General features: G+C 26.7%; 8 protein-coding genes across 13 annotated transcripts in view; 4 read left to right on the top strand and 4 right to left on the bottom strand.

The window, feature by feature from the left end:
- The window catches only part of LOC112603607 (GTPase-activating Rap/Ran-GAP domain-like protein 3), a 357,206-nt gene extending 352,748 nt beyond the window's left edge, over positions 1 to 4,458 (top strand). Inside the window, exons 21-23 of one of the 2 annotated variants that reach the window (XM_025352269.1) lie at positions 1 to 52; positions 170 to 287; positions 3,808 to 4,458. The exon at positions 1 to 52 is cut by the window's left edge and continues 67 nt beyond it. In XM_025352269.1, coding sequence (XP_025208054.1) covers positions 1 to 52; positions 170 to 287; positions 3,808 to 4,043 — 406 coding nt within the window. In that variant the 3' untranslated portion in view covers positions 4,044 to 4,458. The remainder of the gene's footprint in view (positions 53 to 169; positions 288 to 3,807) is intronic. The other variant, XM_025352271.1, reaches the window with a different exon arrangement.
- A 12,202-nt stretch (positions 4,459 to 16,660) lies between these two features.
- LOC112603614 (zinc finger protein 354B-like) lies at positions 16,661 to 24,583 on the bottom strand. Of its 3 annotated transcripts, none has more exons than XM_025352281.1 (6): positions 24,274 to 24,583; positions 23,203 to 23,344; positions 22,966 to 23,121; positions 22,658 to 22,798; positions 22,067 to 22,555; positions 16,862 to 17,416 (listed from the first exon to the last, which is right to left on the bottom strand). In XM_025352281.1, exons 2-6 carry the CDS (start codon positions 23,326 to 23,328, stop codon positions 16,862 to 16,864), a joined length of 1,467 nt encoding a protein of 488 aa, XP_025208066.1. In that variant the 5' UTR covers positions 23,329 to 23,344; positions 24,274 to 24,583. The 3 variants fall into 3 exon arrangements, with proteins under 3 accessions (XP_025208069.1, XP_025208066.1, XP_025208067.1); XM_025352282.1 differs by lacking the exon at positions 24,274 to 24,583 and adding an exon at positions 24,001 to 24,220; XM_025352284.1 differs by lacking the exon at positions 24,274 to 24,583 and having other exon boundaries at positions 16,661 to 17,416; positions 23,203 to 23,328.
- A 364-nt stretch (positions 24,584 to 24,947) lies between these two features.
- On the top strand, positions 24,948 to 31,250 carry LOC112603517 (protein SMG7-like). The gene is made up of 18 exons (XM_025352121.1): positions 24,948 to 25,082; positions 25,170 to 25,357; positions 25,432 to 25,516; positions 25,579 to 25,707; positions 25,827 to 25,948; positions 26,026 to 26,190; positions 27,775 to 27,957; positions 28,052 to 28,241; positions 28,306 to 28,480; positions 28,590 to 28,724; positions 29,335 to 29,410; positions 29,480 to 29,590; positions 29,655 to 29,779; positions 29,844 to 29,965; positions 30,044 to 30,375; positions 30,432 to 30,564; positions 30,623 to 30,781; positions 30,844 to 31,250. The coding sequence occupies exons 2-18, from the start codon at positions 25,326 to 25,328 to the stop codon at positions 30,931 to 30,933; spliced, it is 2,364 nt and encodes a 787-aa protein (XP_025207906.1). The 5' UTR covers positions 24,948 to 25,082; positions 25,170 to 25,325; the 3' UTR covers positions 30,934 to 31,250.
- Positions 31,251 to 34,952: 3,702 nt separating this feature from the next.
- Positions 34,953 to 50,169, top strand: LOC112603612 (paired mesoderm homeobox protein 2-like). Of its 3 annotated transcripts, none has more exons than XM_025352280.1 (6): positions 34,953 to 35,259; positions 37,929 to 38,122; positions 45,189 to 45,367; positions 48,447 to 48,618; positions 49,084 to 49,206; positions 49,942 to 50,169. In XM_025352280.1, exons 2-6 carry the CDS (start codon positions 37,945 to 37,947, stop codon positions 50,109 to 50,111), a joined length of 822 nt encoding a protein of 273 aa, XP_025208065.1. In that variant the 5' UTR covers positions 34,953 to 35,259; positions 37,929 to 37,944; the 3' UTR covers positions 50,112 to 50,169. The 3 variants fall into 3 exon arrangements, with proteins under 3 accessions (XP_025208065.1, XP_025208064.1, XP_025208063.1); XM_025352279.1 differs by lacking the exon at positions 34,953 to 35,259 and adding an exon at positions 35,604 to 35,637; XM_025352278.1 differs by lacking the exon at positions 34,953 to 35,259 and having other exon boundaries at positions 37,272 to 38,122.
- A 1,033-nt stretch (positions 50,170 to 51,202) lies between these two features.
- Positions 51,203 to 53,940, bottom strand: LOC112603556 (membrane-bound transcription factor site-2 protease). The gene is made up of 6 exons (XM_025352180.1): positions 53,561 to 53,940; positions 53,051 to 53,344; positions 52,879 to 52,982; positions 52,552 to 52,792; positions 51,872 to 52,052; positions 51,203 to 51,798 (listed from the first exon to the last, which is right to left on the bottom strand). The coding sequence occupies exons 1-6, from the start codon at positions 53,633 to 53,635 to the stop codon at positions 51,203 to 51,205; spliced, it is 1,491 nt and encodes a 496-aa protein (XP_025207965.1). The 5' UTR covers positions 53,636 to 53,940.
- Positions 53,941 to 54,075: 135 nt separating this feature from the next.
- Positions 54,076 to 62,247, top strand: LOC112603526 (sorting nexin-12). The gene is made up of 4 exons (XM_025352132.1): positions 54,076 to 54,752; positions 54,849 to 54,944; positions 61,678 to 61,802; positions 61,986 to 62,247. The coding sequence occupies exons 1-4, from the start codon at positions 54,591 to 54,593 to the stop codon at positions 62,089 to 62,091; spliced, it is 489 nt and encodes a 162-aa protein (XP_025207917.1). The 5' UTR covers positions 54,076 to 54,590; the 3' UTR covers positions 62,092 to 62,247.
- Positions 57,144 to 59,722, bottom strand: LOC112603524 (anaphase-promoting complex subunit 5). The gene is made up of 2 exons (XM_025352131.1): positions 59,104 to 59,722; positions 57,144 to 59,042 (listed from the first exon to the last, which is right to left on the bottom strand). The coding sequence occupies exons 1-2, from the start codon at positions 59,653 to 59,655 to the stop codon at positions 57,306 to 57,308; spliced, it is 2,289 nt and encodes a 762-aa protein (XP_025207916.1). The 5' UTR covers positions 59,656 to 59,722; the 3' UTR covers positions 57,144 to 57,305.
- Positions 62,248 to 64,735: 2,488 nt separating the features above from the next.
- On the bottom strand, positions 64,736 to 66,559 carry LOC112603639 (THAP domain-containing protein 4-like). The gene is made up of 5 exons (XM_025352322.1): positions 66,324 to 66,559; positions 66,093 to 66,236; positions 65,846 to 65,920; positions 65,707 to 65,793; positions 64,736 to 65,191 (listed from the first exon to the last, which is right to left on the bottom strand). The coding sequence occupies exons 1-5, from the start codon at positions 66,474 to 66,476 to the stop codon at positions 65,168 to 65,170; spliced, it is 483 nt and encodes a 160-aa protein (XP_025208107.1). The 5' UTR covers positions 66,477 to 66,559; the 3' UTR covers positions 64,736 to 65,167.
- Between the last annotated feature and the right edge of the window lie 5,530 nt (positions 66,560 to 72,089).

Genomic DNA, 72,089 nt, shown 5'->3' with positions numbered 1-72,089 from the left:
CAATTTAGTCCAGACTATGGCCATGCCGAAATTAAAATTAATTTGTTCCAAGGTATCAAGTAATAGACTACATTAATTTTTTTAAATCAAATTTAAGCATTGATTTCCGATAACATTTTATTATTGGTAACTATTATTTAATTATTGTGTTTATTATTTTTTATCATAGAATGACATATATTTTGCAACTACTGCTCCAGAATTTTTCCACGGGAAAATGGAGAGACTGCAAATGGACCAACAAAAAGCCGAACGAGAGAGCATGTCACCGCCTGCTTCGCCACACTGTAATTATAAGTTATACAGTTAATGATATAGATACTAAAGTTTTGATATATGATAAATTATATCAAAAATCAAAAAAATTCTATAATATCATAATTATAGCCTGTAGGCATTTAAGATATTAAGTATATTGCTATAATGACAATACTTCAGTCGTTTGAATGAATGTTTTCTTTGGCGATAGCTTAACCATATAACATAAGACTCACACTCGAACAAAACAATAAAATTATCATATAATATACTATCTATTCTTACTTAAACTCTCGCGTTTTTCAACAAAAAATAATAAATAATTTCATAAGTTCGTCTAAATGTACATTTACAGTTAATAGAAACAATAAATGAACAAACAAGCTTAACATTTTTATTATAACTATGGGTGATAAAGTTTATGGAAGTGTTCACTGAATAAATACATGATACGAATCTTAAATAAAATAAACCAAAAGTCGTCTAAGAAAACTTAAATTTTAACATCAAAGGTTAGGTAGTATAGTAGCTAAGTATACAGAACATAATTCATATCTCCTATACCTTATTTAAATCAAAAGAATCAAACTAGTATTTCTTTGTCCTTAAAGTTGATTTAATATCACTGAATATACTTATACAATGTTGTATTAACATTATTTGATCAATAACTATACACCCGCGGCGACCGTAGGTCTTCGTTTCTAGGGTCTAGTAAAAACACATTTCAATTTGTATTATACGCCGTAAAAACTCAATTCAAAATTTATTTCAATTAATTTGCAATATGTTATACATTCTGCGAAATTTATTTAATGGTTTTGCTTTTTGATAAAATAATAATATTATTATTATACAATAACGAATAATGTATAAATTGAATTTAAAATTGCTCCATTGAAATATTTTATGAATACTTAGGTACTGTGTATAGCGGACAAAACGTCATTAAACCGTTTTGACAATAATATAATAAATACACAATAAATATGAGTATATTTTACTTTAGTTATGTTATGAAAATATTTATTACCATACCATCGTATAGCAGGCGAAAATATATGTATTCAGTGCTCTATCGCCTCTTGATAAAACCCGACAATAGGTATTTAAAAACTTTTATTTTGGGTATATGATTGAGATCGAAAAATAAACATATTTTACGTAGGTCTTTTGTTTTTTGTATATTATACAACGACAAAATGTTCATCGGTAATAAAACTAATGCTTAAACCAAGCCATAGTATTTTTTACTGCAGTGCATGTATGTATGTATACATACAAGAAAAAGTCTGTATTAATTTGATTTCCCCTTGTTCTGGTGATAGCTTATTTTCGAGATAAATCGTATTGTACTGGCACGGTTGCACGTATTTACATATTACTTAAATAATTGTTCTATAGTATATTACATTAACATAATAGAATACAATGTAATCAAAGTTTTAATTATATTAATTATTCGATTAGCATAAAAAATATAATGCTATTTAAATAACGCGATATTCACATTTTACTTATAATAATATACATTATTATGTAAAATACGTTTTAGGAACAACGGCAATAACAACTCAAAAAATCATTTCGCATTAGTTAAACTACTAAAAATATATTTAATCAATATGATCTAAAAATAATTATTACCATAAATGCAAAACCATATTAAATATTGAATATTTTAATAATATTTTTGTAATAAAAAAAAAATATATACTAAACAACTTAAAAAAATAACTTCACTTACTCCAATAAAATTCATACATAAATTATAAAAATACGTAAATATTATGGGCCATATAGATTTTAATCGAGTTTAGCTACTTATTAAATTTCGATCGGGAATTAAAACTTTATATTTTGAATGCAAATTAATAATAGGTACTCATTTGAAACAAATAATCAATTGCTATGTTCAGTCATCTAAACGTACAATGAAAACCTATGACTAACTTAACCTATTCGCTTTTTATTTTATTCGTATTCTGTTACTATCTATGAAAATAATATATCAGGTATATAATAATAGTAATACTAACCATAGGCGCATTTATATTATAATGTACACAGACGTATTTATTTACTGTGAGAGAGTTTAGAGGAACACGTTCTTTTTCTCGTAAACAACGATTTATCCCACCATCTTGGGATTACGCATACATAGACTTATTTGTACTATAGGAAAATAAACTATAATATCTAGATATTTATTTAAATTTTGGATTTAATTATAGATTTGGAGATATGGATATTCAGGTTGTCTTAATTTTTGAAAAATATCAAATCGTATAATGATTATTTAATTATTAAATAATAATATAATTAATAAATTATTTCCTAAGACTAGGCAGGGGCGTCATTTGGAGAAGAGATAGCAGAATATGCATTTACGCAATTTTTTTTTTAAATACCTTATTTGGCTTGCCAAAAATAAAATATAAACACCGATGTACTAAAATGTTTCAAATCAGATATTGAGTCATGATATTATTTTATGATAATATTTTTTTATTTATCTATTTGTGGTTTATTGTTAAATTAAAACTCCAAAAGGAAAAATATAAATTAAGTAAACATTTTATGATGCCATTAGAATTTATAAGCAATGGTGTTCATAGAATAAATTCAAAGTTTTATTTAGCTACCTATATTATATATTTTGAGTGCGGAACGAAAAATGTTACAGATTAAGTTAAATTAGGTATTTTATTATTAAAGCGCTTAAACCAATACATTAATTTACCAATTGTAACATAGTAACCACAAAATAAATATAAATATAAGTGCAATAAAAGTACACATAATTCAACAAAAATATTAAAGTAACAATAAATAAAAAAATAAAAAATAAATTACACAAATATTCTACAGTTTAGATATATTTAATTAAAAGGAGGGCAATGAGGCTATTTGAATAAATTTTGAAGGAAAAATACGGAGAGGAAGATCAAAGAAAAAGCTGTTAGACAGAATAGAGAATGACATGAAAATAGCTAGTGTGAATAATAGAAAGACGGGGGACAGATTACTACAGAGATGTAGGGTAATGGTAACAGACTTTGATAGTTAGAAGATATAGCAACTAAGAAAAGGACATAAGAAGTAGTCTCGCCTTGACCCCTCCCCCCTCTCGAAAAAATATGCTCATAATTTTAGCCTGGTAATGATTTTAAATAGCCTACAAAAATGTTGACACTAACAATAAAAATAAATTAAATGACGCCCCTATGACTGGTATAATCCTAAAAGTGAATGAACTTACTTTATTCATTATTCGGGTGCCTACTATTTGGTTAAAAATATGTAATAAAATGTGAACTACAAACAATTAATTAAATAAAACGCATTGCAATAAATAGTTCAATATAATATAATGGGATAATCAAAAACTAAGAAATATCTAAGAAATTCGAGTATACGTACCTCTAGAATTCAACTGAATACTATTGCGCAAATGTGACAATATTATATTACTTGACTATTAGTGTCCTTAGAACGTGAATAATTTGTGACGTTTTAATCATAATTCTGGACGCTTTATGTTTTCAGTATCTCCGGAAACGAAACCACTTCGTCTTTACCGAATACCTTTGAACGCGCTCACCGGCGTGGTCGGCCCGTGTGACCGGAAATGCATCAACGAGGCCGACGATTCGAACGAGAACAAGACCGTCGAAAACCTCAAACTGACGGAAAGCAAGTCCCGGACGTCGGCGAGCAGAAGTTGCACAGCATCGCCGACGACTGGTCTGAACGCCACTAATCTGCTGCTGCACAAGACATAAACATTCCAACGGTCATTACACGCAATATAATTAAAAAAATATTTTAATGCGTATACTCTCCATAATATTTTTAAATTGTTGTTACCGCGCATTAATCGGGGGCATATTCAAGCGGCCGTCCGCCACCGCCACTGATCATCTACTGTGGTTGTCCACAAACCCGGTGGAAAATTTTTTTTTTTTTTTTTTGGATTAAACTAAAAAAAAAAAAATCTAATCCCGCCATCCACACGAATACCGTATACCTATATTATAATCAAACTACCATCGTGGAGGAGAAGCGCGTCATTTATATCATAATGCGGTGTCAATTCAGACCAAGTGCATTCGTGCCAAAATCGCTTAGATATGCCACCTACTAAAATTATTATTATTAAGATTATTATTATTATTATTATTATTTTTTTTTTTAATTATAAATATTATTATCTAAAAATTCTTCTATGTTATATATATATATATATATATATATATATATATATAATATGCATTTACCGTTTGAATTTAATAAACACAAAACAACGCATAAAATAAATAAGCATTTAGGTACTACATTCCATTACATTGAATCGTTGCTAATCACTGATTTACGGAAAAAATTTTTCACGACTTATAGCCACTACATACTTTTCAATAAAGTGTATTAAAAACATATAAAAACATACGCGTACATTGATTATTATTTTACAATTTAACAGTACCTATATTTAAGAAATGATGAAAGTTTTAACACGTAATACTTCACTCAAATAAATACCCCCCTTCACCTCTTTATTGGTTGAAAACTTAAAATATTGACTTAATTTCAAACTTCCGCTTATGGTATTTTTAAATACATAAAATTCATGAATATTCTTGAAATCTCTTAATTATAGAGCCTTTATTTATACCCTAAATTAAATTTATCGACCTAGTTTCTAAATGTCAGCCATTATTTTTAATTATTAAAACGTGATCAGATATATTTTTTTTTATTATTTAATTTGTGATTAAGAATACTGTACAAATTTTAAATTTTAAGGGGTGTACTATAATATGTACTAACGTGTAAAAAGTAAAATTCAACAAATTTGAACGCATCTCTTATAATCTTATTTAAAAATTAAACTTAAACAATATTTTCTGGATTAAAAAGTAGTCCCGTGTATCAAAATAAAAAATAAAAATATATGAAAATGCTTAGTACAAATATATTAGATAAATTATATAGAACAAATATATTTAAGACTCCTTTAACATGGTAAAGTAGTTTTGTGTAGGATGTTAAGCATGACGAGTTTTGCACGTTAAAAATTACTATCCCATGCGTATATTGTTAAACATACCGCACAAAATTGAATATACTATGAAAACATTCCGTTCTTTATATTGTACTATACAAGATAATGTTGGAAAAAAAGAATTTTCTATTTTTTTTAATTAAATAATAATTGAATATATTATCTTAATTGGTTTATCTAATAATATTAAATTAAATTTTATTATTTTTAATTACCGTTATTACATTGTTTTGTCATCAAATTACTTAACAGAGGGAGGGTCACGAATAAATATTTACAATTACACATGAAAATAATATTGAATAAAAAATTACAATAATATTTATAAAAATTAATTTTGGATTTGCATCATATTGTCTACACATATAGTGGCGAATATTGGCCTTACACATCGTTTAACACAGACTCGCGAGTTAGTTTTTGGTTAAAGTGCATAAGTGATTGAAAATATTTAATACCCGTACTTACTCAATATTTTTTAATTCCCTGATATTAAAAAAATACTATTTAACGTGTTTTGAAATTTTTAATTTAAATACAACAAACGTATATTTTTAAAATAATTTTCTAAAACAAATAAATTCCACGCAACGGAATTGCCCACTATTATACTTTTGGTCTTATACGAAAAACTTTTCGATGCTCTAACTTCCGGTGCCCAATTTCTTAACAACACGCGAACATATTAATATTAATTCCAGTAGAAATAAAAAATATTTATGAAGTTAGATAAGTTTAAACAGTTGATATATTTATCGCACTCGGCATCAACGGAATTTAATTGATTGCATACTTAACACTGTGCACGTACATTTTGAATACTGTTATCTTTTTCTCATAATCGTACTTTGGTGTTTACAAGTTACAACTTTGAACTTACCCTAACTTATATTATTCTGCAGTCTTCCGCTAACAAAATTCATCTTTGATCGATTTTACGACGAAATTTGCGTTTGAAAAACAATATAATCGCTCATGTACATCTACCGGATATATTAATATGTATTCAAAATCTCATCCGAATAAAAAATGAAAACGTTGTACACAATATGTTTCCGTCTAAAATTAATATACATACGAAATCGACAAACTCATATCGATATTAAACATGACACTGTTGAAAAGCGCGGCATTATGTTCTCGGGATCCCGCGGATATTATAATTATTTTCAACACTCCGCGCTCAGTCCAAGGGAGATCGATCAATCCTACACCCCTCCTAACCACCTGTACAACACCACCGTGGTTTTCAAAACACGCGTCGCACCTGAACATTATTTTCCCAAGGCAGTCCTTGTTACCGAATACTATTATTCAAATATCAAATATTCGCAAACTTTGGGCCGAATCGCTATCGCGTCTCTATGGTCTCTTATACAACCATATAATATTATCGTCAGAAGTTTGTTATTATGATTAAAAATACGAAAGCCCCCGCCAAAGCTATACACATCATACTATGTTTAAAACATTTGATTTTCGTTTTTTGATATCTCGAGCACGTATTTTTCGTCCGACTGAATTATTATTAATACAATGCATATATTATATTATTATAATATTAACACAACTCTATACAGGTAATTCTATAATAAAATATTATAAATTAATACATTATATTGTGATGACCACGTTAAAATCGTATATTGTTTACACGGTTATCGTACATAAAATACCACGTTTCGTACCTATATAGGGTTATAACTCATCCATAAACTGCAATAATCATACACGCAAGTTGTGATGGATTGAGCCCCTAACCAAAAATTGCAGGCGTCGTTTTCTTTTTTTCTCGTCGAAAACGAAAATGCATCGATTTATGCTTTTAGTAAACATTCTTTTTTTTTTTAACAGAAATCAAATAACCGTAAAAATAAAATGTTGAATAAATACGTAAATACGGCCCGTGAAATTCGGCGTCCCCCTTCTACCACAATGGATCTGCAAAATTTCACCAATGTCGATATCAAAGAAACCTCTATCAGGTATATCTAAGTCTCATGTATTATTATAGGGTCAATATAATTATTGACCCACATAATCCAACCACTTTTAAAGGCGTTTTATAATTATTATGGTTTCGCATAAAATCGTGGCTTTTCCGTTTGATGGATTAAATGGATAAAATATGGTTTTATCCGACGATATCAGACAACATAAATCATGTGTCACATGTTGGACACATAGTCTTCACAGGCATACATTTCTAAAATTTCGAATTTCTCTGCCTAGATACTTATTCCATTTCTTAAAATCAATTTTTGACAGATAATCATTGTATACACGCCCGACACAGAAATCCGTATCCTTTGTACCTCTACACAGGGTTTCTACCTATGTAAATTTATACCTTAAGGATTTCTATGATTTTATTTTTAAATGTTTAAAGTTACCTATAAATATATTATATTAATTACTAATATTATGTAAATATTTACACGATTTATGCGTTGTTATTATGTCGGTGACGTCCGCTGAGTGCAACGCAGTGGTCAAAACTTTATATATTTTATATTATTATAACAATAATTATTAAATAATATTAGTTTATAAAAAAATTCTATCTTTCCAGTTATAGTGTTGGGAACGGGTCCTGTTATAATAAAATATATAAAATATAGTTATTATATATATATATAATATATGTGTGACAAAATTATCATATCGTTTTTCTAGTAAGTATAATTATGGCCGCATAAAAATACTTATAACCTAACCAATTAAGTAGAACTTAGCGGTATAATAATCGTGCGGTATCGATAAAAATTCAAATAGATACAATACTGAAAACTAAAACAATAATTAAAACCATAAAGTTTTAATAAACGCACATATCATATCTTCGAGTGGCAAATGTATAAATTCTACTTGGAATTTATCGTATTCATATTTTATAGTAGAATATTCTGATTCCGATATATAGACATTTACAAATTATGTAAATTTATTTCCACAACAGTATCTATTTCAAATGATATTTGACAATATATACAGGGTGATAGCCATTGACAACTGACTTCTCCCCCTATTTTACCCTTTAATAATGTAATCATTCAAATTCTGATTTTTATCATTTTTAAATAAAGGTACCTATAAACACCATATTTTAAGATATTTAGATTTGTTACATTATTTAAGGAGTGTCCTGTGGTGAAACAAACAATTTTTTTCACAAAAGAGTCAAATTTTTTTATTTATAAATGTATTTTTTCTTTACTTTAATACATCTTAATCAAAATTGTAACGAATAGTTTCTTTGATGTACGATAGTGTACTTTGTACACTAAGAATAGGCCCTTGGTAGTTATGGCTAAATATCAAATATAAAATAAATGTAAAATTTAATCTAATAGTTACTTATTATACTCGGACCACTTTAACAAATTATAAACTCATAACTCATTATTATTGTTTTCAAATAGTCATTATTTCCATATCTTTTATCAATTACCATAGACTATGAAACTTTTTATAAATTATAGATAACTACGTCATACAGTTTAATAATTCAAAAACTACTCGTTTGAATTTTAATTTATATACATCAAAATTTGAAAAAAAAATCATTTGCACAACATGTACAATAAAAATAGTGGTTCTCGTATGAAAAAAAAAAGAAGTTTGTATCACTGCGGAACAATTTCTAAATGGCAAATAAATCTCTATGTTTAAAAATATAGTATAAAAATAGGAAAAGTACTGAAAAATTCAGAATTTTAGTGAATTTATTATTAAAGAAAAAAATAGGCATATTATATGTGCTTTACCAGACTCTATACACATATGACGTGTAAATTCACGTGTCCTAAAAATTTTACCGGCAAAATAGGTACTTACCTATAGATAATTGATCTGTTCAATCCTTGCAGCAGCCACTCGACGTTATGAAATTTTAGATAATATTGTAACCTATATATTTTTTACTTATTGTGTGTTTACATGTCTAGGGGTAATATAAGATATATATTATGTTATGTTTTAATCAAAATCAATGTCAATTTTTTCCATATTAGACTATTATATAGTGTTATTACTGTTATTGTAATAAATAGTTTTACATTTACTTATATTATATTTCGATAAACGATTATTTTTTTTTTTTCGTTTGACGATAACATTTATTCGAACCGATGTTTGTTACCACAATATATTATACGTTTTATATAATTTGTAAATCGACGTTAACCAATATTACTTGCGTCGTGTTAGAGAGAATATAGCATATTTGTTATTAAAATTTAAAACAATAATAATTTATATCAGTTGTTATTTTAAGTCTATACTTATAAAAATTATGAATCTTGTTATGTCATGTACATGTACTTACCCTTACTGAATAATATGATTTGTCTACATTTTATTTACCATGTTATAAAATTATAACAATAACGATTCCAATTATTAAGAAAAAATTAGGTAACTTACATGTAATACCTATACAATATTATAATTATAACACAATTATAAATTTATTATACATAATATGATATATATATATATGTATATTTATTTAAATATATAAATAAATATTGTACTAATATTAATATTAAAAATAAATTTCAAAAACGGATATATTTATTACTAAAATGTTGACCAACTTTTATACGTGTTTTGGATATTATTAATACTCATTAACGTGTTCGATGATTGCGATTGCTCTTCTTTTTTTTTTTTCTAAACGTTACATATAATCGTGCAGACGTATACTCGTAACTCAAATGTGTACAACAGACATTTGGCTCATAAAAAGTTTGAGTTCGTTTCAAAATAAACGTGCAACATTATACAGGAGGTATCTGAATCGATCGAATATATCCGGTCGGTTGTGCAGGGTGTACCTACGTCAAATGTCAAGTGATTAAAAGCCCTTACACGCCAGGCGAATAATTCGCCGTGAACGTTCGCTTGAAGTTAAACAGCTCGTATTAAATTAGACCATTCACACTGCGTGAAGCGAGCGGATAAAATCCGTCATCGCGCCCGAGACTGATTGCGCATGCTTAATTTTGGGCGAACATTCGCCCAAGACGACTAAAATTAAACACGTTGTTTTCACCGGGTCTATTCACACTGGGCGAATATTCAAGCGCGAACGCCACGAGGTATAATGATGATTTGACGCGACATTTAACCGCGTAAAATGTTATAATATAGTGTGTATAGCAGGGGTGGCCACAACGAGGCTCGCGAGCCGCATGCGGCTCTTAAATTAGTTTCGTGCGGCTCTTGAATTAAATTTAGACTAAAATTAATAAATTTAAAATTTGTTTGAATCGTTAAAACGTTAGATAGCATTTTTATTGCCATCGATTTCGTTATCATTACAGTCGTTATTAGGTATAGATTGGCACGGCGGCGGTGCTTTTAGTATGTGTAGCCAAAAATATGTCTTAATTTCATAAACATCGCTTTACAATGCGGCTCGCCTCGAATTAGCTTTATAAATTTTCGGCTCCCAAAGTTAAGAGTGGCCACCTCTGGTATTTAGGCTTTGAGTTCTAGCGAATACAATTCGCGGTGATTTAAAATCGCGAACTATTCGTCGATTCACCGCTAAACTCTAGTGAATAAGGGTCATAATAATGCACAAGCGACTTGGTGAACGTAATCGTACGGATTACGAACCGCATCAACAAGCAAGTAGCAACAACACTGCAACTATAAGTATCCGCGGAAGACCCCGCAAATTTTAAAATTGAAAGCGGCGGCCAGTACCTTAAAATTTAATATCGCGATAGAATGGACAATTATAACGATGCTAGTTCGACGTGTCAAACGAATACGCATTACTCAACGTCACTGCCCGTATCTCAGCACACTGATAAAGTACCGAAAAATAATAAATAAGGTGATACCTAACTTTGCGCAGTGGCGATATCTGAGGTGCGATTATTGCTAGTTGAAAGGTAATACCTATATACCTTTGCCTAGGTTCAAGGAAAAGTTAAAAATAATAAAATGTGCCTAGTCAAATTACGGTAAGAATTTCATAATATTACGGTCATACACGGAGTCTTCAACGTATTCGTCGTAGATACTGATTAGTAGTGATTCTTATAATGAAACGACGACGAAAATTTACAATACTAAGTATGGAAATAAAAAAAAAACTTCAACAATAAGAATAATAAATATGTTAATTTGTGACAATATTAAATCATATGTAGATTTCCTAACATCGTTTGTATAGATGTACAGTGTACACCTATACAACTCATTTTATCTCTTGTCGTTACTTCAGCTGCAGCGGTAAAACAGTCGTTTTAAATCAAAAATTTTAAAATCATATCACTTAATCTCTATTCCACAATATCAAACACCAAATGGTTTATCGTATTGAACATCATAAAGCATTAACAATGGATTTTTATGTCCTTAAAGATTGATTTGCCGAAAAAAAATATTAGATACATATTATTTTTTAATTTAGGAACAAAACAATTTTTGCGAGTACGTAAATTTTATGGCAACCTGTCAAAATATCTTCGAAATAATATCTTTGAAAAAAATATCATTTATAGTGATTTTTATTAACTTATTAGTTATTAGATATATTATTATATCATTGTATTTACGATCGAAACTATAAATTTTATAATAAATATTTGAAAATAGTTGCAAGTCTACTAGTTAATAAGTATTTACTACATGTACCTACACAATATTATTCCATTGAAATAAAAATGGTAGAGGCCTTAAATCTGTTTATTAGATGAGATTTTCGTAACCGGTGAAATCCAAAAGCGCAAATCGTCTATTTTTTTCAATAAACCAAGAGCGCAAATTCATTTTATGCTTTTGTACCTTAATAGTGGAATAAAAGCGCAAAAATAAATATTGTACCCGTTAGCCGTTACACTATAAGTTTCATTTTAAAAATACATCAATAGTGATCTAGTTTAGTTGAAGTTTAGTATTATTGTATCGTATTATATCGTAACAAATCACGATGAAGGTTAATAATCATTTAAGTTAACTATACAATATATACAGTATAAACTTTAAAATTAAAACAAATGGTATTTGACTTAATAGTTAATATAAGTTATAACTATATAGATTATTTCATGACTTAAAATTTATTTTTGATTGAAACGTATATTTTTGGAAATTCGAGTGAAATATTTTAAATCGTATATTATCAAATAACTATTAATAACTATATTATGGTTATAATAGAGTACACTTTATTCTTGTATAATTTATTTGCACTTATAATTTTTTTAAAGGATTTGTTTTTGCGCTTATGCAATATTTATTTTGCGCTTTTAGATTACGTTTGGCCGTTTGGGTCATATTTTGCGTTTATATAGACTAGAGCCTTCGTAACTTAACTGTAGCTGGGCATTTTAGAAGATTTATATATTATTTAATCATAAGAGTTTTACTTGTCAGTTGATTTTTGATTTTTGATTTTCCCCCTTAAATTTTACTTAAAATTGATTCTTATTTTCATTCAAATTCAAAAAGGTAATAACCTATTATTACACAATGGATACCTCCATGTTATTTATAACAATAGTAAATACAAATCTATTTGGCACTATGCCGTGATATCGGGTTCGATTGGAAAAACGTTTATTGAAAGAATCAAGTCCACCACGCCGTAAAAAATACAAGGACCATGATAAAAAAATAAAAAGAATTGTGAAAAATTTCTCTGAAATACCAACAGTTCAATATTTAAGAGGCTTATCTTACAATATTCAGTATTAATCACCAATTTTGGACTTGGCCACTGTGCAGATGCTCAGTGGATCGGGTTCGTATTATATCTCCTATGCCAGCCCAAAAAAAATCCAACGTGTATTGTATTGTTGAAATCAAATTTTATTATAGACCTATAAATACTATTATTATTATACATTAGATCCAATCATATGCATAATAATAATAACGCGTTGAAATGTTTATCTGTTAATAAGTAATTTGTTATACTTGGATGAAATTATACGATCTGGTTAGTTTATATATAATCATCGATAATTAAGATATGTTATACATGCAGACTAAAAATCTATATTGGGGCTATAGCCCCTGCTTTTCCTAAAAAGAAAAAAAACTATTTTTCACCGTACGCCTATGAACAACGCTATTTTTATAAGGTTGCTATATTAACAACAAACATTTTTTGTGTCAAGCGCTAATAACTTAAGTGTGCATACCTATTATTAAAAATGAAATGTAAATTATAGAGTAATATTATTAAGTGATTTAAATAATTATAGACAACTTTATTCTTTAACTATGCACATAATAAACTACCTGCCTTTAATTTATTTTAACCTTAACTTTTTATGATTTTGTAATTTATTATCAATAAAATCAATGGTTTATGAATTATATAATATGTTGCAAACTATTATTTACCGTAACTACTAAATACATAACATTATGTAGAATTAAATATAGTCTTTTTCTTCGACAATAAATATTTTTGAAACCTTGATTTCATTATCAATATGTTAATTTATTAATTTAATAGGTACACGATAGAAAAAAAACAAAAACTGAATTTTTTATTAAAAAACTGGTATAAATCTGTAAACTGATGCCAACGATCTAAAAAAGAAAAAAGAAAATAAAGTTATCATAAGTTTGTTACAAGTAACTCATTTTTTTTTTTTAAGTTATACTTTTATCTTTAAATTTTTTAATTAAAAATATTAGATCGTTGTAAGTTATTTAAAAAAAACATTTGTAAGAAGAAAATTTGTCATCTTACAATAAATATGTAATGCAATTTAAAAGAGTCAAACTTAAATCACGAAATAAAAAAATAAAAACATATTTTACTTAAATAACAAATTTAATTATTTTGTACGTTATGGACCGATTTTTTTTTTTATTTTTATAAAACAGTAAGCTCATTGAGTCTAGTTCGCCTATAATTGTAACATGCGATGTTATGATATGATTTAAAGATTAAACTGTTTAATTCGTACATCATTAATCAAATCACGATTTCGTCATGCAAAATATAAATCATGCGGAACGTCAAGAAACTCGATACCTGCAGCTAACTAGAGTATCATGATATACATCTAGGTATTTACGAAATAAATTCTTTCAACGATGCATTTCAATTGTAAAATACCAATTACGTATTGTTTTAAATGACAATGGTAAACATGTATATCATATACCTATGATACAAGACATACAACCCTAAACACATCACTACCTGTTGCAATATATCAAACCACGGCAAAGGTTAACATAATTACTACAATAATTGCGAGTAGGGGTGTAGCCACTACGGCATTAAAAGTTTTGTTTGTGTTACTACATAATTTTAACACCTACGAAATGGACGAACTATTGCCTAGCTACTGTCAAATGATATAAACATCTAGACAAGATACAAACCACATCATATAGTTCTCATCGTACAACTTAACATATATATTACACTCCTTTAAATGACTGAAGAACAGTCTCCAAAACTATTCGTTTGAGAAATCCCACCATTCTCCACAATGGGCACAATCAAATATAAAATAGGACTAATCTGTCATGAAATACATACCTACGTTACAAACTATTCGTCAATTTATAGCAGCAATAAACTATTATTCTACATTATCAAAATTGAACCGTATCACCAACAAATTGCTTAACACGTATACAGATATTACCATCTATATCTGAACGCTTCAAACACATATCAAGATATTATGTAAAATGCAGTGTGATCACGATAGCACAACCACCAATCAAAAAAAACCTTGATTCTACATTTACGTAGATTGCAAAAAAAATTGTTTTCTCCAAAAACGTTGGAGGACTTCTCTAGAGAAACAGAGCAACACTACACATTTTAAACAATTAAATACCATCAGAACGTTGATGGTTTCGAAGAGAATCGATGTAGATACTTAATAACTTCAATGACTCAAAACAGACACTGTAATAAACCAAAAGGTGTCACTTTATTTTTTACTTCATTAGATAGTTGGCACTTCTTTGAGACTAACAATTATTCGTGGAAACAGCGCTAATCAATTCTTATATTCGCCACATTCGCATACGCAATAAGTAACAATAACAAACACTAATTAACAAAGACTTTGAAAGTTATTGTGCAACAAAACTTGGTCGGTTTTCTTTTATAACCTTATAATAACTTCTCCTCTTAATGTGTAATTAAAAGAGACTTCTAGAGCATATTGCCCCAATACACTAATCAATTTAGATTTTATCTGGCATATCAAACTATAGGACTTGAATAAATCGTTACTCGACGCAGTAATATAGACGCCTGTTATAAGTTCATTCTTCATTCTCCTTGCTTTAAAAGAATAATATTACGAAAAGTTAATTTATACAATCATTAGTTTCTGTTACCTTTTGAATAAATTTTAAAACTTATATAAGACGTTATACCACGCTATAACATCGCCACTTGTATTTTCCAGTTTGAAATCTAAGTAATACCTCAAACGGTCTTTTCACTGTCCACAAATTTAATATGTCTTAATTAGATAAAATATTTCATCTCTTCAAACGCACCACCATACGAATTCAGCGTGCAAATCGTCTTAAGGTTTATAAGTTTTTAATGGTAATTGTGAAAAATAATAACAAATGTCTGCATTGTTAAGTCCATATAATAAATCCGACATAATCACAACATTAGAATTTGATGACATTGTAAACAATTTTTCTAACATAGTCAAGAATTAAATGTTTTTAAAAATTTTAAGTTTTTAGAACTTTCTTTAAAAAAATATTTTAATAAAAAATTAATTTTTACTATCATTATTAGTTTCCGTTATAGTATATTTTTTTTCGAAAATATTTACTAAAGAAATGTTGGCAATATTTTAAATTTATATCTTTGTTGTACATAAATTAAACATTTATTAATTTTTTATGATTTTATGTTTTTAGAATTTAGGATGATCACAATCCTAAATTATATTATAACTTGAGAATTACTTGTAAATATTAAAAAATATCAAACGATTAAATAATATTCTAATAGGTTCTAATAAGAATAAACTTGTTATATATAGATTCATAGTGGAGCAGATTTTTTTTTTTTGTGATAAAAGTTCAATGACATTTTTAATAAAACTAATAGTTTGGTGATATACATAAAACAAAAAAAACCAAATAAAATAAAGGCTAAATTACAAATTTAATTTATTGATATAATTACACATAAAAATAGAGCAGTAGAACACATAGTCTTTATATATATTCTAACTACCAATTTCAACTCAATGAAAATAGAACATTAATAACATCATAATATTAAAGTGTATAACACATTATGCATAGTTTGCATTATGCATAATCAAAATAAAACAATAATAATTAATAGTTTATCATATTAATATTAATTTGTATCATATTCGATCATTAGTATCATGTACATTATACATAAATCGTAAAAAAAAAAAAATTATATAAATTTATTTAATTACAAGTATGATGATTTCAACATAATAGTCTAAGACTAAATAAAATAAGCAAAACATTTTTACCGGAGTAATTTATAAATGACATTCGATTAAATCGATCGATCTTTCATCAAAGCATTGAACTGCTTTCTGTTTCGTTTCCGTTTTCTGAACTTTCATAACTGTTGGAGACATCATAACACATTTCTTGTAATTCTTTTATACTTACATTTTTATACTGTGGTGATTTATTATCAATAGAAATTACTATTTCAGAATTTTTCATTTGTGAATTGGTCCGTCGAGGCGGTTTATTGTGAACATTAGTGTGCTTAAGCATATCATTCTTTTGAGTAAAACCACGTCCACAAATAGGACATTTATATGGTCTTTCACCAGTATGTGTACGCATGTGAACACGCACTTTTTCAGGTCGCCCAAAACGCTTTAAACAGACCTCACATTGGAATGGCTTCACTGGTGCATGTACCATTTCATGCTGGCGTAAGTTCGCTAGGCAACGAAATGTAGCATTACACTTCTTACATCCAAATGGACGTTCGCCTGTGTGAATACGCCTGTGTGTGTCACGTGTCAATTTTGAATTGAATCCCTTGCCACAAAATTCACAGTGATGAGTTGTCTCTCCAGTATGAGTTCGTTCATGGTATTGCTTTGATGAAATCTACAAAAATATTGTTTATAATAATTAAAGCTAGGATTTTGATGATTTTTGCATTTTTTTCTTTAAATGCGTTTTATTACATTTTTAAGGACATTTTTACAAATATTACGTTAATTTTGTGTATTTAAACTTTTATTTTGTTTATTTAAGCTTTTTTTAATGTGTTATATAAGCAATCCCAATTACCTACTCCAGTCCATTGATATTGAAAAAGTAATAAAGTTAATTGTCAACTCAAATTTGAATATATTTTTTTAATTTACTTTTTAAAACAATTTTTTACCTATTTTATATAACATAAAAAATTAATAAATAATAATTATTTTAAAATTAAACTTTTTCGCTCATCTAAGTACATTTTTTGGTCATTTTTGTATATTTTTTAGGTCATTAAAATCCTAGTTCTAATAATAACATTAAATTCTCTTAAATATTACATTTTAAATAATAATGTATAATAAATATTGATTTGAGGTACCTACAATAAACTAATAAAAACGTATGATATATAGCGTGACACATACACAGTAAATATATTTTTAAATCATATACTCCTCCTAATACCCCAAGTAAAAACATTGAAACAAGAAATTATGCATGTTTCCACTGAAAATAAAAAGTATTTATCTATGTTATTATTTCAAAGACCTATTGGTAATATTATTACCAATATATATATATATATATACTCTACTTATACGGCTTGGTAATAATAATAGACCTTTGTAAATAAACAACATTCTAAGACTAATGCAACAAAAGTATAAATAAACTTCAAAAAACAACGAAGTGGTGGTAATTTTAGATGGATTCCTTGTTGTTCGTAACAAACTAACATTAAAAAATTGACTACTGCGTATTGCAAATACAGATATTAACCGTAAAAAACAAAAATGAATCACGTATCAAGCGATTTTCTATGTAGTTGATATTCATTGATCCCTCGTTAAACAAATTGAGTGTAAAAATATTGACAAGCCACCGAGTACAAAATTGTATCTAGGTTATTTATAAAGAAGCCATTTAATAACATTGGTTAAATTATTCTAAATCTAATTTTTTTTTTTTGGTTAATTTAATTTTTAATTTGATACTTCAGAAATGAACATTGCTCAACTAATAAAAATACAATTATAAATGTTTGCAATGATTTTGAAATGTTTAAAAGAAACAAATTATTCCTAAGACAGTAGCTTATCTAAAAATTGACTAAAATAGGTTAATAATGATAATATTGATAATGATGCAGAGGTTTCAGATCTTTTTATTAAACTTAATAATTCGGTAAACACTAAGTCAAAAGTTAACAACACTCAAACTGTATTACGTAACTTACTTCTTAATCATTTTTGTATAGATGCTAACGGTGTAGAATAAAAGCTATCGAAATTGTACAGTGATATATCTAGTGTAAGTTAATCTGAATTATTGAAGTTAAGAATTGTCATATCTATGATAACCTAATCTAATAACTAAAAACCAATTAGAATATTAAATCATATAGTAAAACTTATTAGAAATTACAATACCTAGAGATCAATTTGGCTTTAGAAAAAGTAGAAACCAATTTTAACATTTTTTTTTTTTTTAATTCTTATTTTTCTTCGCCTTTTACACCCAACTATATTTTTATTTTTACCCTACAACTCCATAAGACTACACCCCTAACCAACCAATCCTTTACTGACACCAATTATTTTTCTATCCTGTCTATCCATCATTGATCTTCCTCCATTGCTATTTTTTCTACAACAAAAACTTCTATAGTCACTCTCATTAACAATCTCAAACCTATTCTCTCTCATTTTATCTACAATTGGAACCACTTCTATATTACCCGTAATGAACTCATTTCTTATTCTACCTTTGCATCTGTTCTAATTTAATCTCCGTTATCTACAATTTCGGTCAATACAACCTTGGTTTTGACTGGCCTCAAAACTGCTTTGTAAAATCTATCATTTAATATGAAAAACATTCTTTTTTCACACAAAATATCTAATGCTTCTCTTCACTTCGTTCATCCATACAAAAAAAATTCTGACTTCATCCTAAAACCAGTCATATTTTTGTACCACCAATTCTAATTACACTATGTTCTCTTTCACCAGGGTATAGATACTGTCTGATATTAACCAAACATTGGCCTTGAACACGGTCTCGGGGGGGGCATACGTTATCACTTAAATAAATAATATCAATATTATCACTAAACAATATATTGTTGAAAATTAGTTAAAACTATTGAAAGAACACTGAATAATAATAAAAATATGCAACTATTGAAATTCCAAATTTGCTCGTTTCTAGCAATGTTTGTTTACATAAGACCCGCGAAAATCACGCGGGCAAATTGTTTAAGTTTTTATAATATCGTAAAAAATAGGAATACACATTACCAACATCTAGTCAGATTACGGATACGGTTTTAACTTTTAGAATCCAATACTTCATACCGTAGGAATACAGTAGACCATCCAACTGATTGAGTGTCGTTTCTATATTATTCTGTGCTTTCACTAATGTCTCATAATAAAAAACTTGTTAACAACTTCATTCCTAGAATACCTATAACATCATCCAAATCTTTACTACCCTGAAGCCTTCTTCTTGTTATCTTCCTAACCATACTTCCTCTTCAACCACATACTAAAATTTTATACTACTTCCTCTGATTCACTTCGTAAAACTACAATGAATAGAATAAATTTTAAATAAAAGAAATTTCAAAGTTAATTAAAATGGTATAGTAAGCCGGAAAATTTAATTACGGGAATAGTCTCAAAACCAAAACAATGGTGAAACTAAGAAAACTCTCATTTTAAACGAAGAATCTTCGATATATAAGAGTCAAACTCAACAGAGACTAGCCTAATTTTCAAGCAAAACTTAAAAGCAACAAAAAACAAATTAAAAATTATGTATAAACTTTGCAGCATAAGCTGAAGATATAATTCAAACACATTGAGAACTTCAGAAGCAAAAATCCATTGATTCCTATTCTATCTTATATTACTCCATTTTAAATTCGTAAACAAACAGCTAAACAAAACTAGATTAGCAAAATAAAAATAAACAAAATTTACCAACCAATAAAATTCTTTATTAAACAGGAGGTTGAAATCTATCTATTGTATACTAGAAGAAACGACGATTAATTATTATAACTTGCGGGGTAAATGAAAAAAAAATGATGACTAGTCTGGCATAATATGCAATATATCAATGTATTCAAGATCCAACGATAAAACCTACAAATTTTCCTCTCCAATAACCTTATAAACTACATTCAACTAAATCACTAAGATTAGATCATAACCAGATAATTTCTCGAGGTTATAATTTTGAATTGCATTTTTAGCATCGTTAGGAGTAAAACGTTTCGAAGGAAGAGTAGATGGAAGTGAGCTATCAAGAAATCTGTTAACTAAAGCTATATGTTGTGGAATTTGAACATCAAAATATAGGGTAAATTTTGCTAGGTGATTTTTAACAATTCTGCTTTATCAGCGTCTAAGGATGCTAATCCACCAGATGGGTGGTTTATTAGCGGAGTATTCGAAGCTTAGTGTTGCAGGGACTTTTTTGTAGCTAACCAAAGGCTACCGCCTTTCGATGACAAATTTGTAAGATAGTTGGCTAGTATTTGATTTCTATGACTAGGTAACAAAAATTTTTTTAAAGAATTTTCCAGATTGTTGAAGTTTATTTGAGAGATGGGAGACGATAAGGTTGATAAAGGGCCCTTGCTCTTCGCTTGTTAGGCATTAATAAACAAATATGTTCAGGAATTTAAAGGGAGTAATTTGTGTGCTGATTATGTGTAGTACTAGCATTCCATGCTGCAGTGTGAATAACATGCGTAAAATTATCAAAAGCGTCATCTATCTCTTGGGTGGTTTTAAAACTAATTTTAAGATTAATTTTTTGGTTAACCAAGTCGTGGAATTTTTGCTTATCAGTGGTCGAGTGAACAAACTTAAATAATGATATTAAAAAACATAATTGTTAACTCTCGTTTTCTTTTAAAAGCTAATGATTTTAAGTACCTAATTTTTAAGAATTCATTCAACTCAGGACTGTTATTTGTTACAAGAATTAATTACAAATTATCAATTTAGTTAACTGGGATAATTATCGTAGATTAGAACCTCAAATTTCTAAATTTTAATCAGTACCTTTCCATTTTTCAAACATTTTAACTATTTATCCTCAATTAGTTATAAGAAGTGATTTTTTTTTTTACTTGCAGACAAGAATATAATAGACTAAAACTAAACCACTAGACTATCACATCTAATAAAATTATGAGTTGAATTTTTAGTCATACTATGATAAACTTTTATAAAATATTAAAAAAAATTTTTTTTTATTATTAAAAGAATATTTACAATCTGTATACATTATTATACAATAAGCAAATTATGAAGGGCTTAAAAAGAAAACAAAAGACATGTAGACTTGAGAGATGGAGGCGTCCGGTGACACCACTTCAAATTTTATTACTCATCAATTGATTAGTAAAAAAATTCTTTATAAATAAATAAGTAAATAATTAATTTTAATAAATAAAAAGTATATGGTGAAATTAAATTAATGACTTCTGAGCACATATGTTTAGTATTAATTAATATTATATAATAAACTAACCTGAGAAAATGTTCTGTCACAATATTTGCATGCATGAGGTTTTTCACCAGTATGAGTACGTTGGTGAATAGTGAAAGAAAGTCTGTTTGCCAATACTTTTCCACATTCTTGACAAGTAAATCTTTGGCGATCGATTTTATGTTTGGCTAAATGATCAAGTAGTCCAGACACCCGATTGAACATAGTAGGACAAAAGTCACAAAGATATTCATTTCGAGTGAAGTGTGTAGCAACATGACGCTCAAAATGCAACATAGATTCATATTTAGCAAAACAATGAAAACATTCCATTTCCCTAGGATTATGCTGAATAAATATGTGACGACGCATTTTGGTCTCCGAATCAAAAACACGCTGGCACTTGGAACATTGAAATTTACCATTCTCCTCGCCATCATCTTCTTCTGTAATTTTATCCATGTCTAACTCATCAGATGCATCATCAAATAGTTCATCAGCCCCAATACTAACAACATCCACTGGTCCATACTAAAATAAAAGTAACATTATTATAATTAAATAATGAGTTTAATAATATAACAATAAAAAAAATCATCAAACAAAAAATGATAATGATAATAATAATAGTACTTCTAAATATTCTTCTTTAACTGTAACAATTCCTTCACAATCTTCTTCGTCAGCAGAATTTATATCCATAATTCCCATGGGCTGTACACATTTTTGATCAATATCTTCAAAGTTTTCATCTTCATTATTTTCCATATTTACCTGTTATGATAACAGTAAAAAAAATATAAAAATACTGAATTATTTCTAAGTATATCTTATAGTGATATGATATAATTTATTATACTTCTAAAGTAGAGTATAGTAAAAATATATTTTCTAGCTATGAATACGTGAATTATTTAAGTATATATATAGTAGGTACTTACAAAATTATAAGAATTATTTTTTATTTGCTCTTTTTTAATAACTTCTTCTAATGTTTTATTCATTTCAATGGTCGATACAATTAAACAATGACAATTTTCTAAACGATTGATACACACATTACATAATTTGAGTGGTAGATTATCATTCTTAGAAACCTAAAATTAAAACATAGCAAGAAAGGTTTGAAACATCTATAAAATTATTCATATTATAAACTAATTGTTTATTTTGTTTACTGTAATAGGAAGATAAGAATTAATTTTTTCTTCTAGTTGTAAAGTCACTCCATCGCGACCAAATATTTCAACATCCGCTGTGTTACCACAGGTGCGGCAAATATCCCATCTATCTTTTTTGTTCATTATTTATCTGTTTAATCTAAAAAATATTTATATCAATTATCGCATTAGTATACACTAGCAATTGAAAATACATTTGTATATTGTTGTTAAAAAAACTTGGATAGTTTATGTACCTAAAAACCTTTATTTTATTAAAAATAAATGTATTATAATAACTAAAGATAACATTTTCATGTTTAATTAGTTAGGTAACATACCAACATTCAATATATAATAAATTAGTTATAAATTAAAATACCACACAAGAACAAATTTTCTCCGTTAGAGAAAATCCTACATGGTAAGTATATATTTAAATACAACTCAACTTTCACAACTTAGAGCCAAAAGGACCAATATTAGATGTTACAATGCGTAAACAAAGTAAAATTACAATCTACCCAAATTTTTTGTAGGAAAAATTTTTTGGAGATGTATTCAAAATTAAAATGTACGATATGGTTATTGATCTAAAAATTCTGAGGTATCTAGTACAAATCTAAGGGTATCATCTATGTCGAGTGTACAATAAGTACATGTAATATGTGGACTGAACAAAAACATACAATTTTAGGAAATCAGATAGAAAAAAGGTTTTCTTAAAAGGTCAATTGATAATAAATCAATATAAATCGCAATTTAATTTTTGTTTTCCGATTAACCACATAATAAATTAACATAAATAAAACGTACGTCACCATATGACGTTAACGTCCGGTAGTCATAAGTTTAAAGAAGCGAGTTAGGTCGTTAAAAAAATAAAATCAACAACGGATATTATGATGATAATTTCATTTTGAGTAAATCCAATGAAGTTTCAAACGTCACACAAATCGCTCAAACTTCAAAGACATCATTGCGACAAACGACAATACAACAGCGGAAAACGCAAGGAGCATCACAACGTACACGTATAGTACGTTTTGATTTTGCCGTCATATTTTTTTTCTTTTGTCTTTTACTTACCCAAGGAGAATTGATATACCAAACCAGTGAGAGGTAGTGTAAAACAGTACCTCAGTCAAAGTTCAGCAAACCGTTTTCGAGGTTTCGGACTCTCTGCTTTTCGGTGATCGACTTTGGGCGGCACGTTCTAAAAAAAAATTCACCGTTGTCGGATGAAAACACGGATATTTCTTAGGAAAAACGTATTTTTGTCAGGATATTGGGAAGATAAAATCACATAATCAGAAAATATATGTACCAACTTATCATTTTTATTTCGTAATCATTTAGTATATATACTATATACCATTTACGTACAATCACTATATTAGAAGACTAGGTCGCCATGTTCAAAAACGCGTTTTTATTATTATTATTATTATTATTATTGTAGTTGTTGTGATGGTCGCTACGAACCAGTGTGCCCAACAATTATTCGTTGTTCAGAAAACAACAAAAATAATCCAAAACGATATTCGAATTCAAAAAAAATTCAGCCGAATTTCAGTGAGCAAAGTTAGTAATCATACAAGGTTAACACACTTTTTATTTCGACAAAATTTTTTTAAAAATGTATTCAAATTCAAACAATTCTTATCAGCCGGTGTTCTAAAAGGTATTATTTCGATAATAGTCCCGCCGAAAATGAGCGTTCCTTTATTATTATCTATGGTTGTGTAATAATTGATAAATGATAACGCGCGTGCAAACTGCAGAGAACCGATAGAGAATTAGTAGTCGTAATATTCTTAACAATCTTAACATAGTGTATTATATTATTATGAGACATGAGTATGTGACAAACTGACAAGTGACAATCAGTGTATAAGGTATTAATACTAATCCTAAAGTCCTAATGATATATTAACTGATGTATTACTATACAATCTTCTATACGTAAATTATAACAATATTAGTTGTCTTCAAATGTACAAATGCCGAAGATCATTGGACGATAATGATTGGTCATTGATGATGTCCTGCGGTGTTACTGTCATTCGGCACCGTTAGATCGTCACCTGAACGAAAAATAAATTTATACTGTCCCATGTGTGGGGAGACACTAATGTACCATGGTGTCCATCGCGGCCATCCAAACATTGAAGTATGAATACCCATTTGGGTGCTGCACAGTAAAGCTTTTTATTATTAATTATACCTATGCATTGTCTCTTCTAGGAAAGCTGATCAACTGAAAGAACAAATATGTACATCCAAAGACATAAACAGCCCCGAAACATTAGCATGTCAACAGCAGTTGAGGGTATACACAATTTACTATTGCTTATCAATTGATTTTAGTTACAATTTATTTCTATATTTTAGATCATCTATCAGCAAGTGTTGACTTTGGACTTGGAATATGCGCTAGACCAGAAAGTTGAACAAGACCTCTGGAATCATGGGTTTAAAAACAATATCAACAAGCTACAACAACTCGCCAAAGACAAAAAGGTACTATCTAAATATTTAACTGAATGAGATACTTAAATTTATATAATAATTTACGGTTAATTTATTTATTTTCCTGTATTATATTTTTTTTTTATAAATGGTATTTAATTTTTTATTAGAATGCCAAACGCAATGAATGGAATGCATTATTCCTATCATGCCTTGAGTCTGCATATGGCTTCTATCTTATGCTCTTGCACAGCATATGCTTGACATTTGATTTGGATCTACCATTTCATAAGTATGTAATAGCTAATGAGTAATGATTATGATTTATGGTATTCAATTTAGTTAATTATATATTATTAATTCTCATAGAAAATTGTATGGATTTTGTGACACGGATAACAAGTCTTTAGGATCAACATATTTACGAAAACCGCAAAAAAGTTCATGCAATTACATTTGTCAATATTGTTTGGTGCACTTGGGTGATATTGCTCGTTATCGTAATCAAAATAGACAAGCTGAATCATTTTACAGGTACATGGTTTTAATATAAATTATATTAATTGTTCTCTACTTGAATTAAAATACATTTGTTCTTAGTTATTACTATTTAATTATCATGTTTATATTGTTAATTAGTATAGTATCTTTAACAAAACTATATATTTATATATATGTACATCACAACTCCTTATTAAATTATTTTCAGATTATATCAATAATTAAAATCAAAATACATACACTTATTCCAATAATCCTTGTTTAATATCTATCATAGTATACTTAGATTAAAAGACACACCAATTGAATTTAAACCCTTAGTGGTTGAATCTTTTTCATCATTTGGTTTTTCATGGTGGAGACTTGAAGGATCTGTCATCTCTACCAGTTTATATCTACGCCTATTATCTTTTAATTCTGAATATAGTATAGGTTCTTAGTATTATTAAAAATAAAATAACTTATTAGGTATTTTATTTTATTTAAAAATTAATAAAAAAATAACCTTATAACTATTGTTTTTTTCTAAAAACACTTTATTTAGTAGCATGGTTTGAGGTAATCAATATACATATGTATGTATTTTATGTCATACACGGAATTTTTTAATTATTATAGATCTAATAACATGTAATTTAAATAAAAGGAAAAAGATATGTTCCTTTATTTTAAACAGCCAATTTTTGTATGGCAATTTTAAAATTTTTAAGGAAGCTGCTATACCAACATCAAAGTCAACTCTATCTTTTAATACATTTTTCTAATGTTTTTTTTTTTTTTGAAAATTTTGATGTTCACTGGTTTATTTACTCTAAACTTTAATAAATTGATTAATAGATTTAGTTTAAGTTTGTTTTATTTCTAAAATAATTTATATATTTTTAACTATCTTTTAATACTATTCCGTACCTTTTTATAAACTATAAATTAATCAATTTATTATAATTATACAGTAATAGTAAGTATGTACCTACTAATTTTATAATTATATGTTAAAATATGTTCAATAGTTTTCAAGGCAATTATCCCAAAAAATAATTTTTTTTTGGCGTTTCTAATAAAATTTTAAATTTTTAAAAGGGTATTGAATTACATTAAAAGATAGTTAAAAAAATACATTTAGCTTTAGAAATAAAATTCATTTAAACTAAATATATTAATCAATTTACTAAAATTAAGAGTCCTGAAGTAAATATACCAGTGGGCAATGAACCAAAATGTTTGATTTTAACATCAAAATTTTCAAAAAAAAAAATGTTAATTTTGATGTTAGAACAATTGCTCACTTCAAAAATCTTAAGTTTTCTCATACAAATTAGCTGTTAAAAATAAAGAAACAAGTCTTATCTTTTTTTTTTAAAAAAATTCCATGTTACTGATTCATAATCATACAAAAAACGTTCATATAATGACATAAGATTTACTCTATATTTATATTAAATAATGCATAGTATGCCACTAAAATAATTGTTTTTATAATTAGATTCATTTTAATCAATTCCATAACAATTTTAAATTAAGATGGTAATGTTGAACTTAAACATTGTAGATTAATATGTATTTATCGTAGTAAATTTATATATATCCTTTTAACACAAATATTATACTTTTAAACAGACATGCCATTCAATTGAGCCCCAATAGTGGACAACCTTATAACCAATTAGCTCTATTGGAAGCATCACGAGGAGATAGTTTAAGCACGGTATTTTATTACATGAGAAGCATAAATGTTAGACACCCATTTCTAGCAGCCGTCAATAATTTAAATTTCACCTTAAATAAATATATTAGCTCTAGGTAAATATGCTATAGCAAAAAAAAAGAAAAATTTTAAATACTACCAATCAAAAAATAATTTATTTTGATACATCATATTTTATATTATTTTTAGTCAAGATATGCTGTATAAAACAAAAATTACTAGTACAGAATTTGTTCAACTATTTCTCGCATTTCACGGAGTGTTGATGTCAAAAGATATAATAAAACGCCAAACTTGTGATGGATACATCAAAAGTCTTTCACTGTCATTTACACCACTTATTGCTACTGAATCATTTACATCATTTAAATTACAGCAGGTTATTATTAATATTTTTATTGTTATTTGTTATTTATGTATCATAAATATTTAACTATTCTTAGATGGTGGCTATAAATATGTTAGCATATAACTATATTGGAAATGAATCTACATCAATTAAAGTGCAGTGTTTTCCTGTTGTTGATTTATTAGCCACTTTCCTCAATGCTTTTTTACTTCCACTGTACACAATGAAAGAAAGTCAAAATATTTCAGAATACTATACATTGCCAGCAGGTATTAAAATATACCCAATTAATTCAACAAAATATATTTTTAAATAATTATTTTGAGCCAAAAATATCACATGTTGTAATTTTAAATATTGTTATACTTTATTTTACAGTCAAACTAATTTTGGATTGGATAAGAAGTGATATTAGTGTTCTTAATTCACCTGGTTTCAAAAGTCGTTTACAAATTTGGCCAGGCCTTTGTAAATTGTTGAATGGACTATCAAATAATTTAAGCAATAATGATTGTGAGTTAAGACTATTGTTCATTTTTTTTTTTTTTAATATATCCAAATTATTTTTACACATATTTTATAATATTGCAGCTATTCTAGTGTTTTCTAGATAAACCTAATTTAGAGTTTATTTAAATTAAAAAATCATAATAGACTACACTTTCCGGTTAATATATAACATAGTTTTACTTGGCATTTTTTTTTTCTTAAAATATTTTTATTTGTGAACTTTTACCTACATTTAAATTTGATTTTTTTATAAAGTATAAATATAAATAAATTCATAAATTATGTTTGCATCATTTATAGCAGGATTGACTAATCTGTGGTTCTTGTCTTGTTTATAAAATCAGATTTGTATACATTTATAAAATGTATTTATAAACATTTTGATTCTTAGTATTATTGTATTTATCTTTGTAGCTCGTGAAATCATGTTGACAACCTTTCATTCGTAGTATTGATTAAATTTTTCTGCTTCTTAAAATGCATTTGTCTAACAGCATCCATGTTTTCCTTCCAATTTAATTTATGAATAATCAATCATTAAAAAAGATTAAAATTTCTATCTACTAATTCACTTTTTTAATTAATATTATAATCCAAAATGTTTTATTATTAGATTCTCATATTCCTTTACCGGAAGATAGATTACTTCAAGGCTTTGTTATGTTAGAATCAGTACATTCTAAACTCATGTAAGACAAACAATAATGATTTTTAACACTTGAATTTTATTATTAATATAAATTGTTATATTACCTTAGATTAAATCCAGATGACACTACAAAAATAAATATAAATGCTCTAAGAGCTAATCGTTTAATTGATTTTGGTATATGGTTTTCATCTACTTCATATTCATTAATAAAAGCAATGTAAGAATATTTTATTATTTTTAATTTTATCAATATTTTAGTTAATTATTTATGTTTTTCTTAGAAAAAAAGATGAAGGATGGAGCTTTGAAATTATACCAAATAGTTCAGCCAACTCTCATTCAATTGATCTCGCGGCGGACCTTGAAACATTATCATCATATCAACAGCGCCAGTTACTTAATTCAAGTATGTAATTAATAAGTATAATAAATAAATATAATTGTTATTATAAATTATATTTTATTGTTAGGTGAAAGAAAAAGTGGTATTTTGAAATTTCAGTCTTCTAGTAATTCAGATATAAAACCAGTCTCACGTAATGTTGACATTGATTCAATGTTAAAAAAGAATCAAGATACTGAAACCAAACAAGTAAATATCTTACTTCATAGAATAGAACGATATATTACAAATTATTAATAATTATTTTATCAATTAAATAATTTATAGGTTAAATTTCGCTCTCCATCTCCGAGTTCATCATCAAGCAGTGAAGCTAAATGGTCATTGGAAGACCTTGATCATACTTCTTCAGAATTTGAAAAAGATCAAAATGCTGTGAAACCTACTCCTATTGGCTATCAATTGCCACATCCTGTCAACTCTTTAAACTCTTCCCAGCCTAATATTAATCCTGTCATGAATACTTTTGGTCAGCTTCATATGAGTGGATTTCCATCATCTTCTGAAAGTTCATACAGGTTTAATCAGCCATTACCAAATTTTTCTACTTGGCCACAACCACCAGCCAGCTGGATTGATAGTATTAAACAACCTCAAAAGTAAGAAAATGTACTATTTTTCACAAAACAATTTATTTAATTCTTAACATTTTTAGCAACCAACAGAATCATGCAATGTTTCCATTTATGCAAAACCAAGCTCCAATTGGGCAATACCCAAATGGTACTTGGTCAAATGTTAATCCTCCACAAGCAGCACATAATTCAACATTGCAAAATAACTTAAATGTAAGTGTTAAAATTTAAAATGTTTATAATATATTAATTGTCTTACATAATTTTCAAGCATTTTAATATAAGAGATGATCAACAGCGTAATTATTATAATGGTGTAAATAACAGCCCATATTATTCACTATTTAATCAACCTAATGTTATGATGCCTCGTAATATGGATACAAGTCAAGAACCCAGTAACAGATCATTTGCTACATTCCATCAACAGGTATTATTGGTTGAAGATTTAAAAAAATAACATTTTATCACAATATATAACTTTTTTTATAGTCATTGTGGTCAGGTCCAGGGCCATCACCACTTGAACGTTTGTTGGAACAACAACGTGGTCGTGATGCTTCAGAAGGAGGAGGGACATAATAGAATGAAATTGAATAAAATAGAATTATGATTCATTAGTTCTCAATGATTACAAAGTAATATTGGCTGAAAAATTGATATTTTGAACTATTAAAATAATATCTTAAAAATTAATCATGCTTAAGCTACAGATTTGGCTTCATGAAAAATATTGGATTTATAATTTATTGATCTACATCCTACAATAGGTATAATGTTACTATCTTTAATGTAGTAAAACATAAAAAACCTGTTTAATTGATTCATAAATTATACTTTACTACATTAATTGACGTTAACATACTTTGTTTTTTTTTTTTAAGTTATTTTCTTGGTGCAAAATGATTTCTTATTAAAATTTATTGATGTTTATTATTTTTATTTGTATAATATTTTTTTCATCTTGTAGACTATTGAACTAATTAAATTTAAATGAAAATTTGGATAAATGTATTAACATTAATTATCCTTTACTACAATGTATTTATTTTTTTCAATTTATTAAATATTAATAGTATTGTTTCAGAAATTATATTTATGAATTAAAATACTTTAACATAATATTGAAATAAAATAAAAATTTTGAACAGTTCAAATTTTCTTGTTCGTTAATCTAATTATGATTTTTGTTCAACATTCTAGACTGATATGATGTTTGCATAGTTTTATAATGAAAGAATACAAATGTGATGTTTAATAATTCACATCGAACTGAACTAAAATTATATATTTATTGTTATTCAGTTGTTTTTAAGGAAAACTTATGCTAATTTTCTTTAAATGATAATTGTTTTATATTTGCTTAATTAGTCATGATTTTTATAAAACAAATATTTGTTTGTTGTTTTTTTTTTACTCATTATTAGATTTGTATTTCCAAAACAAATTAATTAATTAATATCATTAAATTGTTAAATAATTTTTACATGGAGCAATAATAAATATTTTTTTTTTCATTATATAATATAAATTATATAAACAATTTGTTTTCTACTACTAGTTAGTCCTAGAAAACATTTTTTTTTAAAGTTCCTGTTCAAAGTCCCTCCCGACCTTTGCTATTATTAAGTTAATTTAATTATGTTACTATTCTTACTATATTTTTGTTTAAAATATTGTTTTTGTGTTATATAGACATGTAGTTTATTTATTTTTGCAATGGTGTAATTAGAATAATTATATAAACAAATTTATATGAACATTATTCAAAAATCTGATAAACATAAATAATAACATTTAAAATAAAATCTTATGATTTCGTGGCAAATTTATTCTACTTTAAATTCTAATTATACTTCAATAAAAATAGTTAATAAAATTTTCTAAATACCGCTATTATTAAAGTCTTATCATTTTCAACAAATAAATTCAATTAATGGATATATTATATTTGGTATTTTTTGACAAAGAAGATTATGTTGTTTAACATTATTAATAATTATTGTAAATTGACAAAAATAAGTTATAAAATTTTGAATCAAATTCAATATAATATATACAATGACAAATCGTGTTTTAATGCATAAAAATAAATGTTCTATGAACCCGGAGAATGGTACCTCAGCAATTTATTTCCATTACATCCCAATTTCAAAATAAATTACATTTTCTTTTGCCTAGAGTGAAGAGTCATAATTTTATTTGTCTTATTGGTGTGTTATTGGTTGGTTTTAGCCTTAAAACCTCGCCCATCTCTATTTGTGATTGGTCCTCGTGCGTGTATTCGTTCGTTAGGTTCAGGCCGTCTCCGTTCAGAATTGTTTTTCATAGGTATGTAATGATTTATCATTAAATTCAAATTTCATATTATATCATTAACAGTGGTTTACTTAGTTGCAGTTGGACACATTCGACATCTACTTATGTTCAGCAATTTACTTATACAGTGACGTCGATAACCCTCTCCTCCCTCTCTTTGGCTCAATTACCGACTGCCCTACAATAATTATTTATAAATAATTTATTTTTATTAAAATCTTATTATTAGGGTGACCGGAGGCAAACATAACATTGGCCGTCCATGGGTTAATAATAATAACATTCTGAATATTTTCTTCTATGATAATATACATACAATAATTATCGATTGTACATGCATCATTTGTCTCTCAATTTTTGTCATTTTATCCAGTTATCAGTTTAGCTTTATCGTGTTTTGTTAATCAAACAATCGGTAAAAACCTATTTTTAAATTCCAAAGTGAATTTTTTTTTACGCTGTCGTATGTACGCTGTTTAATTTATTATCAAGTAAGTTCATCATTTGTTTTCGCATTGATTAAAAAAAACTGTATGGGGCCAATGATAACAGACTGGGATCAATTGTACTTAATGTTACTCCATGAAAATATATTATATTATTATTCTCAGTATAGGTACTTAAACTTTTTTATTAATATTTCGTATTAATTATTAAAGCTTGATTTAGTTCACAAAAACGATAAAAAACTTTTAATTAGTTAAATATTAATAATAAATTAACAACTATACATTACTTTTCATATTTTATTTTAACTAAGATTTTTTTAATAGTGAATAGATAGATAATAATTATTTGGTATATATCATGATGATTTGAGTCTATAGTCTAATTTGGTTACATCTACCTACGTATATGTCATGGTTATCAGATTTGGTTTTTAATTTAATAAAACATATATAATCATATTAATATCGTTGAAAAACAGAATTAAGATATGTGTAACATTTAACTCCAAGATATGTGTCATTTTTAACCCCAGAGTCTGGGATGATTGTAGCACTTTTTTTTTTTTTAATTAAAAATATTTATTGTTAAGATTGATATTTAAACAGCTATTGTAATAAAATTTAATAGCTATTATGTTCCTTTATCAAATGATAACGTTAAAAATTAAAAATCTGTACAACAATTTCTTAAAAATAGAAAAAAGTGTAAAATGTTACGTTTCCCCTGGTCTCCCCTATACATGGCACTATTAAAATTATTTTATAAACGGAAATCATAACGTTAAATTATTTTAATGATAACTTTTTGTATATTATATTAAATAAGTTAAATTACCATATTGTAATGTGCTATGATGGGAGAGGATGAGGTGGTAAAAAATTATTTTTCGTGGTGGCATTGGCCATTTATTCGACTTGAGCTTAGGTTTACATAAAATAAGGGGAGAATAGACATGAATTCATAGAAATATATTTTAATATTTACTCCTTATATGAATTATAATATAGGGATATGTGTGTATATTACAAATAACATTCTTCTACCTATTTAAAAAGTGTGTACCAATTTCCTGTAGGTACATAATGTATAGAGTGTAGCATGTGCCATTATTATAGGTGTGTTAAATCTGAATTCAATTATGTATCATTGTGTTCGAAAAATAGTATGCTAGCCTAAAATATCACCAAAACGCATATTTTTTTTAAGATACGTTTTTTTTTTTTTTTTTTTGATACAATTATTTAAACTATTTTCCTTTTAATGTTACTGCAGATTGATACAACTTTTTATTTAATTATTATAATAATATACATTTATTTATATCCTATTATGAAAATTTATTCAACCCAAAAATTAATTTAATCTTTCGGTATAAATATCATAAAAGAGCAAAAATAGTTTCATAAATAGATGTTCTGTGATGGCGCTAGGGGGGGACATTTCGTGCAAATTCCCGGAACCCCTTGCTTAACTATTTGTTTTTTATAATTTTATGGCACGTATCTTGAGAACAAATTTTTTTAAACAAGTAATGTTGCCAATGTGCATAGTTTGTAACCATACAGAAAAAATAAAATTAATATTTGTACTTGAAATACCAATTATAGGCTATAAATTATAATACATTATAAAATATACATCACACTTCGATCAACAATATAACAACCGATAATGGCAATATTGCAATAACACGCATTAGGTATTAATTATCACGTTTAAAAATAACTCGAAAACGAAAAATCCCTAAGCCGTGTCGTTTACTCATGTTATCGTTGTTCATTACGTGTTGTGTTGTGTTGTGTTGTAATTTGTCTATAATTGTCTGTCTAGCCGTGTAATATTATGTACATTGTACATGGTACAAGTTGACTTATGTAGTTGTGTGTATATCCGGCAAGTTGTTTTCGTTTCATTTATGTAGCTATTGACTAGCTAATATGAACTTTTCCGTCTTTACCCATAGTTTAGTGAATATTAATTATAAAACTATCGCGGCTATTTGTTTATTTACTATTACATAACAATTTATCAATACCTTTAACGTTATTTTAAACTCATATAGGTACCAATATTTTCCGGGAGGAAGCAATGCGAAAGCAGTCCCCTCCTGGTCGTCGGTTCAAACAAGAAAAAAAAAAGGTACCAATATTTTAATCATGTCCAAACGTATATATTTAAAAGGATCTTTAAAAAGAAAATTAAAAAAAACAACGCAATGAAGAAATAAAAATGCTCCCGCAAATAATTTTTAAATATTAATGTTACACTTCGGATACTTCTAACCGCTCCAGCCACTTCAACGTTTAGTAAGCACAGAGAAAAGTTTTTCTAAGCTAAAAATTATAAAAAATTATCTTCATAATACAACTAATCAAGAAAAACTTTGTGGATTGTCTATGATATTAGTTGAAAAGTCAATATCAGATACAATAAATTATGATACAATTATAAATAACTATTTGCTGCAGTAAAATCAAGGAAAAATCATTTTAATTATCTTGTTGACATGTTATACAGGTACATGTACAATTTTTATATATTTTATTAAAATTTAATTTACACACTACACACATTAGTGTCAGCTATTATATAAAACAAAAGATCAAATGTAAGTATTTAACGTCTACTTCCATAATCATCTAGGCCCACCAAAAATATTGCCTAGGGCCCCAAAATTTATGGTGCGGTCACTGTACATGTTTATATTTTTAAGATAATTGTATTAAAATAAATCAAAAATATCATTGCGTATAGTAAAATTCATAATAATATAATATACGTAAAAGTTTAAAGTTTCCAAAAATAATATTTTTAAATTGTACCAAAATAATTAACATCAATAGGTATTTATCGTTTAAATAATAATAAATGTTATCCAAATTTAAACTCTAAAATAAATACTTTCATATAATGTTTATATTTTATGTTATCAATACTATGAACTACTTATGAGGAATTTTTTCTACATTTTCAAAACTTAATAGGTAAACAAATATAAGTACAAAAAGTTTTTCTTGGAATCTTGTATTAAATTTTCAAAAATTTTACCAAGCGAATAATTTTTTATCAAAATTTATAAAAAAATTAAAATTTGATATTCTTATAAATAGTTCAAAAAGAGATAAATTATTTTAAAAAAATTATTACATAATAAAAATAATAAGATAAATATTTGGTGACAATTTCAAGTATTTACTGTTAATATCAAAAATTGATTCAGGAGGAATTATTTAATTATTTTGCCGGTAAATCGAGTGTCCTAAAAAATTTAAACTTAGAATGCTTACTAAAAATTAATTTGCAGGCTGTCCGGTAAATTTTTTTTTTATAAGAGATTGAAAAACTTTTAAAAAAAAGCTTGTATTCAAATTTCAAATCAGGTATAAACAGAACTTTTTTTAGATATTTTTAACTACAAAATAATTTGTACTTTTAGAGTTTTTCACACATTTTGTCAAAATTCTAAATTTAAATGCTTTTAAAAAATATTTTGACTATAAATTATTTAAATATTTTTTTAATTGAGAAATAAACCATTTAGGTACTAGGAACTTTGTATTAAATTTTCAAACATTTCTACTCTTTCGTACATTTTTTATTAACACTTATAAAAATAAAACTAAAAAAATCAATAATTTTAATTGTCTATAAATAATTTTAAAAAAGTCAAAATATTTTGAAAATTATATCATATAATATATATAATAATAATAAATTATAAATAGGTAGGTACTTCAAATTTATGTGATTATTCGCTTTTAACTTTTAACTATACCAAAATAAATAAATCAATTTAGTTGAAATCTGGTTTAGTGTAAAAATTCTTGTTTTTCCTTAATTTTTAATTTTTTTCCCGTTTGTATAAAAATATAAAACTTTAATTTTGACGTATCCAAAGTACAATTTTTACTCAATTTATTATCTAAACTAACCTTTCAAATTGAAAAACTAAGCGTTTTATTGACAACTTATCCTTGTGATGTATATACTCTCTTAAGAAAATACACGATTGAAAATCAATACAATATTCATTGCTTATTGCTCTTAAACCTAAAATGTCACTCATAAAATCTTTATTTAGAATACTTTCTTGCAATTTTCACTCATTATACTACCGAGAATGACAAAATAAGGGTTCTCTTAATGTCTATGATTATTTAAAAATCACACTTACACGTTGTGTATACGATCTTCTCAAATCTTCCGAAAAAAAAACTCGAAATAATGAGCTACAACAGTGCTGTATTTTATACGTATACGACATACCACATACATACGTATATATATAATATATAAGTATCTACCCGCGCACGGTGGCGACGGTCGCTTGTCAGTTTTTCGAACAGACACCATAATTCGCGCGGACATCCGCGATTGGACTCCTACCAAAAGGCCGCCACCGCCGCCCCCCTAAATAATATCGTCTGCTCGTCACGCGCACGCACGCGCGTCCGTTGTAGAGGCGGTCTCGTTTTTATATATTTTTACGTGTGGATACCACCGAATATCCTACGTCTCAGAATCGTCACAGTATGTCTTCGCGTACCGCCGCCTCCGCCGCGATTACTGTACTTAAGTGCAGATGATATTTAACTCAACGCTACCATATAATTATATTATATAATACGTACATTTCTATTAATCACTATCCGTGTTATCGTTATTATAACAGAAATAAGTAAAAACCGATCCGTTTGGGTAGTATTATTGTATATACCTATATAATAATTATAGAATAATACCTATAATAATAACGAACCGCATGCTGCACTCAATAACCGTCACAATTTTTGTATGCGTTTCGAAAGTGTTTACGTCCTGCACATGCTCAGCGAACAGGCCGCCGCTGTCGGCGGGTACGGCAGGCCCGAGGACGATTACGCGTCCGAAAACACCAAAAGGTTCACGGTGGACTCACTCTTACAGGTCCGGAGGCCGGCTATTGCGGCCGACGACCATAAGCGGCCGGCGACCACGTGCATGACACCCTGCTACGAAGTTGGTAAGTATAATACATATTATAGAATATAGATAACTGCGGGGTAAATGACATTCATAAATATATGTAAGTCCGGCAGTGGTGGAGTGGGTATCGAGGGGTCCGGAGGGTTAATCAACTGGACCTATTATTATCACATTTTAATTAATAAATATTTTTAGCTAATAGTGCACAATTAATTTTCATTTATTTGAAAGGAAATGGTGTTTTACTATTATATTTTATATTTAAATGTGTATAATTTTTATTAACTGAAACTATCAAGGGCCCGGGAGGTGATTGCCCCTTTGCCTCCTTGGCCATTCCGCCCCTGAAGTCCGGAATTCGGTTTTCGGAAGGTCATTATAATATGTATATTGTATAGTTGCTTACAGTTTTTGTATGATTGATAAAAAATGCATTTTAGTATTATAAGTTATAACTTTTAATTATCACATCATAACTTTCGAATTGGCTAAGTATATATGTTCTACAAGTATATCTTGTAAAATCAATAGGGAAATTTGATGAATATAATAGTCAATAGAAGAAGGTTACCCATGCATAAGTCCTGAAGCTTAATTAAAAATATATTGTTTGACTAAAATCTGATCGAAAAAGTTAATGCACATATTTTAGGGTACAGAGTAAATAATAGTCCCTGTACCTGCTTCTGAATCAACCTACTTATCTATGTGTATTTATTATTATATGTATCACACGCACGTCAAATTTTATAAACTGGCCTAACCTGTTATACCGAGTAACAAAGCTTATATTTTTCAACTAATTAAATAGCCTATATTTTGAATTGTTAATTTTCTTCATTTTTCAATTGATCAAACTTATAAATAATGAACACTATGATAAAGCAGTAAAATTATAAATACTTTATGAGAAATGATAACAACGCATTTATATAGCTACATTCCTTTTTAAACTTGGATAACACATTTACATTATCGTATGTAAGTGTAGGTATATTATACATTATTATGTAAATACATTAAAATTGTATTTAATTATTATTAAATAATAAATATTCATATTTTATTAAGCTGATATAAATATACATAAAAAATGAATTTAATTTTTTTAATTTATTTTAATATGAGTATATATGACCAAACGTTTAAGTGTTTAAAAAAAAAAAAAAGAATATTAAAGCAAGGCATTTCAGTATTTATTAAACATTATTTGATAGTGGCTTTTTCGAAGGACAAAAACTAGTTATAACTTATAACTCTTCCAAGAGTCTAACCACTTCCTTCCTAAATTGTGCATAATATATATATGATGTACTCATAGTTTTCCCGTAAACCATGAGAAAACCATGCAGAACCATTCTTCTTGATATCAATACTTGAGTAAATAAATTGATTAGATAAATATTAGAATTTGAATTTACCTATTACCAAACTTTAAAGTAAGAAATTGCGTATTATCTGTGTTTTCACGTTGGTTTTTTGATATACTTTGATTTTTAAGTGAGAAATAACTGTTACGAATGTATTTAATATATATACTAAAAATTGAAAAATTATAAAAAAAGCCACGTACAAACAAAAATGATATTATTACTTTTAAATTTTTCTATAAGTCAATTAACTTTAATACTATATAGCTAATAACGAAAAATTGGACCTACCTAACGCACATTTGCTATATTAAACATTTGTATAATACGGTGACAAATGCTAGCGAGACCGTGAAAATATGAGAGGTCCTTTTAATTTTTTGACGTTCTCTTCCTCAATATCTTTATTACATCAACAAATAGTTATTCAATTAGAAATTATTATTTTATAACCACTGCATCGTTGGAATTTCTGTATGTCAAACAAAAAAATAATGCGGGCCGTGTAGTATAGGTATAATATACTACGGAAACAAAGAATATTATAACTTTATACTACAGTTATTTTAAATGCATTTTATCAGTCAGAAATAAAACACTAAATCTTACTTATATAATACGTCGAATATTTTATTACGATTGATTATAGTTTCAAAAGCCTGTCTGCCGTTAAGCATTATAAACATACTTGTATAATACAAAAAATATTACAAACTATTATTACTAATTAATTACATCTATCATTAGAATTTTTAAGACGATTTCTTAAAGTCTAAACTTAGTGGGTGTATGTCGTATGATAAATGTTAAAAATACAAAACATTTATAGTAATAAAAACAATGTAGTTATTTTTTTAATGTAAAAAAATGATTTATAGGACATAAAAATCTATATTTTGGGTAAGTGGTGATCCTTATAAACTTTTGTTTTTCTCCCATTGAGTTTAAAAAATTTTCAGCACGCTACTGTTATATATATTTTGACGGATAATTGGTAATATATTTTAGACAAAATCGTTTTAAAAAATATTCTTGCAGTATAATGTAATTTTAATGTCGTTGTAATAAAAATAAACAAATTAATAATATTTTTTAATTAAACGTACGAATTGAAAATAAAATAAAATCAAATTTAAACGATTAAACAATAATATGCTTACATTAACTTTATTATATTTAATGAGTAATGATTTTCACACTAAAGCCGACAAAATTAATAATGTTACATTAACACTTAACCTTCCATTAAATAATAAATGGTCTATAAAGTAAAAAAGTTTAAGTGTATAACATATATAATGTGTTGTAAGATGTCAAAAATGTTATAGGGCTTTATTATAACTCAATTCGTATAAATATATAATACACAGTGACAGTGGTATACACAGAAACGCAATTATAATATATTATATTTTATACCTTTATATACATAAATATCAATATACAGTAACGTTTACTAAAATAATAAAATTGACGTCTGACAGTGTAACCTAAATCCTAATACATTTTATTTTTATTAATTTAAAAAAAAAATTGCATTCAATTATTTTTAACTATATCTATATTACATGAAAAAATTTAATATTGATTTTAACAAAATTTAATAAATTAGTAGTTGTTTAATTACATTTGTCAGCAGCTTTTTCTGTATAACTGTTATGCACATACAATTAATTTGTATGTTTAAACTGTTGAATAAAGTGCAGAATACAATAATATAATTTATCAATGTGTCAACAAAATATGCCGTTACAAATCACAGTTGTAAATGATTTGGTAAGCTTTTAATTGTAAGATAAATTTTATTTTTATATTTATAGTAAAAATAACTCGACAAATTAGAAGGAAAAAAATGTCACCTTTCACCGCATATTCTACAAAACACTATTATTTATATAAAATATGAAATTGATTCTGATAACTATATAAACTCTTATTAACGTATATATTTTTGGAGGGAACGTTTACAAAACAGTTTGTTTTATGAAATAAAACTCCATCAGTGTTCGATTTCCAACACCATATTAATTAGATAATCCACACAGATTGGCATTATTATTTTTCTATACACGCATTAAATATTATATTCAAAATTTTCAATGATAGTTATTTTCTATCACAGTTTAATTAAATTACAAAACAGCAGTAATTTAAAATATTCGTAATAAATAGGACATTATATAGGTATATTATATTATATAATATTATCCAGGTACTGATTTTAATTTCGAAAGCGGTATAATAAATATATATAGAAATTCAAATTCTTTATTATTGTTTTGACGAGAAATTTTTAACAAGATCTGGAGATAAATCGTGCACAATATGGTCAGCAATTATTTAGCATTCACAGACGTCTATGGATTTAAATTTAGCCGCTGCTGCAAAGACTAGCGTCTGACTGCTCAGCCGTAAGTCCTGCAGCCGCCGTACTACTGTATGTATTATAATATATACTACGCGTTACACGATATATTAATGTGTCACATCTAATGCATAATAATAAAATATATATAAATTTTATTTTAATATGAGTCTTGTTATTTCGTCATACAGTAGCCAGTAATTTAGGACGGCGCGGTGTCGATGGAGGAACTGTTATTCTTAATTTTTTCTCGAGCAAAGCAAATTTTATGACGATTTGTACATTTTTATTATTTCGTTGATCTTTTTAACAATTGTTCTCCGAAATCTAACACAGACTATTGATATAAGGATACATCTCTGCTATCATCTTTGTACGATGACTTCATGGACTATGGACAATAAGTATAGGTAAATTTTAATTTTTCACAGTTTCATTATACACGGAAAAGTATAGAAGTTCTTACATAATTGATAATAACTCATATTATTATCATTATGAATATCCGGGCTATATTGAGTAGAAAAATGCACTATCTACAACGATGATATAGATAGGTAAAATATATAGCGGTTTTAAAGAATTAATTAACAAGCCTGCAGTAAAGCGCATTCGTCGTCGCCCGTCACTATATATATATGTGGATATTGTATAATATAGGTAGGTACCCTCAGTGGCAAAAATGCATTTTATCATATGTCCAGATCGTAATTTTTTTTCTTGCTCGTCCACATTTTCGACGTCTCCGTGCCTGTTACTTAAAGGTCAGGAATTCGTGTATACTTGTCTCGACGATTGATCGAACGATTTTTAATTGTTCAATGCTTGCCAAATGTCGCGAGCTATCTCTTCAATAATAATCCGCCAAGTCCATCGTCTTTTTTTTTTGGAATCCGAAATACTTTAACTGCGTATATAATACTGATTACTAAATACTAATAAACTGTATGGTGAATAACTATTATAATGCAAACTTTCAGTCATTTACCTACGTATATATCCGATTAATTGATGTAGATACTATAATCTATATTATACTAATTATTATTATACAATAAGCAATGTCTAAGTACTATAATTTAATTATTATAAGTACCTATTTTGTTTATTATTGTTATTATCGTTGCAATTTTTTCAGTATTTATTAGTTATTATTGTTAATACAATACTCAATATTGTAGACAAAAAATAATGTTTTTTGAAATTTTTTATTATGGAGGTACCTATACAGGTATATGATAATTATCAATGATATTGATAAACACATATTATTTAAATTATTTGATCGTGTTTAAGATTCTTTTGAAAATTATATTGTTATTGCATATTATAAAAAATTAAAAACACATTTTTATTCGTGTTGTACTGATGATGTTATTGGAATTTACAATTCTTTATTTTCAGAAAAACAAAAAATTATAATAAAATAGATATACCTAGTTGATTACAAAGACAGCACTAAGAAAAACAAACAACCAAATAAGGAATTTACGTTAATAATTTTCAAAAAAGTATTTAAACGAGCGGTTCATCACGGTAGCACGTGAAAATGCATAATAATTTAAAAACCCCATGCACACGCCGTGCTCGGGATGTTGTTAAAATGCGTCTGATTTATGTTTTCGTTAATGTTATTTATTAGGCCGGTTAACTAATATATGGTTAATAGACCAAAACACTAACGTCGTCATTTGTGTCATTGGACATGTTCCATTGCATTAGTCTTCTGTAAATTTAAACCTCTCAGCTATGTGTTCATCTCGGGTTTATAAAATATATACATGCATGCATTATTAAATTAATTTTTACCCTATTAATTAAAAAACGTAATTGATATTAAAAAGAATATTGTGGTCTAGAACTGAACGTGGGTGGGTGAGAAATAATATAATCATTCTTTTATGTATTTAAATTATTAATTTAAACAATCAAATAATATTTGATTAATTTGTATTATAGCTTGTTAAATAAAAAACGTGTAAATTAAAGTATGTATGCTAATCCAAACAGATGTTTTAAATTTCATTTAAAAAAACATTACTAATGAATTGCTGAAATACATTTGGTCTCGGAAAAATCATCAAATATTTTATACATCTTAATTAAGATTCTTCATTTTTAATCTTGGATATTTGACAAAATTAATTTAGTTGTATTTTATTACTTTATTTTAATAAAGAATTTATAAAACAAATAGTTTCTTTAAAATTAATTTTAGTGTAATTTTAGTGCAATTTTTATCTATTTATCTTATAACAAATAACAATAGTTTTTATAACATTTAAAATATTGAAACTTAAACTTTTATAGGTATGTCATATTAATTTATTCCATATTATATAATTTATAAAGTACCTATTTAATGGATTCTTGTAAGATATTTACATTTTAGGTAACTATAAATATATTATATTATTTAGTACAATTATTTCTATTAGTTTAGATACCTATATGATATATAATATAAATTATTTATAATTATCATATAAATTAAAACAATTTTGTAAGTAGGAGTATAAATAACAATTACTTTTTATTTTTAAATATAATTGTTATTGTGTTGTTGGGCTTATAATAGGTTTTATAATGTTATATAAGTATGAAGCGTATTAATGAAATATTATTGTATAACTCCTTTTATAACCATAATAATAATATTTATGTCTATAACGGTAGACCGCTTTAATTTCACGGTAAGCTTAATTTATATGCACTGATGAAAATATTTAAAGCAATTAAGGCCTATTTTACTTCATTGTATTTGTGATATTAATTATTAACATCAAAAAGTTTGAAATGATGTTTTTTTAGCACAACGACGACCGAGAGAAGTGCCTGAATTTAATATATACATTTAATAATAATATAATATATACTTATAAGTTATATATTAAATTATAAAAAAATACAGGAAAATAATTTTAGGTCATAAGACAAAATCATAAACTATTATTTATCTTAAAATATTTAAATATAACAGCAATATCATTAATATTTAAGTATATAGGTAATAAATAAATAAATATATATATATATATATATATATATATATATATATATATATATATAAGATAATATATTTATACATTTAAATATATAGGAATCACTATTAAAATTAACTTATGTATGCCTTTAATAATAAAACACATATATGTTTGTCTTTAAGTTTTTATCAATTTATTAAAAATTACACATTATTTATAGATGTGGTTATCTATTATTATAATATAGTATTCGTTGGTATTAAATTTTTCATAAACTCATAACATTCATAAACGAAATTATTAGTATTGATACTATTGATAGAGTTAGTGTCGTTAGTGATACCTAAGTGAATATAATATTATAATTTGTAACTTTCTTCTTAGAAACGAATTCTGCAGAAACAGATGGTCAACGGAAAAACAAGCCGAGAAGAAATCGTACTACATTTTCTAGTTGTCAATTGCGAGCATTAGAAAAAGTCTTTGAAAGGACACATTATCCAGACGCGTTTGTTAGAGAAGAACTGGCAAGAAGAGTTTGTCTATCTGAGGCCAGAGTTCAAGTAAGCATATTATACAAATATAACTATCATAATTCATAAGCAATAGATATATAAGTCAGTTACTTGGATAACTATATTATTAAAATAGGTACCTACCTACAACGTATTAGTTATTTATTTATAAATGTATTATCAATTGACTTCTATAATTATATAACAAATCATAATACATTACATTAGCTAAAATCTGTATAACTTGTATAATTTATTGTTTATGAATTATTATACTCATAGTTTCAATGTATAGCCTTTAGTCAGTGGCGTAAACTGGGTGGTGCAAATGCAGCACTTGCACCACCACATTTAAGATGTGGTGGTTCAAAGGTATGTTTTTGCACCACCAGAAAATCATTGAAATATATAACATATAAACAGGAACGTCGTCTCAACTTAAAATAAATAAAAATAAATTGTTGATTGTTTTTTTTATTAATATTATAATTATAAAGGTTTTACTGCTAAAATAATTCAAAATGTATTTATTATTTAAAGAAATATATGGAAAAATATATAGTTTATTGGGAAGGATTTTGCTTAGGAACTTAGAGAGCCAATTCAATAGCTCCGGAGAATATGCCTTTGCACCATCAGAAATTGAACCCAATTTACGCCACATCCTTTAGTAGATTATAATTCAGCAATTTATAAATTTAAACTAGGTAACTAATAACTATAGATATCTTGATATATAAAAAATTTTAGTTTTATTTATTATTTCTAAACGAAATCACAGATATTTTTCCTCATTGATTGATGTTAATCATTTATTTTAAACATTTTGAATAGCATCTTTTATTATATTCCATTTTTATCTAACTAATTGAAATAATAAAATGTGACACTATTATTAATAAACACTGTTCATATTATAATACACCGGAATAGTATAAATATTATTTAAAATTAATATTTCACACTTTTTCAGAAGGGGATATACCTTGTGCTAAAAATAATTTTCGTAAGTTAAATGTAGGTACTACCTATGCTAATCCCAGAAAAGGAGTACTTTATACGAATAAATTTTCATAGAGGAATAATATATTTTCGGAAGATTTTCGGTTATTAATCCCCCTGTGTGCGTTACTGCTTACTGGTTACAAATACATAGAGGCGAGTGACTCAACAACTCTTACGTGGAAAACAGGTATTTTCAGGCCATTTTTTTCAAATTTCATTTTATACCATTTTCTTGAATTTTTATATTGCTAACCATTTTTTAATTGGGAGAAGTATAAAACGGTTTATTTAGCCTAAATATTAGTAGAAGCTATTACTAATTTATTATCATACACATTTTACATTCTTCTTAGCTCTATTGTAAAATAGTATTAAATTGTTTTCGTAATTTCTGAAGTTAACTAAGATAACAAAATATTACGTATTTTCATCACACCTGTAGGATCAAACCATTGCTTGTATAAACAAGTCCGGCCACCGGGTATTGTCCCGATTACCCGATCCGCCACTCCACGCCCATGCATAGTTACATATATACATACTTGTTCATAAAAATCTATATCCATTTTATGTGTTTCTTTCAATGAATACTCGTATATTATATTATATTAATAATTTAATTTTATAAAAAAATACCAAAACTATACAACAATATAAGTTCTTTTCTGCACGATAATTTACATTGTAATCTGAAAAATTAATATATGTTATTTATATTTTATACAATTAATTTATGATACTTTTTATGAATATTATAATCGATAAATATCATGCGCCTATTCTATTCGCGTACGCCACTCGAGCTAGGAGCGCACTTGTTGCCGGCACATCCGTCGCACTTTTAATCCGGCGCGTTTAGCTAATTGACAGAGACGCGATCATCTCGTATAGTCTCACACATATATTTTATACATATATAATACTCGACAACGACAGACGAGCACGTGGCCAATGTGGGGTGTGGGTTTCGTATGTATATACAAACACACTCACACACACACACACACACAAATCAAGTATCTCTCACACAACTCAAGTCTCTCTCACACACACGTGTTGACATGTGTCCCTAATTTGGACGGCCGCGGCGCCCGTTCAACAAGTATCGTATATGTATTAGTGTGTGTGTGTGTGTAAATATATGATCTATGTATACCTACGCACGGTAAATCAAAGGAAGTTCGGTCTACAGAGAGGAGGCTGTCAAGTCCGCCCGGCGGAATTCGCGGACCAGTGATTTCGTGACGCGCGGGCGGAGGGCTCGAGTCCAAGTGACGACGAGCGCCCTGCAACACACTGAATATAGTGCACACAGAGGAACGCCGCTGCGGCAGTTATACACAATTATAACATTATATTATTACAAAGCATATGTATAAATGTATAATATAAGCCGTGGATTGTTCGCCGTGTTCTTGCACGTGTGCGGGGCTCAAGTCCGAATCAATTAACATTCGAATGAGAGACGTATGTTACAACATACCTACATATCTGTATAAGCACTGTGCAATCTGTTCAAGCGTGTATATGTGTAGGGTATACTATTATTACTACCTATTATTGTACGTGTGGAAAAAATAAACCTCCGCGCAGTGCTTATTACATATATATATATTATGTTTATTATTTATATACATTTATACACACCTACTTTCTTACTCTTGCAGCATGTATATGCATAAGTCTATATATGTATATGGTATATGTATTAAACTTTATAAGTGACTCATGACAAATATACAAGAGTGTGTAGAAATTAAATACATTAAAAATAGGAAAAAACAAATTGACAAAATTGACAAAACAAGTTTTCAATGAAATATAGGTAGATATACTCGTACATTCATTTTTCTTATAACCCTTCACACCCTAACTGTTTTCTGGTATTTGTTGGAGCAAAAGTATCATTTTAACTTATCAAGATAGGCAATTATCCCCCTTCTCAAATTCTGCATATTTATTGAATAGTAACAAAAAGTGACGGATTAAGGATCAGATCTTCTGTAAAACAATATATATATATATGGTGTGCCATGCACAAATGTATAATGTACATAATATTAACTATTATGTTGGGCATATACTTATAAACCATCAATTTAGACATTGTGCGTCTGATCAGGTTTGGTTTCAAAATCGGCGGGCAAAATTCAGACGGAACGAGAGAAGTAGTCTGTCGAGGAATAATTCCACACTATCGACTGCACCCGATTGCAGGTCCCCGAACGTGGAACAACCCCTTTTACCCAGATCGAATACGAATGCCGTTCACTCAGAACCACCGTTTACAGCTGGTGAGTATAATACTTATAAAAAATGTATATATAGTATATTGTATTTGTACAGTAAAAAGTAAAAACAAACTATATATATATATTTATAAATTAAGATTTAGGATTTAAAGATGGATGATTAATAAATAAATATTGATCATTGATTAATTGTATAATCAAAAATAGTGGTAATAATCATATCAACATAATATTATGTAGGTACCTAATATAATTAATAAAAATAAAAAAAAACATTAACTTTGTTTTAATTATTTTATAAAAATTAATAATAATTTATTATTATTCAGATAACAATCTGATTCGTATATGTTCTTAAATTAGGTAATAAGTAAGTAATTTAGTGACGATAATGATACAATTTACAAAATACGAACACGCTTTTAAATTGTAACTATATAATAATAATTATTATTATTAAAGATATATAAATAACCTATTCAAAATATGTCTATGAATATTGTATAGGCTCCAGTTTTGGCGGACTCCTGGAGTACTCGGCATGGAAATCAAACGGTTTATCACAGTGCGGAATGTTCCAACACTCGTCGAGTTACCCGGCTTTCTTACCTACAGCAGTCTCCGCCACAGGTAACTATATCCAGTGATTCAATTCAAATTTATGTATAATATATATGTTTAAATTATATATAATTTATATAAATTATTATTTTTGACCTGTCAAAATTATTTATTACAATTTTCTATCGTAAATATAATATGTACATTATACTCATTATATATACATATAATATATATATATATTATAAATATATTACATATTACATTAAGAGATATCGACTTCAAACAATTAATTGATACTATACTAGATGTTTAGGTATATAATACTCAAAGAAATATTAATTATTAATTCATTTTTATAGACTTATTAAAATATAATAAATATAATTCAATAAGAATATACTATCGACTAGGCTAATATATCACAATATACAGCGTATAGTTGTTAGTATTATGACTACAAGTCATCAAAAATATAATATTTGATGTATACTAAAAAGTTATTTTAAAAATCAATTGAATATTATTTACCCTGATAAATAAATAAATTAAGATGACACCATAAAATAGATTTTTTATCTATACCACAAATTAGATCCATATTTTTTTTGTTCTAAACAACTCACAAAGTTGAAAATCGAAGCATTTCATGGATTTTAATCGACTACCTAACATTTACATATAATATACAAAATAAAATACATCATGATAAAATCAATACATTCATCGCTTCACTTAGAATCTAAAAGATTTGCTATGGATTGAAAAATGTTGCTATAATCATATTTAAATTTTATTCGGCAGGGAGTCATACTCATGGTAATCCTTCAATGTCGATGTCAGTTTCTAACTGTCTGGTACCAAACCATCACCACCACCACCACCACCACCATGCCGGTTACATGGTTTCCACTAATCTTACAAACATGAGAATTCGTCCACAAGAATATTATATGGAAACTCCTCACATGTAGTACACTTAGAGATTATATATAATATATATATAAACATATGTACCACATATTTCAGCTCTTCGACATGTATTACTATTATTATTATTATATTTAAAATATACTTTATTTTGTTCGCTTTTACTTCTATTTTTGATTATTATTATTGTGTATATCTCACCTTTATTGTTACCTCAGAAAACTTATAATAAATTGCAACTCTAACTTATTTAGTTATTTTAGAAAAATGCATTTAATATAGATATTAACTAAAAATAAAATAAACTTTATAGTAAATTTTCTAAAAAAACTTATAGTATGAAAAAGATAACATTGTGTAAAAATGAAATGTACAATTTTATTGAAGATTAATTTCAAGTACAGCAATAACAGAATATTATGTAACTTTTATAAATTCAATTGATTAATTAATAATTTAAAATTATTGGTAAAAGTTAAAAGTGTACAAATTAAAATTGTTCGTTACTTAAGAACTATGATCACTAATAACATATTTTATAGGTATAAGAGACTATAAATATATTGTTTTAATAATAGTATTTAATATTATGTGTACATATACTATGTAGATACTTGTTTTATACCTACTTAAAATTTACAAAATAAATAAATTAAGACTAGGATATTTCACAAATATATTTAGACATAATATGATATCTATATGTAACAATTCAATAAATTAAGGTTAACAATAATTTATTTTTATTTTACTAAAAATTGATCTAATTTAAAAGATTATAATATTCTATAATAATAAATACACGTTTTCAGTCGTTAAATAAATATAATAATAATAATAAGTTATAACCATTAACATAAAAAATTATTTCAGTAAGACAATGTATAGTATATTATTTCTTTAAGAAATATAGAACAAGCACTTTCTTAAGATTACATTATTACATAAAAAAAAAAATAATCTACCATTACAATAAGTCACGTAATAAAAGTATAAAAATTATACATTTCTTATCAACTTTGATACAAACATAAAATCAATACATTTTTTGAATTTTATATAAATTATAATGTTCTCCTTAATTTTTAGTAGAAATTAGGAACCATTTATATTTGTTTAGATAAATAGTAAATGTCTAGTTTATTATTTTAATCAAAGACCAAAACCCTAATATCATATAAATAATCAATATTAAAGATCCAAAAATTGTTAAACAAATAGAAATTGCTAATCGAACACTTAAATGTTCAACGTGTTCTTTCAGCATTGTATTCACTAACACCCTTGATATTTTTTCTCCGTCAAAATAAAAACACGGTATTACATTTATAACAGCTAAACCTCCTGCAAACATTATTAAGTATTTACAGAATTTTTCAATAGATTCAGGTACACTATATGATAGATAATCAGTCTTAGGTACATATTGAGTAACAGATATATATTGTAGTTCTATAGGCTGTCCAAGGAATAGAACTTCGTTTTTGTTCTGACGTTTGATAACCACAAGTTTGTGATTCTTGCGAATCGCAGGATAATAACAATGAGCTGATGAACACTGGTTATCAGCATCACAGGGTGATGTTGACCTTTCTATAACTTTTCTAACATTTAAGCAGGAATGATTTGGTAATTCTTGAGGATTAGACAATGATTCAATATACTCGAAGCACAAATTGGTCTTTGAATTTGGATCACAGCAGTTAATTATATATTCATCTACATAATGCACTAAAATAATATTTTTTAATTATTAAATATTGAGTAATATAAAATATTTTGATAATCATAAATTTATATTTACCTGGTTTTGTTTCATCGTGATGTTGAACAAATTCTGGTGATAGACAAAATCCAGAATCTACACTAGTTTTAGTGTAATTTAAACAATTTATCCAAGACACAAAATCGTGCACATCACAATTTCCTAATTTTGTAATAATATCACCAGTTACTAATCCTCCTTGCCCATTAACACCTGATCTCTAAAAGAAAAAATATTACTTATTTATTTTCACATAACTACATATTACACTTTATGATTTTATTTTTTAATTTGATTATCAAGTCTACTACATATTGTTATTTATTTAAGTCAACCAACATTATATTCAAAGAGCACTGTCCTCAATTGTTAAAATAAATAAATAATAACAATCTTAAAATATTTTAAAATAGATGTTTAAAATTATACCGCTGTCATAAAGCACAGCAGAATCTTTGTTTTTTATATTACATTATGTGATATGGTTAGAGTACTCACTATCATACAAAACCAAAGTCCTAAAATTAAGAATAGAATATTTTTAGTTCTTCCTATAATTTAAGACTTGTGAACATATAATATATGAAAAATTACAATATTAAAAATATGTTAGTGTTAAATTTCTATAATGCAATGGTCCTAAGTACACAGTATTTCTATTTAAAACAAAAGTAAAATAATGAAACCAAAATTAAAATATTTGTTTAATTGCTTATAACCTGGTTTATTTTGGTAGTCATGACACCGTGGCCAACCGTGAAAAATGGAAACAACATATATGGTAAGAGCAATAATACAAGATATGCCATTAGAGCTTGAACTATGTTATGCCATACGCCGGCTGACATTACTCGTAGTTGTTTACTGCTTGGCAAGGAGGTAATATCATCCAAATAGACATAAGCCACAGGTAAAATCAAAATAAACATCAAACCAACACCTTCCACATGCATGTCTTCTCTATAAAAAATAAAAACTCACATTTAATAAGTTTTTAAAAAACTTATATTTATACAAGTATGTAATAGTATAAAAAAATTAAATACCTGATTGCTGCTAATGCATGTCCTAATTCATGGAAAACTGTAGAAAACATAAGTGCAGTTATATAATAGCCTAAGTCTGACATTGGTAAATTGATCCCAGGTACCTGAAAAAACATTTAACTAAGAAAAATGCTGTGTACAATAATAGAATTTAAATAGATATTTTCCTTACTATCGGTTCAAGAAATGTATCTTGCTGGTTGCCTGATGGTTCATTAGTAGGCTCTGTAAATATTTTTTTACACAATTGGGCAGAAGATACAATAACCAGACATATAGATGGTATGATTAGACAAATGGTAATCCAAGACCCAAAAGTGAACCAATTGGTTTGGAATTTTGGTTGCCAAAACGACATTTTTAATATTAGTCGATTCAAAGAAGTTGTATACCATCGTAATTGAAAAAGCCCAACACTTAATCCTGTCTTTTGTATTAACATCAAATACGGATAGTGTGAACATGACTAAAATAAAAAGATGTAAAAATATTATAAAAGATGATAAAAAAATATCTGTTAAACATTTTATTTCAACAATTTGTCAAATTAATCAATTAGTGTCTTGCTTTGATATCTATTAACTAGAATTCAGATCAGTTTATCGACAACAACGATTAATTACTAGCCAGTGGCAATCATCATATTATGTGGTCAGCAAAATCATGGCAATAGATTACCCACCTTGAATGTCAAGTCCAAAAACAGAAGAGCAACGTAGAACACCGCAATGATTGCTAGTAACAAGAAAAAATCCATGGCGATTGTTCAGCCAAATAACGTTTCAGAAAATATTAATTAATATTATTTTAGTGGAGGAAATATCAAAAACACAACGAAGAGTGTAGTACGTTTTGTTGGTTCATGATCAGTCGATTTTGATGATGAATGTCGTCCGAAAGACGAAAATTCTTAGAAAAAATTAGTAAGGCACAGATAATTTGAGTAATTAATCCCAAAAATCAAATAATATTAACAAATAAAATATATTAAATCGTCGCAATGGGTTACTTAATACTTGTTTGGTTTAGTAAATATTTTTATCGGTACCTATTCGACATTCGGCAATAGCCGTGTCGCGCGCGCGCTCTCACTGTTATCAACATCCATTATCAGTTCAATCCGTATTTAGTTGGTTGGCTAACCTGTGATGTCAGCCGTCGTTATCTCGTCCGTCGATCTCCTGATTTCCGTGACAGTAACCAGTGGTCAGTGGTTGTGTTTGATGATTCACAGATCTTATTTGTTTTGTAAGTTATAAATCCATTATCATTGACGCCTAAATCATCTCAACATTCTCAACTCCCAACTTAAAAAATTTAGTCTACTATTATTATTGTTGCGAATTATATTGTGTGTTGTTATACACAATATAATATTTTAATATTGTAATTCGATTGTTGCGTTATCACGTCGTAGGTCGACGACATTGTCGACAAGAATTCTTCGGATCAACAGGAAATACCAATTATTGTGCGATCGTTTTTTTTCATTTCTGGTATTTTTTTTTGTTTATTCAAGTCTGCCGGTTTTTTTTTTTTGTTACGTCATCGATATCTGCTCCTGTTCTGGTGTACTGGTACCAAGGACACCTAGATACTCCTCCACCACGCAAAATAAAAAAACAAATTTTTGCTCATCTCGTAAGTACGATCGCAACCCAACGTTCGGTTGACTGCCGTGTTAGAAACGGCCATAACATCAAAAGAAAACAATGGTCGACACGGCTGAAGCTACCAGGCGATTGAACGTCAAGAAGCAAACATTGGACGATGCTTATGCAGCTCCAGCCAATTTCTTGGAAATTGATATACTGAATCCAATAACTCACGGTGTGGCCAAAAAACGCTACACAGATTATGAAGTTCGCATGAGAGTGAGTTATCTTGTATTATACCTTTTAATCATTGTGTTGGGCGGAGGAACATATTGTCTAATATCGCACATGGGACTATCGTTTGATTGTTTACAGACAAACTTGCCAGTGTTTAAGGTCAAAGAATCCAGTGTTCGTAGACGTTATAGTGATTTTGAATGGTTGCGCAATGAACTAGAAAGAGACAGTAAGGTAATGTACACTTCTTACTTAATACTTATGTTAATAACTTATTCTAGTGGCAATATTACATAATTTTAGGATAAATACCTATATTGCTATTAAGTTAATATTATATTTTTTCCAACAACAAGCTTATCTGATAAAACTGAGTGCTTGATAAATTAATAAAAAAAAAAAAAATAATTTATTATTAGATTGTGTTTATTTATGAAAACTTGAATTCAAAATAAATTAATTAAATGTAAGCTTGTGGTTTAGTAATTTATTTTTCAAAAAATATGGTTTAACTTTTGATAGAAAATATTAGTAATTATTCTTGATTAAGGATAATCTTTAATTCATTGTGAGTAAACTACATAATCCTGTTTCTTAGAAGTGTTATATTACTTATAATAGCCAAACAAATCTAGAACTAATATTTCCCACAAGTATTTATTGTATTGTAAGTTATTATGTTATCAAATGATTTTTTTTTCATTGGGAATATCTTTAAAATATTCATTAGTTTTAATAAAAACTTTAACTATTCTTCCAAAATAATCATTAGATATATTTAAAGATGAGCTAGGAATTTAAAAGATATTGCTAGTTGTTAGAGCAGTGGTTCTTAATCTTTTTCAAATGATGGAATTTAACGTTTTATAAGATTTTAACACAATTTAGCTATAATATAAAACAGTATTCATATAATTTTTTTTAAATTAAACAAAGTACGTATAACTTAAAACATTTTACAATTTACATACATGCAAATCACTAAAAAATAATAAACTTAATTGATACAATTTTAAATAGAATATTTTGTATATTTAATCAGATATTTGAGCCTGATGGCTTTTACAAATATTTTCAATATCTGGCTATAAGTAGGATATTGTTACTCTCCTTTCCTCTTTTATGTTTATCAGCCTTTCTCGTTTCTTTTTATTAATATTCGTCAATGTTGAAAATTTAATACATTTTAATTACTTTGAACTTGATTCAAATGGAAGTCCAAAATTCTTCAACAGTTATTTAAAAAAAAAAAGTTTTGAGAATTCAATTTGTTGATATTGTAATGATTTTTTCTCTTCTACTAATATAAATTCATAACTTTACATGATGATGGTAGAAAATGGATTTTTAATCCCATACTCTTCTATATCCAATGCAGGAAAGTGTTTTGTGATTTTTTTTCTTCTAATAAAATGCTAAATGTTGTGTTGTATTAAGAATTATGTCATTATGTTAAATTGAAGGAAACATTTGTATTATATTTTTTGCATTATATGCATTCTCAAAAAAGATTATTTTTTTAAAATATTTATTGTTTATCCATGAATGTTAGAAAATTTTTGTTTTTACTTTGCATACTAACATTTATGTGATTTAAATAATTGAAGATATCAGCTAAATACGCCATTTTAGTACACAAAATATCATCAAAGGTTAACAATAATGTTTTTGTGTTCAAAAATAAACCAACTAAACTTAATGATTCTATACAGTTATGCATATCTTACACTATTTTGTCTAAGCAGTCAATAAATGTCAAAATGTTAAATCAATGAAACTTAAAATTTAAATTAATCTATGGATTTCCACTGATTTTAAAATGTTAGCAAAACGTATTCTAAGTCCACAGAACACCAGTTATGAACCACTAAATTATTGTGTAAGTTTAAGGCTAGTTTAAATAAATAAATTATTCAAATTCTAAATTGATTTTCATCAAATTATGATTTTTGAGTGACTTCTCTAAATAACTTATCATTTTAAAATTATATTAAACAAATAACATATCTTTATTACATAATAAATAATAATACGAAGAATGAAAATAAAAATGTTTTATTTTTTTATTTGTTTTTCACACTTATTTATTAAAATATTTGTACATTAACCTATTTAGTGTAAAAATATAATTAAGAATGTCACGTTTAACTTCATAACATTTTTACCAGCATGATTTATCAATAATACATTTTTTAATTATCTAACTATTTAATATTTCTTATAGTTAATCATAAACTATATTTAAGTGATAACGATATAACATTTTAATAATAATACTTTTAAAACATGTTTACACATTTCTTATATTAATGTAAATTTATTCTGCTTCTTTAAAAAACTTAACTCATATATTTTACTTTTGTATAGTAATCTCCGTAGTTTAAAAAAAAGGTTTAGTTAGATAATTGTGTACAAAAATAATTAATAGACATATAAAAAAAAATGTTATTTATTTTCAATTTGAAAGAACAAAGTGCACATCATTTCCTAGTTACAACTTACAAGTTATTATATTAGTGAAAATGTAATACAATAATGTTATTTAGCATAAAAAATTATACAAATATGTTTAATTATTTTGTATTGTATCGTTCATTACTGTTGAATTTTGTATTCTTCCAAATGTCTGAATTCCATTGCATGCTTGTTTCGGTTTTGTTTCATATCCAATTCATCTGCTATTAGTGCTTGTAAATATGTTATTTCTTTTAACTCTGTTATAGCTTCTATTGATTTAAATTTTTCTGCAATTTTATTTAATTTATTATAAATTTTGTGTAAAAACTCATTACTGTGATCAAATTCATCGACTATGTTAACCATCATTTTTGCTTTAATTATTTGTAAATCTGTAAATGCTTTGTTATAAACATTTATGCCACAGTAAATATGTTGTTTTGTTTCTTGCAATAATCTTAAAGCTTTGTGAGGAAAATCATATTTCATCAATACAATTGCTATCTCAACATTTATAATTGCTGTCATGTACATCAAATGATATTGAATAGCTATCAATTTTGCATCCATAAGTAAATTTAGTGCTGCACTTTCATTTGCTTTGGCAACAATTAAGTATGCCCGCAATCTAGTTAATACCATATTTTCTTCATTATCTTCCATTAACTCTTTCACCATATTTGTAGCTTTAACAAAGTCTTCTTTTTTCAAATACATCTCTCCCAATCGTAATGCACTTTCCGTTACATTTACTGTAGCCATTTGTTTAGCTGCTAATTCTGCTTTAGGCCATTCTTCTCTATTCATTGCTAAAGTGAAATTTAAATACTGTTCAGCCATAATCCAGAATTTACAATGTGTGTATGGAAAAATATGGGATACTTCATTAATTAATATGGGAGCAAGATAATAATCTCCATGAGCAATCAAATCATTAATAATATTGCACATGGCTATGCATTTGCTCTCTATATTATAAACTTCTTTGTTACATTGGTCATGTTCTAAAACTAATAAAGAATGTATTGTTGATATACGTTGATAACCATATGTATTCCAAATTGCTGCTTTTTGTATATTATTTGTCATACGCAAATCAGTCAAACCATTAAAGTAATTATATATTTCACTTTTCTTTAATATTTCGAAAACTATTGCTGGAGTTTCAGCATTTTCTACCAAATATTGAGCCATAGATTGTAAGCTAAATGAAGTGATTTGATGCAATTCTAATTCTTTGCTTCTAGTTACAGAACATTTCAACATGGTTGACTTGTTCTTTTTACTTAATGTATACATCCACATGAGTGCATGCTGTAAGCAAACGTGATCATTTACTTGATGAGCTACTGCTATACTTTCTTTCAAATAACTTATAGCTTCTTCATTATGATTAAAAAATGCATTTAATATGGCCATATTAAGCGATGTGTATCTATAACCTCTACTTTTTTCATCTACATTTATAACTCTAAAAGTTTGACGACTAAAATAGTGTTGTACACTATTTACTGCTCCACAGTATTCTTTCACTCTTAAACAATTTAAATAATTTAAATAATGTACATCAAAATGGTCTGGATTGGCTCTTAGAATTTCTTTTAGTTTTTGTTGTAGAGTTGGGGGATCAAGGGCTACAGATTCATTGATTTTCAATAGTTTAACTTGTTGTGCAATAAACAGTTCTACTTGTCGTGGAGACCAAGAACGTGCTTTGTTATACTTACTATTTTGATTAGAACTTCCCTGATAATTTATGTTAATCATTTCAATAATTTCATTGATTGTCTTAGTTATTTTTATCATTTCTGTAGCTTCTGGACTAAGATCTTCTTTTTTATTTGATACTATTTTCTTCTTCTGTGGTTTAAGTCCCTGAAAAATAATTTTATTTTATGAATATTATTAAACAAAATCTAATTTGTCATATTCTTACCTTAATTTTTTTAAATTCTGCAATGCAATGATTTTTCACTTCTTTTATTACAGCTTCAGTCTGTAAAAACTGCATTTTATTGAAAAATACCATTACACGTCGTAAAAATATGCCAACTGGACTACTGCCATTAACAATTTTTATTTGATGTACTTTTGGTAATCCACCTTCTAATGAACAACCATCTAAATTTTTGAACATTTCTACTACCATACTTAGATCAGTAGTAGTCATTTCATATACTTCCGCGTAAAAAGATTGAATGAAGACTTTGGATAGTTGGTATTTTCCACATGACATTAAATTTATTAATTCACTAAATGAGAGATCTGGACATTGAATTAAGTGCAAAGCAAGCATACTAAATGTACGATGAAACTTTGATGTTCGTACATGGTCTAATGACCTGTCAATAGGTCTTGGATACATCTTTGCATATTCTTTGATGTAATGAGATATCAATGATAAAACAAGAATATTATGTGTAGTAACGTTTTCTTGAATCTCATTTGCCGATGTATTTGGTATAGCTGTAAAATCTATAGTTGTCATTTTTTTTGTTTCAATTTCAATTAAAAAAATAAAGAAACGAGTGACTTATTAAATTACATGACGTTAGTTTTTTACTTTAAAATATTTATATACTACGTAAATGATAACAACAGAAATTTATTTAACTTAACAAAATATACATAATAAGAATTGAACAGATAGCGGAATTATATTTTACAACTTATATATTGAATAAAATATCAAATGAACATCGAGTTTAGTGAGTTGAGTACTGACTTTTTTGTTATCATCGAACGGCTTGGCCGTATTCATAATAAAAAAACAAATATTTATTTATCATGATTATGGTAACACTGTCAATCCCGCTTAGCTGGAATAATGTAATTTGACGTTTTGTTTACATTGCTCATTGCTTTATATTGGAAGAATTATATTTTAAAACAGAATATATTCAAAAATATTTTAAAATTGTACGTATATATATGTGCAGTATAAAGGGCAGGACAGAAGGAGCAAGGTCTCGCTATTTTAAGGGCCCGCGCCTTTCATGGCATTTAATGATATATAAGCCCATATTTTTTTTTTAAATTAAAAATGTGCGTCTCGTCTGTATTGCTTGTGGATTTTTAATGAAGCGCATATCTTAAAATATTTAACCAATATACTAGTTATATTATGAATAATTTGATGAATATTTAATTACAATGTTGATAGAAAATTGAAACACGATTGTTGTCTTGAATTTATAATAATTATAGATGAACATTATCAGCTAATAATAGAAATATAATAAACGAGTGAGAAGTAAAAATGGTTTTAAATCTACAAAAACAACTGTTAAAGATTTATCAGAGGCTATAGGTTTTCTACTGATTTAAAAAAATATATATATTTTCATTTGAAACTCAAGACGAACTATCTAAAAATAAAGAAACTATTTTTTATCGAGATTATTTTTTAACTAATGTTAATCAAAATATCGTGTCCATTAATATGAGCTTTAATCGTTTAATAATAACTTTGGTTTTTTTATATCAGATTAACGAAATACAATTCGTGGAAAAGAGAAGTTAAGAAAATGTTGTCATTATTTATAAAACGTTTTAACTGATGGTGAATTAAAAGATATAGTCATATAGATGGTTATGAACTCTATAAAAAATTACTAATTTTATGTTTTGTGATTTCTGGAGAAACGACAGCTTTTAGCCTCTTTCAGTACTAAAAAAATGTTTTAGTTCTTTTCCAAATATTTCGATTGCACTCCAAATAATACTCTCAATTCCAGTAACATCTGCTGGTGTAGAAAAGAGTTTTTCCGAGTTAAAAATAATTAAGAACTTCTTGAGAAGTACTTTATTACAATGTTAACTTACAAGCTTAGCTACTCTATCAATTGAACAAGAAGTTACTGACTCGTTAGATTTTAATGAGCTGATTGATATTTTTGCTGCAGCTTAAGTCTAAAAAAACAATTTTGATGTTTAAATTTTTAATATTTTTTTTAATTTTCATCTAAAACTTGTATTTAATGTACCTACCTAAATATTTAATTTTTACATATTTTATTTAAATATAAAAATATATCTAATAGAGTATAGAAGTAAAATAATATTTGTAGTTTAAAGTTTTAAAAAATAAATACATATTGAAGAATGTATGTTTGTTTAATTGTGTACATAAAAATAAAAAAATAGAAATAGAAAAAAATGTCATACAAGTAAATAGGTACTAAGACTTGTCAAGAATTTTTGTTTGACTTACGAAAAAAAATGTTTAAAGTCTATGAAAAAAATTTGCTCCAGGCCCGCAAAACCTCCCGTCAGTGCTGTATGTGATGTGTGGTTTTAAAATAATGAAATTATTATTACACTATGTATTATTTTTTATTACATTATAACTATTTTTATTTTTTATTTTGTTTGAATAGAATACAAATTTATAAATTTCTCAGAATGGCGCAGTAATTTAATTTATCCTGGTTCCTAGCCCATCTGAAATAGTGATTTAATAAATCACTTTATATTATATTTCTTCTAACCAAATTACGATATTTTTCAGATTGTTGTACCTCCTTTACCCGGTAAGGCATGGAAAAGACAAATGCCATTCCGAAATGATGATGGTATATTTGAAGAAGAATTTATTGAAGAACGACGAAAAGGCCTTGAAGTTTTTATAAACAAGTATATATTTAAATACTAAATTTAATGTTTGTTACATATATTATATATTCTGATATCTGTATTATTTAAAAATAAAAATTATAATTTATAGTATTTAACAATATTATTGAATATATAATTTTAGATATTTTTTATCTGTTATAATAATGTTATCTATCATTATTATTTATTTTTTTTCTTCAGAATTGCTGGTCATCCATTGGCACAAAATGAAAGATGTCTTCATATATTCCTACAAGAACCAGTGATTGATAAAAGTTATGTGCCAGGTAAAATCAGAAATACTTAAATTAGAATAAGTCAACATCTTCACCGATTATGCCTCTAAACGTTATTATTTTTTTTTGCCAATGATGATTTCTATATAATTTTCAATTAATGTGTCTGTTTCGACAATACCCTAAAATAGATAATTTTTTTTATTAGCAATTATTAATATTTTTGATAATTATTATTGTCATTTCTATTTTATTTTTATTTTAAAAATCTCATTGTACTCAAACCTTTATTTTAGAATTATGTTACATCCCTAAATGGAATTATGTTATTTTAGTGTCTGAATTACAGGTATGTTTATTGTTTATTGGTTATTAATATATTTTAATATAAATTTAGGATCTTACCTAATAAATTTAATTATGAAGAAATATATATATATATATATATACATACATACATATATATATAATATTATTATTATTATTATTATTATTATTGTATGTAATAAATTATGAAAAAATAAATAAATCATTTATATTATATAAAATATTTTTGTTATTAATGTATATATTTTTTTTTTTTAATCCTCTTCTATAAAATTAAAAATGTATCCATCTTAATCTTTTAATTTTAACCCTAATAAATCTTGGTCAAATGTCATCCCTAGATTTTCAGGCAAATTATTTTTTATTTTTATTGTTAACTTTATTTTACTGTTTTATTTTAACTCTAAGACTTGTTTTGTATTACATAACTATAAAAAAATCACAAACAAAATAGCTAATAGTATATTAACTCAGTAAATGTTTACAAAGCCATTTGTTTGTAAATAATAAGCTAAAAGTTAACCACCAGTCAATGTATTAAAATAAGTCGTATAAACATCTAACATAAATAAGGCTATAAATAGACAATTAATGCATTTTTCAGTTTATACATAATATTAACTATCAGAGTTAAATTATTTTTTCTATCTATTTCTTATCTCAAACGGAATTAAATGTTAAAAACAATTCAATATTGAGAACTTTATATTCTACACATATTATGTAGTACATTTTGTCATTTGGAATTACATTTTTTTTAGTGATAGTAAGTGGTGTATCAAAGAATTTTTACTCTTAAGTGTTGTCCATAAAAAACTATAGATGTTTACAAAAGTATGTATCTTACAGTCAAACTAAAAATTTTTTATTGCAATAAATAATAATGCAAGTAATTTTGACAAGATTAACATAGGCAGAGTCCTAACTCAACAACTAGTCAAAAATATACATCCATTAAAATATTCCAATCTTTAAGTATTTAATAAAGACCAGAAGCAGACCTTAAATATAAGTAAAATACTTGTAGCTATTGATGACACAGTTGTAGACAATAAGGGTCAATAACAATTTTTATAATAATAATCTAGTATATTTCATAGCCTCATATACCAGTTTGCTTAAACCATCTTGTAAACTATTAAATTTTAGTGAACCATTATATAAAAACATTTTTTTTTTTATTTGCTACAATTTTCTACAGGCTTTAAAATAAAAAATAAAATTATTTTTATTAATTTATGGTAGAACTATAAACTAACCATGGCTAAGTATACTGGTAATTGTGGTATGTTCTCAATTTGGACAAAATATGAAGTTAATATTTGATGCAGACATATTAGATGTTTACAATGTTTGTTACTACTATGTATTTATTTATTTTTTTTTAAACAGCAGACAAAATTAATATAAAAAAATAAAACACTAGATAAATGACTTATGAAAAGACAGTGTGGCATGACACTCATCCAAAAAACCAAGTTGAGAACTTATCCAAGTGTTTAGCCATGAAAATAAATAATTAGTAGATATAATAGGCAATTATTATACAGTATTAGAGTAATACATAATTATATTAGAATATACTAAATACTATAAGCGAATAAACAATTATTTTTTTATGCTATAATAGGTATTAGTATATTTGAAATTTAAATTTAAATTTTGATATATAGGTACCTAATGTTTATTTTATCTAGGGCACTATAGAAGTAGATATAATCATCCGCCATTTTGCGACAAATGATTACCAATTATTACTATTAAAACATACAGAATAATTGAGAATACAGATATTACAGATATGTTTTCGTTTTAAACATGATTTTAAGTAAAACTAAAAAATCGATATGATTTACACCCTTAGACTAATATATTCTGAAAAATATAGTTTTTAAATCTCACGTAAATATTACTTTAATAATATACTACCAAAGATGGACAGTTGTACTGCTCTAAACTGTTTCAATACATGTAGTAAAGGTCTTTTTCGATTTCCAACAGACTCTAAAAGACAAACAATTTGGTTACAAAATTGTGGCCGTGACAAATGGCAGTCAACAAATTCATCTGAGTTGTGTGAAGTAAGTATTAGGTTAAGAGCACTTAATCATAACATATTAATACAATTTAGTCATGTTAATATTTTTTGTTGTTTTCTTCTGAACAGACATTAGATATTAATATCGTAAATCGTAATATAGAATATTCTTTTAAATATAATTTTAATAAATTCTAACTTTTAAGTCTTTAATAATAAACTGAATAAGCTAATAGTTAACGTTTCAATAAATCAAAAACAAAATTACTTAAGTATAAGAACATTTGAGATCAATCTCCAGTCTTTTGTAACTATAAGTTAATAGTTAACATTACAATAAACTAAACAAATAACAAAATAAAACATTTTAGTAGGTATCATACTTGATACTTATACAGTTACAATACAAAACTTTTTACTTTATAAATTTGAAACAATAGTAATTAGTAGGTACCTTTTTTTTTTCTGTTTGAACCGACGGCGACACGGGGACTGCTTGCACATTACTTCCGCGACGCCGCCATCATTTATTAATGAAATCAATTTACAATTAATAATTAACTGAAAACTCCGTTAGGATGCACATGTAAGTTTACAAGAATTTAGATAACAAAAAAAAAAACCGAAAAGTCCCGAAGGACGCACACAAATGAATTTTTATGAATATAAAATGAAATAAAAGTTTGTGGCTTATGGCCCGATTCCGCATTGTTGGATCCTAGAACTGGCTTTGATGCCCGCCAGTCCAGGATCTTTGTTCATTGTCTTCACGGCCCAGCTTGTTAGCCAGCCGGATTAGTAGGTACCTATAATGAAAACTTACAACTATAGTCCTTTTTCTTGTAATAATATAAAATAAATTAAGTATCAATTTTAGTATCATGTTTATTTAAGGATTTGAAAATAGCTACTAATTTTGAAGATTTTTCAACTCCTAACCTATTCCTTATTTTGGAATGAACTAAGCTAACCATTTCTAACATTTTATGAGTTATATTTTTTTTTCTTTTTTTTTAAGGCTAACCACCAAGTCATGGTTTAATATTCTTGACTGTACTTTCTGAAAAAAAGGTAATCTTTAAATAGAAAAGCCTTAGCTTGAAATTTTATTATTTCCGGCATTATCTCTTGGTGATACACATTTTCATAGTTTAAAGTAGAGTCTAATTGGTCATCGGTGAGCTTTAAACCACAATATCTAGGATCTAAAATATAAGCCTCACAATTTACATATAACTTATTAAAATTACATAAACCAACATGCATTAAGTATTTAAGATACAAAATTATAAATATTTTAATTATAATTTATAAGACTTACTATTGGATCTAGTAACAAACATTGCTCATTCAAGCAGCTAACCGGCTCAGGATTTTTATCATCGATGGTTACATTATTTGTTATCATCTAAAATACAAAAAAATTTAAATTTAAGTAAAATAACTTAAATTAAACTTACTTCTGTTTGTGATAACTTTTTTTTAGTCAAAGAAACATTTTTTTTAAGTTTACCGTTGTTGCACTTACGTATGATCTGTAAAATAAATAAAAACAATAAGACTGTAGCATTTAAATTAATTAATTACATAATGTAGATTAAAATAACTACTATTGATAATCATTATATATATTTATATTTAATTTATGCAACAAAGCATATTTTTAGTTATAATAAATTTGTTTTAATAATGAATTATGATATATACCTTTACTTTATACGTAGATTTTCTTTTAGTTTTCAACAAGTGAGGTGCATTTGATACATTAAATAATGTTGGTATAGCATTTGGTTTAAGTTTTTTAACACCATCCAGACGATGTTGTTCGAATTGTCCTTCTTCGAAATGGATCTATTGGAATATGCAAAAAATATTAAAATTACTAAATTGAATTAATTAATAATGATTAAACCTTCGCAAGTTTAATTTAATACTTACTTCACATAACTCAGATGAATTTGTAGGCTTCCATTTGTCACGGCGACAATTTTGTAACCAAGCTTTTCGTCTTTTAGGATCTCTTGGAAACCGAAAAAGACGAAAACCTTTGCTACGTGAATTAGAACAGTTAACCGCTGTACAACCACCCATTTTTTGTAGAATTTTTTGTTTTACAAACAATATAATATAATATTATAATATGACTTTATGATAAGTTTATGACGTTCAGCTGAATGCCGAATGGCTTGAATCTGTTATCACTATGTATCAATTCTCGCAAAATGGCGGACTATCATACCTACATTTATAGTGCCTTATTTTATGGATAGCAAAATTTCACTGATAATTTTGGTTATCATTTAAAATCTCGTTACCGTGGTTAAGTTAACATCTCAGTGACTATCACATTTAATCTATTCTGTGTTATCACCATGTGAACATTTTTATCTTTTTCATAACCCAACGGTTTGATCATGATAAAGTTAATTTCCTTTATCATGATTTATATATTTGTACTTAGTAGTATTATAATTAAAACACAAGAAATAAAGTGGAATACAATATAAAATATTACAATTATTTGAGAATTTAAATTTCAGATATACGACCACCGTAGCTCGCGTAGGTACCATGTCGATTTAATGTCCGAAAGTACTTGAACATATTTACTGCACAATATTCTGTTGTAACCCATACTTTTCGTAAGTATATCTTATTCGTTTTAGTAAAAACCCTATTATTTAGAACTCATAAGTTGGGGATTGAGTTGTACCTAACTCTGTACTCCAATACCTACTCACTACTATATAACAATTAAAATCATGTAGATTACGCATCATCACCTTCGTCCTACATGATAACGGCATAAAATGTATTTTTGTGTTTCTACTCCTTGTAATTCACAGATTTTTGTTTACATTCAATATCGTCTCGTTTCGTATTTTAAAATGGATAATTTTCTAAATCAACTTATAGGTACTTGATAATAATTACTCTGTAGATATATTACCCATGGCTAAATACTTAGGTATGTCAGCAATGTTACTAAAATCCGTTCTATAAATGCATTCATGAAATAATAAATCTTAATTTATTATATGATAATATGACGTCAGCCGGCAAGGATTTTTATCGGCCAAATCTTGAAACTATATAGTTACAACTGTGATAAAAGTTCCTGCCGGCTGACGTCATGACATGCATATCACAGAGTTACTGTCATACCTGAGTATTTAGCCATGCTATTACCTATAAAAATCTTGTTGCACTGATTCCAGTAGACACTTGTCATCCCCATCGTTCGACCCCTAGATGCTTAGTTTAGTATATATTAATTATTTTTGTCGGGGTGACTACTGTCTTATAAATCGTAAATATTCATAGGTATATATACCTATAATTTTAAGCTGCAGCCAAAAACTAATAGACGCGTAACTATAAACATTTTTTTTTTTTGACGCGCTATATGTGCTCATATTCTTTTTTGGAGTTCGTGGTTCGTTATTCATTGAAATTCGTGGTTAGGTTAGGTTAAAATGGGTTTAATAGGTTTAAATAGGTTTAAAATTTGACGGCAAAATTAAAATATCAAAGAACACGAATTGAAATAAATGAATAATTTAATTTGAATTCTCATTTGTTTGCTATTCTTAAAAAGTTCATGAAAATGTTTGTATAATTAATTTTTCAAGACTCTCCTCAAATATGCTAAGCCGGATACAAATCAGTTCGTTTTTCAGTAAAAAAAAATAATATTATTAACACTGACACTTGTAGATTTTTTTTTCAAATGAAAATTTACACCAAGCATTTCCCTGCTGTTAGTATACCCCATATAGAGTAGCTAAATCTATGTCCCAGCTTATAGATATTATAATGCAAGTACGGCTATAATATCGTAAATAAATAATGTGCGTAATATAAGTAAAAAAAAGTTCGTTTCATTATTGATCATTTAATTCAACGTGAATCAATGTAGAAAATTTTTAAATTGTATTTGCCGGTTGTTTTACGCAAAAATGGCAATATATAGGCGAAACAGACATATTCATTTGGATTTTGAAATAGCTAGTAAAATTAGTGTTGGGGAATGATTTTTATTATTCATGAATATCGTGAATAGTGACGGTCAAATGATTTTTTCGTCGGAGAATATAGCTAAATTTTTAACAAGCACTATTTGATCATAATAAACTGTAGTTATAAATATAATATCAACAATATTTTTATTATATTATTAAATCTATTTTTTACCCCCTCTCCCAATTCGTCCAATGCTTTGTTTAAAGTTATATTAATATAACTTCACGATGAACAGTCACTAAGACGACTTTAGAATAATATAATTACACAATTTACATAATATATGATTTTAACAAAAATTGAAATTTTCACCAAATATCTATCAGTATCAGTCCATTGGTTAAATACATTGGTTACCAATGTCATGAATATTGAAGAAAATAAGAAATCAATAGCCTAATACAATAATATTGTTATAAATATTCCCATTCCCACCATAAATAAAACATTTGACATTAACTTAATTAAACAAATATTGCCGCTAAGTCTACATCTTGATTTTCTGTTAGGATCTTCTAATTTTTTCGACGCACTCATTTTCAGTCGGTATTATTTTTTTAAGAGTCTGACAGTTTAACTCATTATCATCCACTGAGTGTTATAAAGTAGAGAAACTCGCAGCAAAATAATTAGTTATTTTACTTTTACTAGATCATACTATACAGTAGTCTATTAGTGTTGGTTATATATATATATACAATAATTATAAATGCTATTAGACACAGGCAGTATTATACACGACACAGTATGAGTACGAAAAACGAAACACGGTGATGACAAAATATTATAACAAATGACAATTGTGAATCGACAAATCGACCCGTCAACGTATACGTATCGGCTGATCCACGGGGCTCGTGGAGAGAGAGTTATTATAGATGGCTCGCGGCTTCATGAACTCTGAATACGTACATATATGGTAAATAGTCGTTTTTATATTGGAGCTAATTATTTTCCAATTAATATATACATAGGTAATAATTACTAAATTTAAAAACTTCACATTCGACACTTATATAGTCATATTATGTGTTGTTCCCGTCTTACAAATTATAGAAAATTTGCTTTCAACAGAATCAATCTTCTGTTGTTGCCTTTAATATAAAAACAAATTATAACCTATTATAAATTATTATACTTTTTTTAAAAATATTTATTATACAATCTATAAATATGTTTTTTTCACAATAAAATTATAAGAAATTTATAATGACTTATATTGTAGGTAGTCTTGAGGAAAAAATCTATCTACCTATATAGTGATAAAAAGAATTATCATACATAACGGTAATAATATTATCAAGAGCACTACAAAAGCTTTTATATTATTGATATTTTAGTTTAAAGTGAATTATAACTATATAAAATATTAAAATTTTAAAATTCTCATAGTTATAGCATGTGTAAGAATAGACATATTGAATTTTCAGTTCTTATCTAGTAATTATATTGACCATTTGGTATTGGCTATTTAATTTACAATAAAATAATTATGCGTTTAAAATATTAAGTTTATTATATATATGGGTACAAGTTTACAGTACCGTGGATAAGTAGAAAGTAAGTCCTTTAAAAGTTGAAATATGTAATAATATTTGTAAAATACTATGCAAAACTGCCTACTATAGATATTATATTTTATGTAGGTATATCATTAACCTGTAAGCATGCTTTTTTAATTATATTTTTATTCCTTAATACGGTCATGATATTTATTACATTAAAATCAGAAGTATATTTAACTTAAGTACAATTTGAGAAATTCAAATTCGTGAGAAGCTTTCTAAAACTGACTTTTATGGAGCGAGTAGGTAGATAGTAAATACTCGTACACTCGTTCTTTAATTTAATAGGAAATAATTATAACTAAGGCTAGGATTTAAATACAACAGTTTAATTTTTTTCAACTTCTGAATTTTTGATTATTGCTTTTGTCAGTAATGTCCACAAATTACCTCATGATGAAGTAAATGATGGTGTTTTTATTTTGCACATTATGGACAAAATGCATATTATTGAATATTTTGACTAGGTATAAAAATGTGAAAAATGCATGTTTTATGGCATATTTTGTTACTAGACGTTTTTATCGCGTGACAATATGTATTGACGCAGATAAAAAAATACCTATATAAGAACATAATAAGATCTAACCAAAGATGATTGTTCAGTTTTGAAAATTTAAAACCCCATGTAATTGTTTTGTTTAATACATTTAAATATCGTCAATAATTAAGAATAATATTTTATTAATTTTAAAACTTATTATTATTTTTTTCGAATTTATATTTCATATTTTTAACAAATATAATATAACTTATATTTTTTTGCATTTTTTTAATTAACCAAATACATATCTTACAATTTTTTATTGCATATAAATCCTAACCTTAGTTATAACTATAATTCTATAGATAACACATTTTTCTTCATTGTAGATTAAAGTATTTATTTTTTTAAATGTGGTTTTGAACATTTTATATCTACGTGCCTACCATTCAATGATATGAATAGTTAAATATGATACATTTACTAAATTATAATTTATAGGTAAAGCCTCAGATGTAAATTATATAACTTATAACTTATAAGTAACAAATACTATGGTATACTAAATTAATTTTAGAAGAATAACTTGCTTAATTATAACAATTACTTTTGTCTTATTATAGTTTTTTGTAATATGCATATTAGTTTTTACTTATCTATATAATTTAATTGAGAAAACTTACATAATTATAAATATTGAAATGAGCTTTAATATAATTTTCAAATATGATAAAAATTTTTTTCTTTTTATTATTAAACCCTAACATCTTTATAAAATGTTTTTGTAGAATGTTTTTTTATTTAACCTGTAAATAATAGCAAGTATTTTGCTAGTCATTTAAGAAAATTATATGAAAAATATTTAACAGAAATATTAATTATTTAAATTCTTTGCAAGCTAATAAATTATACAATAGAAAAGTATAAAGGTATAGATATATGTATATTATATTCTTTATTTTCAAAGAACCAATTTTATGCTAGAACTTTTCTAAGTGCACGAAATAAAATCAATATAACGGTTGAAGCAAATAAATTTGTGTTTGGCACGATAAATTCTCATTGAAAAGTTGACGGTTTAGACCACTAGCGTGATAGGTAAACGTAATTTTTTTTTTATTGACATAATATTATTTTCTTTATTTTAAATTTTGCAAAAAAGTTTATCGATTCTTGACGTTCTTGCAGTATATGTAACAATCAATAAGGAATTGCGAATTTAACGTAATTTATGTAATATCAAATTTAGTAAAACATAATAATATAATTAATTATATTACTATATAGTTTAACTGGATTATCTTTAAAAAATATCTATTATATCCGTTTTCGATTTTTAACTGTATTGTCTGTATTCTTCAACTAAAATAATTTTTGAAAAAGAATAAAAATATTATAATTTAAACTATTGTATTATCATTACAATCTATCCATTTACGTTGTTGTGTTTATAAATAATAATATTAACTTATTTTATCTATATTATTTGCGTGGTCTGTAATATAACTGATATGAATCACCAAATAAAAGAAGGACAAAAAAAGTTCAATAGAATAAAAATCCGAATAACTAAATTTAATATGAATATAACATTATTGTTTGTAGGTGATTTTATTAAGTTAGGTAAATTTT

Source organism: Melanaphis sacchari, unplaced genomic scaffold, assembly GCF_002803265.2.
Source record: "Melanaphis sacchari strain LSU unplaced genomic scaffold, SCAv2.0 Contig10_pilon_pilon, whole genome shotgun sequence".
NCBI lineage: Eukaryota > Metazoa > Arthropoda > Insecta > Hemiptera > Aphididae > Melanaphis > Melanaphis sacchari.
Note: the sequence above shows the minus strand (reverse complement) of the source record. Positions and strands in the feature narration are given on the sequence as shown.

Bases quoted from the DNA above. Each gene is read 5' to 3' on its own strand.
- LOC112603526 (XM_025352132.1), top strand. From the start codon at position 54,591: ATGGTCGACACGGCTGAAGCTACCAGGCGATTGAACGTCAAGAAGCAA. The intron at 54,945-61,677 runs GTAATGTACACT...GATATTTTTCAG, and splicing joins AACTAGAAAGAGACAGTAAG to ATTGTTGTACCTCCTTTACC. The intron at 61,803-61,985 runs GTATATATTTAA...TTTTTTCTTCAG, and splicing joins CTTGAAGTTTTTATAAACAA to AATTGCTGGTCATCCATTGG.
- LOC112603614 (XM_025352281.1), bottom strand. From the start codon at position 23,328: ATGAACAAAAAAGATAGATGGGATATTTGCCGCACCTGTGGTAACACA. The intron at 22,799-22,965 runs GTAAGTACCTAC...TTATCATAACAG, and splicing joins AAAATAATTCTTATAATTTT to GTAAATATGGAAAATAATGA. The intron at 17,417-22,066 runs GTTAGTTTATTA...ATATTTTTGTAG, and splicing joins GTGACAGAACATTTTCTCAG to ATTTCATCAAAGCAATACCA.
- LOC112603517 (XM_025352121.1), top strand. From the start codon at position 25,326: ATGGTGTCCATCGCGGCCATCCAAACATTGAA. The intron at 28,481-28,589 runs GTATTAAAATAT...TTTATTTTACAG, and splicing joins ATACTATACATTGCCAGCAG to TCAAACTAATTTTGGATTGG. The intron at 30,565-30,622 runs GTAAGTGTTAAA...ATAATTTTCAAG, and splicing joins CATTGCAAAATAACTTAAAT to CATTTTAATATAAGAGATGA.
- LOC112603524 (XM_025352131.1), bottom strand. From the start codon at position 59,655: ATGACAACTATAGATTTTACAGCTATACCAAATACATCGGCAAATGAG. The intron at 59,043-59,103 runs GTAAGAATATGA...ATTATTTTTCAG, and splicing joins CAGAATTTAAAAAAATTAAG to GGACTTAAACCACAGAAGAA.
- LOC112603612 (XM_025352278.1), top strand. From the start codon at position 37,915: ATGCGTTTCGAAAGTGTTTACGTCCTGCACATGCTCAGCGAACAGGCC. The intron at 45,368-48,446 runs GTAAGCATATTA...GCGTCTGATCAG, and splicing joins TATCTGAGGCCAGAGTTCAA to GTTTGGTTTCAAAATCGGCG. The intron at 48,619-49,083 runs GTGAGTATAATA...AATATTGTATAG, and splicing joins AGAACCACCGTTTACAGCTG to GCTCCAGTTTTGGCGGACTC.
- LOC112603639 (XM_025352322.1), bottom strand. From the start codon at position 66,476: ATGGGTGGTTGTACAGCGGTTAACTGTTCTAATTCACGTAGCAAAGGT. The intron at 65,921-66,092 runs GTATATATCATA...TTTATTTTACAG, and splicing joins AATCTACGTATAAAGTAAAG to ATCATACGTAAGTGCAACAA. The intron at 65,192-65,706 runs GTAAGTCTTATA...TTTTCATTATAG, and splicing joins GTTTGTTACTAGATCCAATA to GTACCTACTAATCCGGCTGG.
- LOC112603556 (XM_025352180.1), bottom strand. From the start codon at position 53,635: ATGGATTTTTTCTTGTTACTAGCAATCATTGCGGTGTTCTACGTTGCT. The intron at 52,053-52,551 runs GTTATAAGCAAT...TTTTTCTTTTAG, and splicing joins TGACTACCAAAATAAACCAG to AGATCAGGTGTTAATGGGCA. The intron at 51,799-51,871 runs GTAAATATAAAT...ATATTATTTTAG, and splicing joins TCACGATGAAACAAAACCAG to TGCATTATGTAGATGAATAT.